Below are 72,089 nucleotides of genomic sequence, written 5' to 3'. Positions count from 1 at the left end.
AGGCTGATCCCACAGAGGCCCTTCTGCTGCTCATATGTCATGCCCTGACAGTGTCCCGAACTCAGGCCCTAAACATAAGCCTCACTTAGGCCCTTTGGCTGTACCTTCCTTATGCTCTGACGCTGTCTGTATAGGAAACCCTGGCAGTGGTCCTGATTTAGGCCCTCACGCTGTTCCTAAGTAAGGCCCTGAGGCTCTCAATAACGAAGGTCTTCACGCTTTTCCTGGGTCATTTCATGACGCTATCCCTGGCCCGGAACATGACTCTGTCCCAAGCTCATGTCCTGCATCTTATCCTAAATGAAACCCTAATAGTATCCCTAACTAAGCCCTGACCAATCCGAACAAAGGCCTTGAAACTATCTCTCACTAAAGCCCGGAATCTGTCCCTAACATGGCACCTGTTGCAATCAATAACTAAAATCCGGACACTGTCCTGAGATAATTTCCTGACACATTTCTATGCACGATCCTGACACTGTCCCAAACCTGTCGGTGTCTTTAAATGAAGACCTGACACTGTGCCTAACTCAGGCCCTGAAGCTTTCCCTAAGTGCGGCCTTGATTCTGTGACTCACTCAAAGCCTGCTCATGTCTTTCACTATGACCTTTCGCTGACCCAACCAAGGTGTTTCTGCTGCTCCTAAGTCGTACCCTGACTGTGTCTGCAGCTAGGGGGCTGACGCTAGGCCTCACTCAGGCATTGACGTTCTCCATAAGTCAGGTCTGAATCTGTCCCTACCGAAAATCTTGACGCAGGTCCTAAATTTTAGGCCTTGATTCTCTAAGTAACTAAGGTCTTGACACCAAATCCAGGTCATTAACTGACACTACCCCTAGACCTTAATCTAATCTTGACTTCAGCTAATGTCAAGTTTAGGGAAAGAGATTCTTTACGATGAAGTTCTTTCATCATATGAATATTGGTTTCTTAAAACAATAATTTTTAAACTCTTGTTAACCTTAAACAAAGTGTACTCAACTGCTGTGGAATATTCCTTCACAGCAGCGTGCATGGTTCACTCTTACATTCTTGTGTGTTGGCCTTCAGGGTTCTTGCAGGAATGGTTCCTCTTATGCTAACTAAATCATCCCTGATGCTGAACATAAATAAGGCGCTGAAATTACTCCCGATGCTGTGAACCGCTCCCTAACTACGGCCTGGAGACTCGTGCTAACCCAGGCGCTGACACTGTCCCTAACCAAGACCCTGACATTACACGTAACTCGGACCCTGACACTACTCCTAGCTCACTCCCTGACACTATACCTGACAAAGGCCATAATGATATTCCTAACTCAGACCCTGACACTGACTCTAACTAAGGCCCTACTGCCGCCAATATCTAAAGTCCTGATACTATCCTGAGTTAATATCCTGACCCAGGTCTTACCAAGGTCCTGAAACTGACCCAAAGTAAGCCTTGATGCTGTCCGAAAATGAGGTCCTGAGGCTCTCCCTAACAGAGGCCCTGATAATGTCTTTAATGAAGACCCTCAGGCTGATCCCACAGAGGCCCTTCTGCTGCTCCTAAGTCATGCCCTGACACTTTCCCTAACTCAGATCCTAAAGATAGGCCTCACTTAGGCACTTGGGCTGTACCTTACTTAGGCTCTGATGCTGTCCTTATATGAAGCCAGGGCAGTGGTCGTGATTTAGGGCCTGACTCTGGTCCTAAGTCAGGCCCCGATGCTCTCAATAACTAAGGTTTTAACGCTTTCTCTTGGTCGTTTCCTGACACTATACCTGGCCCGGAACCTGACTCTGTCCCAAGCTCATGTCCTGCATCTTATCCTAAAAGAAACCCTAATAGTATCCCTAACTAAGCCCTGACTAATCCGAACAAAGGCCTTGACACTATCTCTCACTAAAGCCCGGAATCTGTCCCTAACATGGGACCTGTTGCAATCAATAACTAAAATCCGGACACTGTCCTGAGCTAATATCCTGACTCATTTCTATCCACTGTTCTGATACTTTCCAAAAGAAAGCCTTTTGCCGTCCTTAAGTGAAGACCTGAGGCTGTTCCTAACTCAGGCCCTGAAGCTTTCCCTGACTGAGGCCTTGATTCTGTGACTAACACAGGCCCTGTTCATGTCTTTCACTATGACCTGCATGCTGACCCCACAAAGGCCCTGATGCTGTTCCTACGTCATGCCCTGACTGTGTCTCCAGAAGGTGGGCTGGCACTAGGCCTCACTCAGGCCTAGACGTTCTCCCTAAGTCAGGCTCTGACGCTGTCCCCACCCGAAGCCCTGACACAGGTCCTAAATTAGGCCCTGATTCTCTAAATAACTAAGGTCTTGACACCAACCCAGGTCATTTTCTGACACTATCCCTGGCTCGGATCATGAGTCTGTCCCAAGCTCATGTCCTGCATCTTATCCTAAATGAAACCCTAATAGTATCCCTAACTAAGCCCTGACTAATCCGAACAAAGGCCTTGACACTATCTCTCACTAAAGCCCGGAATCTGTCCCTAACATGGCACCTGTTGCAATCAATAACTAAAATCCGGACACTGTCCTGAGGTAATTTCCTGACACATTTCTATGCACGATCCTGACACTGTCCCAAACCGGTCGGTGTCTGTAAGTGAAGACCTGACACTGTGCCTAACTCAGGCCCTGAAGCTTTCCCTAAGTGAGGCCTTGATTCTGTGACTCACTCAAGGCCTGCTCATGTCTTTCACTATGACCTTTCGCTGACCCAACCAAGGTGTTTATGCTGCTCCTAAGTCGTACCCTGACTGTGTCTGCAGCTAGGGGGCTGACGCTAGGCCTCACTCAGGCCTTGACGTTCTCCATAAGTCAGGTCTGAATCTGTCCCTACCGAAAATCTTGACGCAGGTCCTAAATTTTAGGCCTTGATTCTCTAAGTAACTAAGGTCTTGACACCAAATCTAGGTCATTAACTGACACTACCCCTAGACCTTAATCTAATCTTGACTTTAGCTAATGTCAAGTTTAGGGAAAGAGATTCTTTACGATGAAATTCTTTCATCATATGAATATTGGTTTCTTAAAACAATAATTTTTAAACTCTTGTTAACCTTAAACAAAGTGTACTCAACTGCTGTGGAATAGTCCTTCATAGCAGCGTGCATGGTTTACTTTTACATTCTTGTGTGTTGGCCTTCAGTGTTCTTGCAGGAATGGCTCCTCTTATGCTAACTAAATCATCCCTGATGCTGAACATAAATAAGGCGCTGAAATTACTCCCGATGCTCTGAACCTGTCCCTAACTACGGCCTGGAGACTCGTGCTAAACCAGGCCCTGACACTGTCCCAAACCAAGACCCTGACATTACACGTAACTCGGACCCTGACACTACTCCTAGCTCAGTACCTGACACTATTACCTAACAAAGCCCATAATGATATTCCTAACTCAGACCCTGACACTGACTCTAACCTAAGGCCCTACTGCCGCCAATATCTAAAGTCCTGATGCTATCCTGAGTTAATATCCTGACCCAGGTCTTACCAAGGTCCTGAAACTGACCCAAAGTAAGCCTTGATGCTGTCCATAAATGAGGCCCTGAGGCTCTCCCTAACAGAGGCCCTGAGAATGTCTTTAGTGAAGACCCTCACGCTGATCCCACAGAGGCCCTTCTGCTGCTCCTAAGTCATGCCCTGACAGTGTCCCGAACTCAGGCCCTAAAGATAAGCCTCACTTAGGCCCTTTGGCTGTACCTTCCTTATGCTCTGACGCTGTCTGTATAGGAAGCCCTGGCAGTGGTCCTGATTTAGGCCCTCACGCTGGTCCTAAGTAAGGCCCTGTGGCTCTCAATAACGAAGGTCTTCACGCTTTTCCTGGGTCATTTCGTGATGCTATCCCTGGCCCGGAACCTGACTCTGTCCCAAGCTCATGTCCTGCATCTTATCCTAAATGAAACCCTAATACTCTCCCTAACTAAGCCCTGAAGAAACCTAACAAAGGCCTTCACACTATCTCTCACGAGTGCCCGGAATCTGTCCCTAATGGTCCCTGCTGCAATTAATAACTAAAAAAAGGACACTGTCCTGAGCTAATATCCTGACACATTTCTAGCCACTGTCCTGATACTTTCCAAAAGAAAGCCTGTTGCCGTCCTTAAGTGAAGACCTGAGGCTGTTCCTAACTCAGGCCCTGAAGCTTTCCCTAACTGAGGCCTTGATTCTGTGACTAACACAGGCCCTGTTCATGTCTTTCACTATGACCTGCATGCTGACCCCACAAAGGCCCTGATGCTGTTCCTACGTCATGCCCTGACTGTGTCTCCAGCAGGTGGGCTGGCACTAGGCCTCACTCAGGCCTAGACGTTCTCCCTAAGTCAGGCTCTGACGATGTCCCTACCCGAAGCCCTGACACAGGTCCTAAATTAGGCCCTGATTCTCTAAATAACTAAGGTCTTGACACCAACCCAGGTCATTTTCTGACACTATCCCTGGCTCGGATCATGACTCTGTCCCAAGGTAATGTCCTGCATCTTATCCTAATTGAAACCCTAATACTCTCCCTAACTAAGGCCCGGACTAATCCTAATTAAGGCATTGACCCTATCTCTCACTAAGGCCCAGAATCTATCCCTAACATGGGCCCTGCTGCAATCAATAATGAAAATCCGGACACTATCCTGAGCTAATATGCTGACACATTTCTATCCACGGACCTGACACAGTCCCAAAGAAAGGCCTGTCGCTGTCCTTAAATGAAGACCTGAGGCTGTGCCTAACTCAGGCCCTGAAGCTTTCCCTAACGGAGGCCTCGATTCTCTGACTCACTCAGGCCCTGCTCATGTCCTTAACTATGACCCGAATGCTGACCCAACAAAGGCCCGGATGCTGCTTCGACGTCATGCCCTGACACTGTCTCCAGCTAGGGGCCTGAAGCTGGGCCTCACTCAGGCCCTGTTTCTTGCCCAATTCCGGCCCTGATGCTGGTCCTAAATAAGGCCCTCAGGTTCTCAGTAACTAAGGTCTTGACACTATCCCGAGGTCATTTGCTGACACAATCCCTAGACTTTACCCTAACCCTGTCCCTAGCTAATGTCCTGCCTCTTATGCTAACTGAAGCCCTTATGCTGTGCCCATGTCAGGACCTGAATTGAGTCCCCATGCCGTGACACTGTCCCTAACTAAGGCCTGGATGTTAGGCCTAACTCAAGGCCTGACACTGTCCCTAACTAAGGCCCTGATGCCATCAATATCTAAAGTCCTCACACTATCCTCAGCTAATTTACTATCCCATCTCTTACTAAGGTCCTGAAAATGTCGCTAAGTAAGCCGTGACGCTGTCCCTAACAGAAGGCCTGCTCATGTCTTTAACGAAGACCATAATGCTGATCCAACAACGGCACTGATGCTGCTCCTGTGTCACGCCCTGACAGTGTCCCCACCTACAGGAATGACGCTAGGCCTCACTCAGGCCCTGTCGCTCACCCCAAGCCAGTCCGGGATGCGATTTTTACATGAAGCCCTAACATTGCTTCTAAAGAAGGCCCTGATGCTCTCAGTAACTAAGGTCTTGACACTATCTCTCACTAAGGCCTGGAATCTGTCCCTAACATGGGTCCTGCTGCAATCAATAACTAAAATCCGGACACTATCCTGAGCTAATATGCTGACACATTTCTATCCAAGGTTCTGACACTGTCCCAAAGAGAGCCCTGTCGCTCTCCTTAACTGAAGACGTGAGGCTGTGCCTAACTCAGGCCCTGAAGCTTTCCTTAACCCAGGCCTTGATTCTGTGACTCACTCAAGCCCTGCTCATGTCTTTCACTATGACCCGAATGCTGACTCCACAAACGCCCTGATGCTGCTCCTAAGTCATGCCCTGACAGTGTCTGCATCTAGGGGCCTGATGCTAGGCCTCACTCAGGCCCTCACTTTCTCCCTATACCAGGCTCTGACACTGTCCCTACCCGAAGCCCTGGCACAGATCCTAAATTAGGCCCTGATTCTATAAGTAACTAAGGGCTTGATTCCAAACCTAGGTCATTACCTGACACTAGCCCTAGACCTGAACGTAAACTTCTCTTTTGCTAATGTTAAATTTAGCTAAAGAGATTCTTTAGGATGAAATTCTTTCATCTTCTGAATAGAGTTTTCTGAAAAAAATAATGTTTAAACTCTTACTGAACTTAAACAAAATGTACTCAACTTCTGTGGAATATTCCTTTATACCAGCCTGCCTGGTTTACTTCTGCATTTGCCTGTGTTGGCTTTCAGGGTGCTTGTAGGAATACCTCCTCTTATGCTAACGAACTAACTCTTATTATGCTAAATCCCTGATGTTTTCCCTAGTTAAATTCAGGAAACTCCTCCCAAGGCTGTGAACCCCTCCCAAACTGAGGCCTGGAGGCTCATCCTAGCTCAGGCCCTGACACAACTCCTAGCTCAGTCCCTGACACTATACCTAACAAAGGCTATAATGCTAGTCCTAACTCAGGCCCTGACACTGTTTCTAACTACAGCCCAGCTGCCGCCAATATCTAAAATCCTGATACTATCCTGAGTTAATATCCTGACCCAGGTCTTACCAAGGTCCTGAAACTGACCCAAAGTAAGCCTTGATGCTGTCCATAAATGAGGCCCTGAGGCTCTCCCTAACAGAGGCCCTGATAATGTCTTTAATGAAGAACCTGAGGCTGATCCCACAGAGGCCCTTCTGCTGCTCCTAAGTCATGCCCTGACAGTGTCCCGAACTCAGGCCCTAAAGATAAGCCTCACTTAGGCCCTTTGGCTGTACCTTCCTTATGCTCTGACGCTGTCTGTATAGGAAGCCCTGGCAGTGGTCCTGATTTAGGCCCTCACGCTGGTCCTAAGTAAGGCCCTGAGGCTCTCAATAACGAAGGTCTTCACGCTTTTCCTGGGTCATTTCGTGACGCTATCCCTGGCCCGGAACCTGACTCTGTCCCAAGCTCATGTCCTGCATCTTATCCTAAATGAAACCCTAATAGTATCCCTAACTAAGCCCTGACCAATCCGAACAAAGGCCTTGACACTATCTCTCACTAAAGCCCGGAATCTGTCCCTAACATGGCACCTGTTGCAATCAATAACTAAAATCCGGACACTGTCCTGAGGTAATTTCCTGACACATTTCTATGCACGATCCTGACACTGTCCCAAACCTGTCGGTGTCTTTAAGTGAAGACCTGACACTGTGCCTAACTCAGGCCCTGAAGCTTTCCTTAAGTGAGGCCTTGATTCTGTGACTCACTCAAGGCCTGCTCATGTCTTTCACTATGACCTTTCGCTGACCCAACCAAGGTGTTTCTGCTGCTCCTAAGTCGTACCCTGACTGTGTCTGCAGCTAGGGGGCTGACGCTAGGCCTCACTCAGGCCTTGACGTTCTCCATAAGTCAGGTCTGAATCTGTCCCTACCGAAAATCTTGACGCAGGTCCTAAATTTTAGGCCTTGATTCTCTAAGTAACTAAGGTCTTGACACCAAATCTAGGTCATTAACTGACACTACCCCTAGACCTTAATCTAATCTTGACTTTAGCTAATGTCAAGTTTAGGGAAAGAGATTCTTTACGATGAAATTCTTTCATCATATGAATATTGGTTTCTTAAAACAATAATTTTTAAACTCTTGTTAACCTTAAACAAAGTGTACTCAACTGCTGTGGAATAGTCCTTCATAGCAGCGTGCATGGTTTACTTTTACATTCTTGTGTGTTGGCCTTCAGTGTTCTTGCAGGAATGGCTCCTCTTATGCTAACTAAATCATCCCTGATGCTGAACATAAATAAGGCGCTGAAATTACTCCCGATGCTCTGAACCTGTCCCTAACTACGGCCTGGAGACTCGTGCTAAACCAGGCCCTGACACTGTCCCAAACCAAGACCCTGACATTACACGTAACTCGGACCCTGACACTACTCCTAGCTCAGTCCCTGACACTATTACCTAACAAAGCCCATAATGATATTCCTAACTCAGACCCTGACACTGACTCTAACTAAGGCCCTACTGCCGCCAATATCTAAAGTCCTGATGCTATCCTGAGTTAATATCCTGACCCAGGTCTTACCAAGGTCCTGAAACTGACCCAAAGTAAGCCTTGATGCTGTCTGAAAATGAGGCCCTGAGGCTCTCCCTAACAGAGGCCCTGATAATGTCTTTAGTGAAGACCCTCACGCTGATCCCACAGAGGCCCTTCTGCTGCTCCTAAGTCATGCCCTGACACTTTCCCTAACTCAGATCCTAAAGATAGGCCTCACTTAGGCACTTGGGCTGTACCTTACTTAGGCTCTGATGCTGTCCTTATATGAAGCCAGGGCAGTGGTCGTGATTTAGGGCCTGACTCTGGTCCTAAGTCAGGCCCAGAGGCTCTCAATAACTAAGGTTTTAACGCTTTCTCTTGGTCGTTTCCTGACACTATCCCTGGCCCGGAACCTGACTCTGTCCCAAGCTCATGTCCTGCATCTTATCCTAAATGAAACCCTAACACTCTCCGTAACTAGGGCCCTGAATAATCCTGCCTAAGGCCTTGACACGACTTCTCACTAAGTCCCGGAACCTGACATTGTCCCTAGAAAAGGCCCTGACTATACCTAACAAAGGCTATAATGCTAGTCCTAACTCAGGCCCTGACACTGTTTCTAACTAAAGCCCAGCTGCCGCCAATATCTAAAATCCTGATACTATCCTGAGTTAATATCCTGACCCAGGTCTTACCAAGGTCCTGAAACTGACTAAAAGTAAGCCTTGATGCTGTCCATAAATAAGGCCCTGAGGCTCTCCCTAACAGAGACCCTGATAATGTCTTTAATGAAGAACCTGACACTGATCCCACAGAGGCCCTTCTGCTGCTCCTAAGTCATGCCCTGACAGTGTCCCGAACTCAGGCCCTAAACATAAGCCTCACTTAGGCCCTTTGGCTGTACCTTCCTTATGCTCTGACGCTGTCTGTATAGGAAGCCCTGGCAGTGGTCCTGATTTAGGCCCTCACGCTGGTCCGAAGTAAGGCCCTGAGGCTCTCAATAACGAAGGTCTTCACGGTTTTCCTGGGTCATTTCGCGACGCTATCCCTGGCCCGGAACCTGACTCTGTCCCAAGCTCATGTCCTGCATCTTATCCTAAATGAAACCCTAGTACTCTCCCTAACTAAGCCCCGACTAAACCTAACAAAGGCCTTCACACTATCTGTCACCAACACCCAGAATCTATCCCTAATGGTCCCTGCTGCAATCAATAACTAAAATCCGGACACTGTCCTGAGCTATTACCCTGACTCATTTCTATCCACTGTCCTGATACTTTCCAAAAGAAAGCCTGTTGCAGTCCTTAAGTGAAGACCTGAGGCTGTGCCTAACTCAAGCCCTGAAACTTTCCCTAACTGAGGCCTTGATTCTGTGACTAACACAGGCCCTGCTCATGTCTTTCACTATGACCCGAATGCTGACCCAGCAAAGGCCCTGATGCTGTTCCTACGTCATGCCCTGACTGAATCTCCAGCTAGTGGGCTGGCACTAGGCCTCACTCAGGCCTAGACGTTCTCCCTAAGTCAGGCTCTGATGCTGTCCCTACCCGAAGCCCTGACACATGTCCTAAATTAGGCCCCGATTCTCTAAGTAACTAAGGTCTTGACACCAACCCAGGTCATTGGCTGACACTATCCCTGGCTCGGATCATGAGTCTGTCCCAAGGTAATGTCCTGCATCTTATCCTAATTGAAACCCTAATACTCTCCCTAACTAAGGCGCTCACGGATCCTAACTAAGACTTTCACCTTATCTCTCATTAAGGCCCAGAATTGGTCCCTGACATGGGCCGTGCTCCAGTCAATAATGAAAATCCCGACACTATCCTGAGCTAATATCCTGACACATTTCTATCCACGGACCTGACACAGTCCCAAAGAAAGGCCTGTCGCTGTCCTTAAATGAAGACGAGAGGCTGTGCCTAACTCAGACCCTGAAGCTTTCCCTAACGGAGGCCTCGATTCTCTGACTCACTCAGGCCCTGCTCATATCTTTAACTATGACCCGAATTCTGACCCAACAAAGGCCGTGATGCTGCTTCGACGTCATGCCCTGACACTGTCTCCAGCTAGGGGCCTGAAGCTGGGCCTCACTCAGGCCCTGTTTCTTGCCCAATTCCGGCCCTGATGCTGGTCCTAAATAAGGCCCTCAGGTTCTCAGTAACTAAGGTCTTGACACTATCCCGAGGTCATTTGCTGACACAATCCCTAGACTTTACCCTAACCCTGTCCCTAGCTAATGTCCTGCCTCTTATGCTAACTGAAGCCCTTATGCTGTGCCCATGTCAGGACCTGAATTGAGTCCCCATGCCGTGACACTGTCCCTAACTAAGGCCTGGATGTTAGGCCTAACTCACAGCCTGACACTGTCCCTAACTAAGGCCCTGATGCCATCAATATCTAAAGTCCTCACACTATCCTCAGCTAATTTACTATCCCATCTCTTACTAAGGTCCTGAAAATATCGCTAGGTAAGCCGTGACGCTGTCCCTAACAGAAGGCCTGCTCATGTCTTTAACGAAGACCATAATGCTGATCCAACAACGGCACTGATGCTGCTCCTGTGTCACGCCCTGACAGTGTCCCCACCTACAGGAATGACGCTAGGCCTCACTCAGGCCCTGTCGCTCACCCCAAGCCAGTCCGGGATGCGATTTTTACATGAAGCCCTAACATTGCTTCTAAAGAAGGCCCTGATGCTCTCAGTAACTAAGGTCTTGACACTATCTCTCACTAAGGCCTGGAATCTGTCCCTAACATGGGTCCTGCTGCAATCAATAACTAAAATCCGGACACTATCCTGAGCTAATATGCTGACACATTTCTATCCAAGGTTCTGACACTGTCCCAAAGAGAGCCCTGTCACTCTCCTTAACTGAAGACGTGAGGCTGTGCCTAACTCAGGCCCTGAAGCTTTCCTTAACCCAGGCCTTGATTCTGTGACTCACTCAAGCCCTGCTCATGTCTTTCACTATGATCTGAATGCTGACTCCACAAACGCCCTGATGCTGCTCCTAAGTCATGCCCTGACAGTGTCTGCATCTAGGTGCCTGACGCTAGGCCTCACTCAGGCTCTCACATTCTCCCTATATCAGGCTCTGACACTGTCCCTACCCGAAGCCCTGGCACAGGTCCTAAATTAGCCCCTGATTCTCTACGTAACTAAGGGCTTGTTTCCAAACCTAGGTCATTACCTGACACTAGCCCTAGACCTGAACGTAAACTTCTCATTTGCTAATGTTAAATTTAGCTAAAGAGATTCTTTAGGATGAAATTCCTTCATCTTATGAATATAGTTTTCTGAAAAAAATAATGTTTAAACTCTTACGCACCTTAAACAAAATGTACTCAACTTCTGTGGAATATTCCTTTATACCAGCGTGCATGGTTTACTTCTGCATCTGAGTGTGTTGGCTTAAAGGGTGCTTGTAGGAATTCCTCCTGTTATGCTAACTAAATCCCTGATGCTGTCCCTAAATAACGCCCTGAAATTAGTCCGGAGGCTGTGAATCTGTCCCAAACTTAGGCCTGGAGGCTCCTCCTAGCTCAGTCCCTGACACTATACCTAACAAAGGCTATAATGCTACTCCTAACTCAGGCCCTGACACTGTGTCTAACTAAGGCACTAGTGCCGCCAATATCTAGAGTCCTGATACTATCCTGAGTTAATATCTTGACCCAGGTCTTACCAAGGTCCTGAAACTTACCCAAAGTTAGCCTTGATGCTGTCCATAAATGAGCCCCTGAGGCTCTCCCTAACAGAGGCCCTGATAATGTCTTTAATGAAGAACCTGACGCTGATCCCACAGAGGACCTTCTGCTGCTCCTAAGTCATGCCCTGACAGTGTCCCGAACTCAGGCCCTAAAGATAAGCCTCACTTAGGCCCTTTGGTTGTACCTTCCTTATGCTCTGACGGTGTCTGTATAGGAAGCCCTGGCAGTGGTCCTGATTTAGGCCCTCACGCTGGTCCTAACTACGGCCCTGAGGCTCTCAATAACGAAGGTCTTCACGCTTCTCCTGGGTCATTTCGTGACGCTATCCCTGGCCCGCAACCTGACTCTGTCCCAAGCTAATATCCTGCATCTTATCCTAACTGAAACCCTAATAGTCTCCCTAACTAAGCCCTGACTAACCCTAAATAAGTCCTTCACACTCGCTCTCACTAAGGCCCGGAATCTGTCCCTAACATGGGACCTGTTGAAATCAATAACTAAAATCTGGACACTCTCCTGAGATAATTTCCTGCCACATTTCTATGCACGTTCCTGACTCTGTCCCAAAGAAAGCCCTGTCAGTGTCCTTAAGTGAAGTCCTGAGGCTGTGCCTAACTCAGGCCCTGAAGCTTTTCCTAAATGAAGCCTTGATGTTCTTAGTAACTCAGGTTCTGATCATATCTTTCACTGAGACCATAATGTTGACCCAACAAAGGCCCTGATGCTGCTCTTAAGTCATGCCCTGACAGTTTCTCCAGCTAAGATCCTGTTAATGTACACATTCAACGCAATCCTTACCAAAAGTCCAATGACATTTTCCATAGAAACAGGACGAACCATCTTAGGTTGTGTGTGGAACCACAAAGGACCCAGAAGAACCAAAGCGACCCTGAGGCAGGGGAATGTGTGGAGGCATCTCGTTCCCTGACTTCACACTTCATTATGAAGCTAGTCCCCCAAAATTGTGGCATTGGCAGAAAAACAGGCACACAGACCAGAGGAATAGAGCAGAGAGCCCAGGAATCAACCTACAGGTATGTGATCAGTTAATTCACAAGAAAGGAGCCAAGAACATACACCAGGGAAAGGACAGGCCCCTCAATAAACGGTGCTGGGAAAACCAGACACTACACGCCAAAGAACGACATTCAACTGTCTACACCCCACACAAAATGGGCCAAAAACCCAGTTTTCCACATCAAGCCCTTCCTCTCCTGGGTCCTCTGGAGACAGACACCCACAGCGGTCAGCCCTGCACAGGAACCTTCTCCCCACTTTTCCTCACCTTCTCCCTCAGCGGCATCACCTCCTAGCAGGTCCTGAGGAGATCAGGCTCATGTCAGCCTGAACTGGACCCCCCAGTGTCCCAGAGCTGAAGCCTCGGCGGGTCCTGAGGAGACCCGGTTTCCGTTAGTGTGGACTTGACCCCGGGTTGTACCGAAGCCAGGCCATCAGCGTGGACTCAGCCCCGCGTGTTCCTGAAGCCAAAGCCCCAGCAGGTCCCGAGGAGACAGGGCTCCTCCCAGCATGAACATGAACAGCGTGATCTGAACAGACATCCTGCCAAAAAAGTTACAGATAGTAAAAGTCATACAGAAAAAAGCTCAACATCATATACCATTAGGGAACTACAAATTAAAATCATGAGACACCATAGCACACCAATTGGGACTGCTAAGCTCCAAAAATATGACAATACCAATTGCTAGAGGGTGAGGAACAAAAGGAACTCTCCCTCATAGCTGGGGGGATGCCTGTGCAGCCACTTTGTAAGACAATTTGGCAGTTTTTTCCAAAGCTAAACAAGTCTCACGTTGGGATCCAACAATCATACTTCCAGTATTTAGGCAACTGCTTTGAAAATCTATGTCCAAATGCAAACAAGGATGCAATTATGCACAGCAGCACTTCCATAATGGCTAAAAACTTGAAATCAGGATATCCTTCAAAAGATGAATGCATAAGCAAATTGGGATACATCCATGTCAAGGCGAGTAGAATATGCCACCTCAAAATATGTCTCTCTGGCATAAGGGTTATTGGTCTGCTTTAAAAAGAATAGGGCTTCCCTGGTGGCTCAGTGAGTAAGAGTCCACCTGCCGATTCAGGGGACACAGGTTCGAGGCCCGGTCCGGGAAGATCCCACATGCCGCAGAGCAACTAAGCCTGTGCGCCACAACTACTGAGCCTGTGCTCTAGAGCCCGCGAGCCACAACTACTGAGCCCGTGTGCCACAACTACTGAAGCCTGCATGCCTAGAGCCTGTGCTCCGTGACAAGAAAAGCCACCACAATGAGAAGCCCCTGCTCGCCAACACCCAGAGAAAAGACTGCACGCAGCAACGAAGACCCAATGAAGCCAAAAATAAAATAATAAATTTATTTTTAAAAAAAATCTCAGAAAACTGAGATTGCCGTTTTATGAAGGGCATTTACAATAGAGAAATCTCCATTTATAAGGGTATGTCCCTCTTTGCACCAAACATAGAAGGATAATTAAATCTTAAGTAACTCTTTTCAATGGGGAAGTCCTGACTTAAATGTGCACACAGCCATACCCTTGTTTACTGTGCTTTGCATGATAACCTTCCATAACTGGCCTTCCCCCCTTCCCCAGCATCTTTTCTGTTTTTAGCTGAAGACGGTATTGAAGGGGATGGTTTGGGGAGTGACTCAGTTTTCCGTGGTATCCCCCCTCTATTCAGAAGGTATACATGTTATTAAACTTCTGCTTTTCTCCTGGTAATCTGTCTTTTATTACAGGGGCGGGGGGGGCCTCAACCAAGAACCTAGAAAAGTAGAGGGAAAATTGTTTTTCCTCCCATACACATGCAGTGGAATACTACTCAGCAGAAAGGAATGCACCATCCACCTATGGAAAGACATGGATAAACCTTCAGCGTGTACTGCTAAGTGAAAAATCCAGCCTGAGCAGGCTGCACACAGTATGACCCCATTGATGACATCCCGGGAAAGGCAAAGCTACATAGATGATAAGCAGATCATGGGGTGGGGGGTTTGAAGTAGTCCATGTGATACTCTAGGATGGATACCTGTCACTATGCATTTGTCTAAGCCCATAGATGTGTGTAGCCCAAGGGGCCAATCATAATCTACTCAAATTTAGTTATTTAGGGTGTAGGATGTTGCACGATGGAATACGTCATGTGACAGAATCTAACTGTATTAGAAATATATGGAAACAACTCACTGTAGGGGATGGGGTAAAAGCTGCTGACTTAAGTTACCTTTGGAAATGAATGGAATCTGTAGGCTAAAGGCAAAATGGCCCGTATATATACAGTGGGCTTTGTTTTATGAAGTTCTTTCCAGGGTGTAGTAGCTAACAATTCTGAAACCTCTGCACATGTAATGTGGAAAGGAGCAATGCATAGATAAATGGCAGATGGTGGGAGCCAGGCTCCTTGCTGTGGGAGTGCGAAGTTACAGGTACGCAAGGGGAGAGACTCTGCCCTCGTAATCCTGGATCTGGGCTTCCTGGGAGGATGCCGACTGGCCGGGGGGAACACACAGATCTTCACGCCGGGAAGACCCTGCAGACATAGGAACTTCGCACCCCATCTTTCCATCCACACCTGCTGGAAACACTCAGCACTCCGTAATCAGTCAACTGCAGCGTTTAAGACATTCTCACCCCTAAGCAAATAAAGGAGCGTGAGGGTCTTGCTTACCCCTAAGCTGTCCCAGAATCTAGGCCCTGGGTGGAGACAGTTTGGGGATTCCTGGGACACTGAATCCAGGCTCTGGGGGTGGAGCCAAGTTGGGGGCTCCTGGGCCTCTGAATCCAGGCCCTGGGGGTGGAGCCAGGTTGGGGGTTCCTGGGCCTCTGACCAGCAGGTGAGAGGAAGGAGGAAGACCAGTCCTGAGGACAGAGGTGCCCTGAAGTCTGTGAGCCCAGGAGCCCCGATGGGACTCATTCCCAGGGAGGACATGGGCGGGGCCTGCAGTGGTTCTGTGTTCCCCCTGGGCCCTTTGATGAAGCCATGGCAGCACTGGGCCCAGACGTCTCCTGGCGGCGTCTCAAACTCTGACACAGTGGCTTTACAAAGGAACAAGAGAATGGAGCTGAGCCCCTGACGGCCACTCCTTTCTGGCTCTGAGTTGCTTCCAACAAGACCGCAGTCACCTGCATTAGTCTGCTGTGACCCATCTGCCCCCACTTTGCCTTTCCTCTCCCTCCCTGCCATGATTCCAGTGACATTTCCAGCCCGGACCCCTCTCCCAGGCCAGACGCCTCCGTCCAGTCACTGCACACCCATCTCACCTTGGGGGCTTAGCAGGGTTTCAGAGGACTGGGATCCTGCAACTCCCCACACCCAGGAGCAGCCCCACCTTCCCAGGTTGCTGAGCCCAGGCACCAGGTGTAACCGAGCAGGACCCTGTGGGGCCTTCGCAGGACAGAGCCCTCCCCCACACCCTCTGCTGTAGCTCCTCTCTGAAGTACCTGGATAACAGTGCCCGATGCATGCTTCCTCCACCACCAAGTGGAAGAAATTAACTACTTGATGATCAGGAACAGGTAACCCCGGAGCTCCTGGTGCTTAAGAATTTATAACGTTAACCGCCCGTTACCTCACCATCAATCAGAGAATTGTGCACCAGCTGATCACATACCCTGCGACCCCCCTCCTTCACTTGGCCTTGAAAATTGCTTTGCTGAAATCCTTCAGGGAGCTCGGGGTTTTAGAGCACAGGCCACCTGGCCTCCTTGTATCCGCACTTTGACAATTTAGGCTGCACCTTCCTCCACCACCCCCGGTGTCAGTAGACTGGCTCTGCTGCCCTCGGGCGAGCGGACCCACGTTCGGTTCGGTAACACTGGGGCCTCCCAGGCTCCCACTCGCCTTGTGCCCCAGTGACTGTCAGCTCCTCCTCCACAGTCTTGTTGCAGCAAAAACAGAAACGAAGTTTCCCTGCCCTGAGAACAAGGGGACAGCGAAAAGACTAGAGAAGAAACGTAACCTGGCCTGAAAGAGCTCATCACTCCTTGTTTCACTTTGTCATTCATTTGTAGTAACTAGATTTGTACTCTACAAAGCTAACCTCACTCCGACACTATGGAATTTACCTTCGGCACCCATCACCCCTCACTGTGTGTGTTACAGCCCCTGCTTCTCACTCCCTAACCTTATTATGTAACGCACTTAGATTCTATACGCTCCTCATAACAAATCACCCCCTAGTTTTTCATTTCAGAAACAAGGTCACTGGCCAATAAACCAGAGGCAAACGGACGCAATTACCAGTCTGCTGGACCCCAATTACCGGCGACCTGATGCCAGCGATGACTGTTTTGAAATAATGCAAAGGAAAGGAGGAATGCAAGACCTTCACTACTTTGATCCTTATCCTCTACCCTGGACTGCAGAAGCCCCACATATAAAATCTTCCCTGATTCTCAAAGAGGGGTGCCCAGTTCTTGAGGTGCTAGCCAGCTGTGTCTTCCCTGCTGCCTGGCAGAAAAATAAAGCCATCTGTCTCTTCCTCCAAAACCCCTGTCTCCGTATTTCTGTTCGGCCTCGGTGCACAGGGAAACCGATATTTCGACAACAGCCTGTGGCCAGTTCCCACACTAATTCCCCTCTACGCCCACAGCCGTGGCCCAAGCCCGATCTTGTGCCTGGTTCCTCCATCAGACCTGACAAACCTCCCTGCCCCACGGTGCGTCTCACATCCCACCCCAACGTGGTCTTTCTGAAGCATAAACGAGACTGTGACTCTATCCCTCCTGTAATCCCCCAAAGTTTCCCCACTTTCGCTAGGGTATCTGCCAAGGCCCTGAGAGTCCCCGGCAGCCCCACTAGGCTGCTGACTCCTGGGTTCCCAGACACTGAGCACCTCAGCAGGCCAGGTGACACGGCAGGAAACCCCAGAACTGCTCACCTCAGGAGGGGGCTGGCGCTGGCACTGCCACTGCCTGGTCAAAGAGAGCAGAGAAGGGTTCCCCAGCTGGGACACAAACTCTGCACGAGTGGCCTCTCCTTGAGCCATTAGCTCACCTCGTATGACTTGAGGGAAGGAAGGACCGAGGCACACTTGGTTCCTAAGGAGGATGCTATAGGCTCAGTCATGTCTCCCCAAATCCACATGCTGAATGCCTAACCCCCAGGACCCCAGGATGTGTCTGTATTTGGAGATGGGATTTTTAAAGAGATGATCAAAGTAAAAATGACGTCACTAGGGTGGATCCTAATCCAATAGGATTGATGTCCTACAAGAAGAGATTAGGGGGGCTTCCCTGGTGGCGCAGTGGTTGAGAATCTGCCTGCCGATGCAGGAGACACGGGTTCGTGCCCTGGTCCGGGAAGATCCCACATGCCGCGGAGCAACTAAGCCCGTGAGCCATGGCCGCTGAGCCTGTGCGTCCGGAGCCTGTGCTCCGCAACGGGAGAGGCCACAACAGTGAGAGGCCCGCATACCGAAAAAAAAAAAAAAAAAAAAAAAAAAGAAGAGATTAGGACACAGATAGGCACAGGGGGAGACCATGTGAGGACCTGGGGAGAAGGTGGCTGTCTAAGCACCAAGGAGCGAGGCCTCAGGAGAAGCCAGTGTGCAGACACCTTGATCTCCGACAGCATCCAGGACTGGGAGATAGGCCTGTTATTCAAGCTGCGCAGTCTGTGGTATTTGTTACGGTGGTCCCGAGCAGACTCACAGGGTAACTCAGGGCTCAGACTGGACAGACCCCGCTCTCCATCCCCTTGTACGTGAGTTACAGGAGCCCCAGGCACTGAGGAGGGGGTCCCTGAGGAGGCACAAGATAGAAGATGCTAGGCATTAACACGACTGCATTCATGTTAAACGTGCCTGAAGTCCATTCACCTGAGATGGTTTTGTCCTGCATGTACATCGGCACCTTTAGTCTGAACTGCAGACCTTTGGCTTCACCACCTCCACTGCGAGCATTAGCTTCACCTGCTGTGGACCATCTCCTATAGGATTTCCAGAACCACAGAGCATCGAAGCTTCACAGAACCCAGAATCTGTGCGCTAGTGTCTGGGCGACCCTCACAACAGAGCCGCACAGCTGCCCATCAGAACCCATTTCCCTTTTTCCTGTGCACAGCTACCCTGCACATCCCAGCCTTCCCACCCCTTACAGCTGGGGCACAGTGTCTCGTGTTACCAAGGGGAAGGGGTGGAGGTGGTGAGGGCCTTGGCCAGCCTGCATCCTAGGACGGAGGGCACGATGTCCCTGTGGTCACCCCACCCCGCTGGTTGAAACACTCACCTGGAAGCAGGGAGGAGAAACAAAGTGGGGGCAGAGCCTGGGAACTGACACCCACCTGCCCTGGACTCTCACAGGAAGGGGACAGAGACATCTTGAGCTTCAGCCCAGTCTTGGGAGACACTATGTTCCAGCAACAAACTTGGCCTTAAACGCTAAGTTGCTTTACAAACCCCTCCCCAGCTGTCACAGAAAGTCAGGCTTCATCTCATCACACGTTTCTCAAACACCAGCTCACGCTGAGACCACCTCTCAGGTGATGGTGTTTCAGAGCAGCCCCTTTAAAAGATCCCTGGATTTCAGCTCTCCCAGCCCTGCCTTCAGTTTAAACGAGAAGTTTCCTTGACAACCTTGACAAACCTGCTCAGTTTCCTTAACAACCAAGCTTCGCAATCTCCCAAACTCTTCTCCTTCAAACATTCCTATTCTAAGCTTGATGAGCCTAAAGTGACAGTGCTGTCATCACGTGCCACAGGGTGACTCCTCCAAGCCCGTAGTTACTGGTTACATGATGCTACTGATGATGACATCCCAGAAGAGCCAGCTTTGCAATATCACCATTTCTGGACTCGGCACTGGGTCCCTTTCCACGGACAGAGTGGAGTGGCTGTTTCCACGGGCCCCGTGGTGGAAGAGCTCACCGAATGCAGCCAGGACTTCATCCTTTCCAGGTGATTCCAGGGTCCTCATTCTCCCCAGACCCCCACCCACATGGCTGCTGGCTGCTATCTATACGGGACCTTGGTAATCTCCTAAAATTAGGGTTATTTTATACACAGGTAATGGGTTGAATGCTGGTCCCAAAATATGTTCCCCCCAGAACACAGGAACCGGACCATATCTGGGAAAAGCGTCTTTGTATATGTAGTTAAGGGTCTCAAGGTGAGGCCATCTGGGGTTAGCGTGGCCCCCAATCCAATTGAGAGAGTCCTTATGAGACAAAAGAGGAGAAACACAAACATAGAGGAGAAGCCACGTGAAGGCAGAGACAGGAGGGCTGCAGCCGCAAGCCTGGGGATGCCTGGAGCCCCCCAAAGCTGGAAAAGGCAGGAAGAGCCCTATCCTGGAGCCTCTGGAGGGACGTCCATCCTGGAACACCTTGATCTCAGATGTCTGGTCTCCAGGACTGGGGGAGGATGAATTCCTGTTGTTTTAAACCACCCAGCTTGTGGTCATTTGTTACAGAAGCCACAGAACAGTCACACGGACCCTGCTCTGTGGGACCCTGGAAGTGCGGGTCTCATTAAAGACCAACAGAGGCTGGGTTACAGAACCCTTAGAGTCAGCACTGGGCCCCAGAAATTCTAAAGCAGTGGCTGGACACCAGAACGTTGAGGGGTCAGTCGGAAGCCAATCCCTAAGGGTGCCGGCTGCACACGGCCTCCCCAGGTTTTTATGCCTGCCTGTACAAGTTGGGGATAAGTATTTCCATCCTGATTCGGGACCTCTGATATCACCGTTCACGCTGCCAATTAAGAACCCACTAGTTACACAGAGCAAAACCCTATCAGGAAAACCCTTGCTCCAGTGGTAAACAATTCTGAAGTTGGTCAGAGGTGGGGAATCATCTCTCATGCAGCCAGCAGCCCCCCCGCAAGGAACGTCCTCATTGCAAAGCTGGGGGACCATGTCAAGGCGTCCCTGAGTAAACATGAGCTGACCCCCAGGCCAGCTGCTGCTGAACTGTTCCCACCCTTCCCAGCTAAAACACCTGAATGTGTGCAAGGACTTGAAAGCCTAGAGGAAGGGCCATGGAGCCACACCAGCACGGAGGCCGACTTGGGGCCTGCAGGCCAGCCAGCATGGTCCTGGCCCCGGGCGCTCTTCTGGAAGCTTTCCATCTCCCTGCCCAATGTACCCCTCCTGTCCCGGCCCCCACCGCTTTTCTCCGTCCTCACCTCTGCCCGGGGAGAAATTCCAGCGGCAGGTATGGGTGACACATCCTCTTCTTTAGCAGGTGGCAGCGCGGCAACTCCTGCAGAAAGTCCACCAGAGCCCCACTCGCACCGGGCCACGCACAGAGCCGTGGGCCCTACTCCCTCCCACCAGCCCAGCCCCGAGACTGCCGATGGGGCAGAGAATATGGCGTCAGGCACAGCTGCAGGGGCTCTTGCTGCCTGGAGCGGTGTTTATATTGACCTCAGCCCAGGCACACCTGGGGAGGACTGGCCGGCCGGGTCAGACTGCCCAGGTCAGCCACTCCTCGCCCCTCAGGGGCTCACAGTTGCATAAAATGGACCTTCCTGCACCGGTCAGTTCCAAGGAACACGTGTAGGTCCTGAGGGTCAGGATAGACAAGGGGCTGCAGCCCTGGCTTGTTTTCTAACCATTTTATCTGGCCCATGAGTGGGAGACAACTTCAAGAAGACCCTCTCCTAATAAGAGGAACCCAGGAGTCAGGGAGAGGAGGGGTGGTGGGTGGAGACAGAGACCTGGTGCCCCGGCTGCAGTGGAAGTCTCTGGAAGACCAGGCAGAGAGAGGCCACACAGAGTGAAGCCCAGGGTCACAGACCTGTCGGAGCTGCTGTTTGTTAGTTCAAGTCCTGCTCTGAGGTGCTCTGTGTCAGCTCTGAGGGACAGGTGAGATGGGGGTGCTCTGCAATGAGGGCTATCCGCACGGTTCCTGTGTGCCCAGCCCTGCCGTGGTACCTGCACAAGGGTGTTCCGTATCCAAGGAGGGGCCTGACCACGAGAGCCCCGTGGGCTGCTGGGTAGCTGCACAGGTGAGCTCCATATCCTGGGAGGGGCCTGACCACGAGAGCCCCGTGGGCTGCTGGGTACCTGCCCAGGTGAGCTCCATACCCTGGGAGGGGCCTGACCACGAGAACCCCGTGGGCTGCTGGGTACCTGCCCAGGTGAGCTGTATATCCTGCGAGGGGCCTGACCACGAGAGCCCCGTGGGCTACTGGGGAACTGGTAAAGATGTCGGGACAGTCAGTGAAGCCACTGAGGATATGCATCCAATAGTTCCTAATTCCTACACCCTGCTGGTCATTGTACCATCCCCCAGGACATAGTATTCTGTATGAGACTTACATGATGCTTTCTTCTGTATTCCATTAGTCCCAGAGGGCACAGAAATTTTGGCTTGTGACTGGCAGGACTCAACATACAAGGAAGACAGTACTGCTGGGCCGTCCTCCCCCAAGGGTTCAAAACTTCCCGCACCACCTTTGGGGAAACTTAACTAAAACCTCAAAGATCTACCTCTGGAGAAGGGAACCCTCCTTCAATATGCAGACGACATTCTGATCCCCAGCCCTACTAAGGAGGCCTCTGAACTACCTAGCCAATAAAGGATAGAAGGTGTCCAAGACAAAGGCTCAAATATCACAGACTAAGGTGACCTGCCTGGGCTTCATTCTCACAGAAGGTCGGAGAAGCCCATCCCAGGAAAGGGAAGAAGTCATTTGCAGCCTTACCCCTTCTAAACCTAGAAGACAGCTTAAGGGTTCCTAGGGAGGTCGGGGTTTGCTGCATCTGGATCCCTAACTACAGTCTAATAGCTGGGCCTCTATAGGAAACATTGAAAGGAAAAGATGATGATCTGTTCGAATAGAATCCAGAAGCGGTCTTTCAAGAATGGAAAGAGCAGTTAATTCAGACCCTTGCCCTGGACCTCCCTAACTTAGCTAAACCCTTTGACCTTTACATTCTGGGTAGAAAGTGAATCGCCCTTGGAGTATTAGTGCAAAAACTGGGACCTCTTGAAATGGAACAACGCAAGAATGCCCTCCAGGTAGGAGAAAGTACGGTCACCAAGGGCTTGGCCCGCCGCCCCATCCGGACAAGATACTGGGGGTATCTAAAAACCTGGAATCCGCAGCCCGCAAGGCCAACTCCCTCCTAAGGGGAAAGGACCGCACGCGGTGATCCTAACCACCCACCATGCCCTGAAGTTGCAGGCGTCGCTCCGTGGGCACACTGACCTCGAGTGAGGAAGCCCTCCAACTCCAACCTCCAGAGGGACAACTGGGGGCAACGGGTCCCCATGATGACCCGTGTGACCATCACTTGACGTGGATCTTCTCTCAGAAAACAACAAGAGCGTGCCCCAAAAGAGCAAACTACTGCTTGCAGGACTTACTGCACCCAGAGCGGAGCTCATAAGCTTGGCGGGGGAACCCTAAATAACGCTGTCACCATAGAAACGCCTACAGACACCGCGGTGAAGGCGGCGGCCGATGAGACCGGCTGCACTCCTGGCTACTTGAAAAGGCCGTTGACTCAGTGGCCGTCATGGGTCTGGATCACCACCGGCCCTGGACTGTGTGGGAGTTGAGCAGGCAGGGTTCTGACACCTGGTGCTGTTTGTACGTTAATTCAGGGGCCTAATTGAAGAAAGCGCAGACTACTGGTCAGAGCATCTAGGCTGGCAGAAACCGTCTGCCTAAGGTGGCCGAACAAATGTGGGCGGGGTAAAACCGGCCCCCCCAGCGTCTCTGCGCATCTCTTTCCTGCACCCTTAAAGGTCATTAGAATCTATAACACTTCAAATGCTGCGGCTCAGGCGGACGAGCTGTGAGGGAAGAGCCCTGGGGACAGTCAACCTCACCTGGAGGCTGCTGGGGAGAAGTTCTGCCCCTCCCCCCGGGTATGAGGCCTCCCGACTCAGCACGAAGCAGTTACAGAAGCGGGGTCTGCACCCTCAGCGCCCCAACAATGAGGAATGGGACAAAAAGCAGAGGAGGGGTTTGTCACCGGCAGAGCCCATGAAAAAATCCTGGGAGATAAAAATAGAATCCGGGCAATAAAGTAAAGTCTAACGTTTATTCCTTTGTGCTTTGTCTAATTTCACTTGCCCCTAGGTTTCCACATGCAGAGGTCCCACACCCGGCACTTCAGAACCTATTTCCTGGTGCAAAATGGCTGGGCCGACACCTCAGCTCGCGGGGCCCCATGCAGACTCCGAGACATGGAGCCTGAGCTCCAGCCAACCCGGCCCTCGAGACTCCGCCCCTTCCGTCCCGCTGACGCTGCCGGGATCCCCACACAGCAGCCCCGCCCACAGCCCTCGGGGGAGCGCACGCTCTCACCTCTCCCCGTTCTCTGATCAGAATCTAAAGTTTCCTTTGCTTCTGAACCAAACTCAGTCTCGTTCTCTTGGCTCCAATGACACGGGGCAGGGGACTCTTGTTGGGGCCCACTCTGAAGGATCAGTGACAAAAATTGAGAACATTGTAACTTCAATGAACAGATGTGTGAGCCAAACTGTAATTAACCTAGAGCCGTGTATAAGGCTCGGGTAAAATAAGATGTTTCCAACACTTCCATTTGATATTTCCATCACTTTAGTATAGGCAAGTTCAGTGAAGGGGATTGTCTTATTTGTCAGGTCAACATTGGAGAAATGAAGTGATTTCTTTCCAAGGATGTACATCGAATAATCTTGACTGAAGCTTCAATATAGTTTTGAATGCTTTTCCATTGAAAATGATACCTCTCTTTCAGCTCCCCCATTTCTGAGAAGCATAAAATCTTATAATTTATTATTACCAAAGGGGAAAGGTGCAGGGAGGGATAAATGAACAGTTTGGGATTAACACGTACACACTGCTATGTATAAATAGATCATCAACACAGAACTACTGTACAGCACAGGGAACTACACTCAATATTTTGTAATAACCTAGAAGCGGAAATAATCTGAAAACGAATAGATATTTTTATTGACATCATCTATCAATGACAGATACAATGTACCCTAAGGGAGGCCAATGGTCAGCGCTTCTGACCCTGAAGACTTTAATCATCTTAAGTTCGGACTCTGCCTACTGCCCAAGGCCTTTAATGAACATACGTGTAGCCATAGCGTAAAATTCCCCAGTTTAGGGTTCAGGGAGACACTGATTTGGAAACATCCCTGGTGTTCTCTTACCATGCACGGGACCCTTCCTACAGCTAAAACATGACTCTGACACCCAGAAGGTGGTACACCATTTGATCGGGAAGAGTTTGGAAAAGGCATCTCATCTCCTCATCTCCAGGGAGTCGGGTTCACCCCTCCAGCGTCTTTCCTAACAATCTCCCCACTTGGGGATGTCAGCACCTTCAACCTCCTGTTGCGCACAGTTTGGAATTTGTCCAGAGGATGAAGCGGAAGGATGAGAAACAATGAGAGAAAAGTCCTAGGTGTTCGGACAGGCACATGTCACTCTCATTTCCAATCAGGAAGACGAAATGACCAAAGGCTAAGATTGCCCATGGAAAAAGAATACGGTTTGAGGAAATCCCACTATTTTGTGGCCAGTTCCAAAAAACACAAGTTGAAAAATGGAACTCAGGATCACTAAAATTCACGAAACTGCAGAGTTGAAAATATCTATCATTGAAAAATGTCTTGAGGGAAGTCACCGAAAAGGAATTGTAAACAAGGGAGAATGGCAGGAAAGGGATTTGAAGAGGTAAAAAGGACTCATCATGAAAGCACAAAAACGGGGCTGAACATCGCCAACGGTGCAGTTAGCCAAAAAGGGCGTATGCTTTTTTCCTGAATATATTAAAGAAAAGGGCATACACCCTTTTTAGCCAACCAAACAGGTGGGCATTGCAAATCAATACTACAAAAAGTATCACACTTCGCATCAGTCAGAAGAGACATCCTCATAAAGTGTAAACACCAGAAATGCAGGACAGGGCGAGGAGTGAAGGGAGCCCTGTGAGGCTGATAGTGGAAATGTAAATTGCCAACGGGCACACTGAAGAAGTGTACTGTGTTTACTAAAACATCTAAACAGATGAGCTACAGAGCATAGGGCACTTGCACTCATGGGCGAATATCTTGGGAAAAACAAAAATCGTCAGGATACAGGCACCCCAACGTTTACCGCCTCTCTGTTTAAAAGAGCCTCGACTTGGATAAAACCTAAATATACCTGGAAGGAAAAAATGGATAAAAGAGATGTGGTACGTATGTAGAGTGGAATATAACTCAGCCAGGAAATCAATGAAATAAGGCCAGTTGCATCAACTCAGGAGGAGTTATGTAAGATCATTCTAGGTAACATAAGTCAGAAAGAAAAAGACACATATCGTAAGATATAACTTAAAGGTAGAATCAACAATGGCTACACATGAAACAAATTACAAAACAGAAACATAGTCAAATATGTAGAAAACACACATAAGGCTGCCAAAGGGGAAAGGTGGGGAGGGGTGAGGCATTATCCAGGAGGTTGAAATTAGCAAAGATATCGTTCCAAATACCAAATTGATAATAGACGAGGCCTACACAGAACCTCAAAGAACTGCACTCAGCACACTCAAGTCACCAGAAAAAATTCTATACGACTGTTAAGAATCTGAAAAAGAATTTATTGATGTCTGTTTCTATGTGAATCAAGTGGATGTAGAACAGCAACAAACAGCGTTGAAAATCAGCTGTAACCAATATAACAATAGTAGAAAAAGACAGTGACAGACATAAAAACCCTTATAACTTTTGCTCGGGGGCTATGATGCAACATGGATTGAACACACCTAGACACACAGCAGGATGAGACATAAGGTTGGACACTCTTGGGACTGAGAGGATTGGTGAGGTTGAGTGAGCAAATGCAGACCCTTTAAAGTAATACTGTGTGCTACCCATTCCATGGGTCCCAACTCTCCAGGTGCAACGCAACCTTCCTACAGCTAAAAGCTGCATGGGAAGCCCAGAGGATGATACACCGTGTGATCATGAAAGGTTTCGACAGCGCACCTCATTTTTCATCTCCTGGTGCTCGGGTTCACCATTCCAGCCGCTTTACTAACAATCTCCCCACTTGGAGAATCAGCACCTTTAACCTCCTGTTTCGAACAGTTTGCAATATGTGCCGAGGATGAACGGGAAAAGGGGGAACCAATGAGAGACTCGCTGGAGGTGTTTGGTCGGGCACATGTTACTCTCATTTCCCATCACGAAGAAGAATTCACCAAAGGCTCAGCCTGACGCCCCGAAACCAGGATAGGGCCTGAGGCGATGCTGTGGTTTTCTGGGCCAGCTCACAAAAAGGGCAGTTGAAACATGGAGCTCAGGGGCACTGCAACTCACAAACCTGCACAGTGATAAATGACAACTACCATCCAAAAATACATTGAGTTAAGGCAACGAAGAGGATTTGAAAGCAAGGCAGAATTGCAGGAAACAGATTTCAAGAGGTAGATTGGAGTTTCCTTGAAAGCACATGAAAAGCGGCAGAACTTGGACAATGATGCAGTTGGCCAAAAAGGGAGTATGTGTTCCTTCCTGAATATATTCAGGTAAAAAAGCATACACACGTTTTGGCCAACCAAGCAAGCTGGGAGAGCAAATCAGCACTACAAAGAAGTCTCACTTCCCCCCGGTCAAAACGGCCATCTGAAAAAAGTGTAAAAAACCACAAATGCAGGACAGGCCATGGAGAACAGGAAACCTTGTTATGCTGACGGGCGGGATGAAAATTGCCGCAGACACTCTACAAAAGTGTATGGTGTTTCCTAAAACATCTAAACAACAGAGCTACAGAGCATAGGGCACTTCCACTCATGGGCGTATATCTTGGGAAGACTAAAAATCAACAAGACACAGGCACCCCAAAGCTTAGGGCTGCTCTGTTTACAAGAACCTCGACTTCGGTACCCGTTCCATATCCCAGGAAAGAGAAAAATGGATACAGAAGTTGTGAAACTTATGTACAATGGAATATCACTCAGCCATGAAATCAATGTCATAAGGCTAGTAGCAGCATAATGAGTGGATTTAGGTACGATAATTCAAAGTGAAAAAGGTCACACAGAAAAAGAAATTTATCAAAACATATCACTTATAGAGGGAATGTAAACATGGCTACAAAGAACTGAATTAAAACAGAACAGAGTCACGCTTTTAGAAAACACACTTATGCCTGCTTCAGGGGAAAGGTGAGGGGGGGTTTTCATAAAACAAGAGTTTGAAATTAGCACAGATACCGTTCCAAAAACCAAATATGTAATAGACAAGACCTACTCCTTGCTCAATGAACTGGACTCAACAGCTCCTATTCATCGCAGAAGAAAAATTCCAGCCCTTGTTTCTCAGGAGCTCTGGGGTCTACCTGCGAGGTAAACTTAACTCACCTGACACAAGGCGGCCATCCCGGGTTTCACATCCACATGATCTCAGGCACAAACCTCCTGGCTTTTCCATTGTGTCTTTAAGTTACTTGTTGAAACAACTGCACAAATATGACAAAGATATAAAATCAGGCATCTTCTGCCCCAGTGCCTGCTCATAAATGATTTTCTGCCACTTTAAAGTGATAGAAAGATAGAACATTTCAACATTCTGCTGCCCTTATTATTTGTCATTTTTCTTGATATTTCTATTGAATACTCTTTCAATATTTTAACAATGGAACATTTATTTACCTTGTTCCAGACCCAGCCTGTAGTGGTAAAGGTTTTGTTGTTATATTTCTATTATGTTTCCTTTAAAAATCATTATGCTATTTAACTGGATTAAGTCAATTCTACAGGCATTTATCTTATGATATTGATGAAATTAATACATAGAGGGCAGTAGTACAAGTTGATTGTACTCCAGAGCCTCTCTCTATTAGCACAGTTAAGTAAGTATAACTATTATCTATATGTAAACCAAAGTACATGCCAAGTGAGACTCTCCGACGCTTCTTCACTGTCTGCCCCTCAAGCCTGTGAGAAATGGAATATTTCTTGCCACCTCAGTAAACAAAAGATGCCACAGTCATCCTCTCCAATGTGAGCGGGCAGGCCCTGAGGAACTCAGGATATGCAATTACAGAATGCAGGCCCCAGAGAGCTGAGGTGCATATCAAAGGAAGGAATTCGTGAGCCTGACTCCGGCATCTTCGCATAAGGAAAGCCCTGCATTCCTGTAGAACCTGGGAGAGCAGGTTCTCCTTAGCTGACAATCACCTTTTCACGTCCCCCATCAACTGCGCCAGCCCCCCGCCCTGTCCCCTCCCCCCCCCCGGTGCTTTAGCTCAGGGAGGAAGGGGCGCACAGGGCCTCGGCTGAACAAGAGGCCTGGGAGCCTCGGGAGGAACTTTCGCCGCTTTCCCCGCCGTCGGGAGGAGGGTCGCTGACGCTGCGGCCGGACCCTGCGCCTCCCTCGCCCCGTGTCCCCTCAGGACGTTCAGCCGCCCTCTCCCCACGCCCCCCGGGCCCCGCGAGCCAGGTCGAGGGCAGGGCCGAGAGGAGGGGCCGAAGTTCCCCGGGACCAGACCCCGAGGCCGCTCGTTCTGCACAGCAGCGGCGGGTGGCCGCGAAACCCTTCCCCTCAGAAGCTGCTCTTGCGCGGCCGCCCGGGCACCAGACCCACTTACCCGGCCCGCCGTCCCCACGACTGTCGCGGCTTCGGCCGCCGGGGCCCCTCCGCAGCCGGCAGCGTCAGTGAGGCCGCCCTCCCCTCGGGCTCCGGGGCAGCTCCGTGACGGCGGAGGGAAGAGACCCCGAGCCGGGAGCTCCAGCTCTGAGGAAACGCGGGCTCCGTTCCGGGCGCAGTGGGTGGGGCCGTTCTGCCCCGAGGCCTCCTGGGAGGGGGCGGGGCGCCGGGGGAGGAGCCGCCAGGAGCTCAGGGCCCCGTCGGGGGTCCTGGAGGGGCGGCCCGGCCTGAGGGCCCCGCCCACTGTGGCCGCAGCACAGGCCTTTTTCCTGCAATCCTACACAAAAAGTCAGAAAGATACACACGGTCTACAGTGAATGTTCACAAATGGTGGTTGCTGCTGTGCTTACTATCCTATTAAACGTGGGAAATCCATAACACACTTGAAGTTAGAAGTTAACTATGAATGTTTACCTTTCCTTATTATGTCTCTGCTATTCACAATTGTCGTTAATGAATCAGAGACTGTGGCATCACTAGTTAAAAATGAGCTCGTTTAAAAAATAGAACTCAGGCCCACCGGCCCTACTGTATCAGAATCTGCAATTTTACACTCTCTCCAGTGTACTTGTGGACCCATGAATAGTTGAAAGGTACATTTCTACCTCGACATGTCTTTTCTGTCTGAGAAATACGCACATTTTATCCAGTTTGATATAAATAAAACACTCAAAAATGCATATGTCCGTGTTGAAACCACCATTTTATCATTTCTTTTCCAGATGACTATAGTCTCTATACTAGTTTTATGGATCACATGACATACTCTTTTTTGTAGTTAGAAATAGAGAAAGTTACTTTGTGAAAAAAAAATATATGTATATATATATATATTAGTGGATGATTGAAGACACTCTTCTAAATTAAAACCAGTTCTCTTAATTTGCTCTTTTCTTCTTGCGTCACATTATGAACTCTTCCCGTGGCCAAATGTCATGTGTACTTTTAATTTCAGGGACTGCTGACATCCCAGGATGTGCCCATAGATTTCTCTCAAGAGAACTGGGAATGCCTGGACCGAGATCAATGGGAATTGTACAGGGATGTGATGTGACAAAAGTATAGGATCATGCTCTCCTTGAGTGAGGATACCTTCCTTCCAGAATTCCTTATCCACCCACAGGGTTTAGAGGCCTTCATTTGTAGAATGTCTCCTGGAATGTTCTGCTTCCTACAATAGGGTTTCAGATTGCAACGATTCAGGAAATATTGGGAGTCTGTGGGTATAATTTATGTTATTCTTTGCAAACTGCAGCCTCCTTTATAATATACTTTGTAACTGCTTGGGATGTGTCTATATGAACAGTGTACTATATGCTTCTGTTATAGTCCTTACAATATTTTATTCTCTTATTATCTGTAACAATCTTCCATGGATTCTTTGGGCTTAAGGTGTATTAAAAGGGAGACGGCGATTCTGGGACTTCCCTGGTGATGCAGTGGTTAAGACTGCGCCTGCCAATTCAGGGGACACGGGTTCGATCTCTAGTCTGGGAAGATCCCACGTGCAACGGAGCAACTAACCCAGTGGGCCACAACTACTGAGCCTGCGTGCCACAACTACTGAAGCTGGTGCACCTTGAGCCCGTGTGCCATTCATTTTTAGAGAATAAAATCACCTCTGAGTGATTACAATTTAGACCAGCTAGTCAAAATTCTTTATCACCTGTTCTTCTCAAACACTGATCAATGGAACAAGTTTTACTAGGGATAACAGTGTAATTGTATTCTAGAGTTCATATCGGCAATATGGTTTTTGACCTTGATGCTGGATCACGACATTTCAATGGTATAACTGCTATTAATTGTCTCTTTGTTCAACGATTAAAGTCTCACATGATCTGAGTTCAGACTGGAGCCATCCTGCTTGGTTTCTGTCTATTGCAGATTTCTTCCAGTATGAAAGGACAAGAGCAATACGGCTTACTTTACACAATGTCTTCAAACTAAATGATGACATAATCTACATTCAATTAATTTATACATACCCTACTGTAGAGCAGGGTTTGTTACGGTGGCAGAGCCCGGTAATTATGTAAAACTGAAACTTTTATCTGCACTGGTTCAAGTCCTCTTCCTAAGAATATGTTTATAATCAACACTCTTTCACAAGTTACCCAATTTAACTCACCATAGCATTCCTCATATTAACTAAATGGAAAATCCTAAGCTATATACAAATCCAGAAAGGGCCAAAAATCATCTGCCCACATGGATTATTACAACCCATTGCTGAGGCATTCAAATTACTTATTAAAGACCCACTATGTCCATCAACAGCATCAATTTATATATTATTGCCCCAATGCTAGCCTTAACCCTGGCTCTCACAACATGAATTCCTCTTCCCATATCTTAGCCACTAATTAATATAAATGTAGGCATACTCTTTATATTAGCCATATCACACCTAGCCATTTATTCCATCCTCAGTTCTGGATGAGCTTCACATTCAACATACTCACTCACTGGAGCTCTAGGGACAGTAGCATAGACAATCTCATATGAAGTAATGTAGCAGTTATTCTATTCTCAGTCTTACTGATAAATGGATCATTTACACTTTCAACAGTAATTATTACACAGGAACACCTATGGCTATTTTCTTCTGACCCCTACTCAGAATTTTATTATCTCCGCAGTAGCAGAGATTCAATGAAGCCTCACTTGATTCAACAGAAGTAGAATCAAAACCTGTATATGACTTCAATGTAGAAGATGTAGCAGGCCCATTCACCTCTTCCTTGCTAGACAATATGTCAATTTCCTTATAATAAACATTTCCACAACAATCCATTTGTAGGAGCATTCGACAATCCCTAGGTGCCAGAATTATATACACCCCAAGTCATCATTAAAACACATCTAACAATCTCCTTTCTATGAATTTGAGCATCCTACCCACAATTTTGATATGATCAACGTCTACATCTCGTATAAAAATTTTTTTTCTACTAACATTAGCCCGATGTATATGAGAGTTTTCACCACCTGTCATCATACCAGGCAACCCACCACAAACTTAAGAAATATGTCTGACAAAAGAGTTACTGTGATAGAGTAAATTATAGAGGTTTCAATGCTCTTATTCCTGGAATTGAATTCTTCCTAAGAATTTTATATTCTCCATGTTACCACATTACAGCACATGCTATATACTAAGGTTCACTAGGTAAGCTTCAGGCCCATACCCCCAACATGTTGTCGTAGATCCTTCCTGTACTAATAAACTCTCATTGTTTTTACTATCATTCTACTGACCATTATCACAGGAAATATGATTGTATACGAAGCTCACACTGGTTAATGGTATCCCCATTCTAATAAAAAACACAAACCCATAAGCTACAGAAGCATCCAACAAATATTTCCTAAAACAATCCACCACACCAATACTACTTATAATGGCTAGTATCATTAATCTAATATACTCTGGTCATGGAACACAACGAATAACAAAAATCTTTCATCCAGCAGCATCCACCCTCATGACAATCGCCCTTGTCACAAAAGTAGGACTTTCCCCATTTCACTTCTGAGTGCCTCACGTCACACAAGGCGTCCCATGAACAGCAGGCCTGATGCTATTAATATGACAAAAGTGCACCCCTGTCACTTTTATACCACATGTCACCATCCATCAACCTAAATATACTATTAATCATAGTGATATTATAAATCATAGCTGGAGGCTGAGGGAGATTTAGTCAGACTCACCTGGAAAAAATTACACCCTCCTCATCAATTGCCCATATAGGATGAATAACAGCCGTTATAAAGTATATTCCGATTATAACAATCCTAAACATACTAATTTATATCATAACAGTACTCTCTTCTTATTATTTATGCCCAGAGCATGGACTACAAGAGTGTCATTATCACACACATGAGGTAAAACACCTCCCATCACAATCCTTTTCCTCACCATTATAGTATCATTAGGACATAGTCCATCACTATCAGGGTTTTTACCCAAATGAATACTTATCCAAGAGATAACAAAAATGACAACATCATTCTACCAACATTAATAGCCATCACAGCAGTGCTCAGCATATATTTCTACTTGCAGCTAACATACTCCACATCACTAACTGTATTCCCTTCATGAAACAACACAAAAACAAAGCACATTGAACATTCAAAGAAATAACCTTCCTATCATTACTAATCATAAAACCCAGACAATTACTCCACATAACACCCATTCCATCCGTGCTGGACTAGGAATTTAGGTTAGTTCAGACCAAGAGCTTTCATAACCCAAAACAAGTAAAATTTACTTAATTTCTAAAAATAAGGATTGAAAGACTTCATCCTACATCAATTGAATGTAAAGCAAACATTGTAGTTAAGCCAAATCTTTACGAGACTGATGAGTTTTAACCCCAGGAAACTTTAGTTAACAGGCAAATCCTCTAGTCAACTGGCTTCAATCTGCTTCTTCTTCATTTGAGAAAGAAAAAAAGAAAAAAGGCAGGAAAATCTCTGGCAGAATTGAAGCTGCTTCTCTGAAATTACAATTCAATTTGTTGATTCACCACAGGGTTTGTGAGAAAGAGGGCTCAATCTCTGTCTTCAGATTTACAGTCGAATGCTAGCTCAGTCATTTTACCTCTGTTCATACACTGTTGATTATTTTCAACAAATCACAAAGATATCGGCATCTTATAATTACTATTTGGTGCTTGAGCTGGAGTAGCAGGCAGCACCTTAAGAATATTAATCCAGGCTGAGCTATGCTAACCTGGAGCGCTACTTGGAGATGCACAAATCTGTAACGTGGTCATAACAGTCCCTGCACTTGTAATAATTTTCTTTATTGTTGTACCCCTTATATTGCAGGGTTTGAAAACTCACTTGGGCCACTAATAACTCGCACACCTGAGGTAGCATTTCCCCGAGTAAACCATGTAAATTTTTGACTACTTCCCCCATCGTTCTTACTCCTACTCATATCACCAATAGTAGAAGCTTGTTCTGGTACCAGTGGACCGTGTATTCAGCTCTAGCCTGCAACCTGGCCCACGCAGGAGCCTCTGTCGACATAACCATCTCCTCCTTACATTTATCAGGTGTCTCCTCAATTCTTGGTGCTATTGCTTTTATTACTATAGTCTTTCATACAAAACCAGCAGTCATACCCCAATACCAAACACCATTATTTGTTTAATCTTCACCAACTATAGCCATATTACTATAATTACCACTCTCAGTCCGAGCAGCCAGAATTGCCATACTCTTAAGAGATAGAAATCTCAACACTACTTTCTCTGACCCTGCAGGAGGAGGCCGAATCCTATACCAACACCTATTTTGATTCTTTGGTCACCCTGAAGTCTGTATTCATGGCCTACCAGGGTTTGTTATAAATTCACACATCATTACACACTATTTAGGACAAAAGGTGCCTTTCAGCTATTTGGGAATAGTATGAGTCATGCCCACTGGCTTTTTAGGATTTCTCTTGTGGGCCCATCATATATTTACCATAGGGAGAGCTGTCCACTCAGGAGCATACTTTGCAAAAGCTACCATAATTGCTTCTATCCCTACAGGAGTGTGCTTTCTCTGGTTGCAGTGAGCAGTAGCGACTCTACGCTGCGGTGCATTGCCTTTTCACTGAAAAGGCTTTCTTTATTGCAGAGCATGGCTTTCACGCTCTAGAGGGCAGGCTCAGTAGTTGTGGCACATGGGCTTTTTGCTCCACGGCAGGTGGAATATTCCCACACGATGGCTCGAACCCGTGTCCCCTGCATTGGCAGGCAAATTCTTAACCACTGCACCACCAGGGAAGTCCCTGGTTAGCAACTGTTCACGGAGGTAATATTATATGACCTCCAATATATTATGAGTTTTAGGCTTTAGTTTTTCTTTTTACAGTAGGAGGTTTCACAGGAATCATCTTAGTGAACTCATCCCCGGACACTATCCTCCAGGATACATACTATGTAGCAGCACACTTCCATGATCTAATGTCCATGGGAGCGGGCTTCACTATTACGGGAGGCTTCCTACACGGATTCCCACTATTCTCAGGTTACACAGTGAACTCAGCATGAGCAAAAAGTCACTTCACGCGTATATTTGTAGTAGTAAATATGACTTCCCGCAGCACTTTCTGGCCTCTCAGGAATGTCATTACTTTAGTCTCACTACTCGGAGGCACACACAACATGAAATATTGTGTCTTTTGGCTCACTCATCTCAATAGCAGCAGTAATGCTAATCATAATCTTCATACTTTGAAAAGCATTTGCATCTAAACAAGAAGGCTAAGCACTAGAAACTGATACTCCTAACCTAGAATTGTTACATAAATGCCCTCCACCATATCCTATGTTTCAAGATCCTACCTATGTAAATATAAAATAAGGAAGGTCTCAAGACCTTTTCAACCACTTTCAAGCCAACACCATAACAATTATGTCTTTCTCAATAAATGAGAGAAAAGTAAAAAGTGATGTAGCTTTGTCAAACTTAAATCAGAGGCTAAAATCCTGTATATCACGAAGGCATATCAATTTCATCTAGGATCTCAAGATATAACATCACCGATTATGGAAGAACATTTACATTCTCATCATCACACATTAATAGTGATTTTTGAAACTAGTTCTCTATATTATTTCTCTAACATTGACAACTAAACTAACTCATATACATATAATAGATGCACAGGTAGAGAAAATGTGAACAATTTATCAGCCATTATTGTAATCTTAATTGCTCTATCATCATTGTGAATCCTTTACATGATACATGAAATCAATAACTCTTCCCAAACCATAAAATCGATGGGTCAGTAATGATACTGAAGCTACAAATACACAGATTATGAAGATTTAAATGTTGGCTCCTCTGTAATCCCCACATCAGGGCTAAAACCAGGAGAATAATGACTAATAGAAGTCAACAACCACGGAGTTAGAGAGAGTCATAGAATATTAGTTTCATCTGAAATTGTTGTACACTCCTGAGCTGTTCCTTCTCAGGCCTAAAATGGGCTGCTATCCCAGGACGCCTAAATTAAAGAATCCTAATACCAACAGGACCAGGCCTATGTTGTAGACAAGAGAGCTCATTTTCCTGAGTTCAAAGACAGGCCAGAGGGATATGGCTGAGATGAGGGGTGAATCTGGAGCCCATGGGGATGCACTCTCCAAGCTCCAGGATAGGAATGGGCCATTATTGGTTTAATGGACCTCTGGGGTCCCAGGCCACCCACACCACACCCTCCCGAGCAGGATCTTGGCAACATTCCCTGTCAGTGATGAGGCAACCTAGCACTTGTCACGCCCCGATGTTGTGTCCTATGTGGGCACCATGCTGTGGGGACCACACCCACACTCTGCAGGTCCATGCTACAGGGTCCTTCTTGCCTCAGGAGTAGAGACCACCCAGCAAGCAGTTCGCTCCCCAACCAGCAGGAGGAGGGGAGGAGAGCAGGGGCACCAGGGGAATCTCACTCAGACAACAACACCCAGGGGTGCCAGCGGGGACAGTGATGATGCAGATGAGGCCCAGACCAAGAGATGCGACCAGAGGACACAAAAGGCAGCTGATCAGGTCCTGACTCAACTGCATCCCGGACACCTTTGTCCCTCCTACGCCCCTTCCTCATACATCCCCTCCTTAAATGCAGATTCTTCAGATGCAAACAGGCAGAGCCTCAGACTGAAAGTCAGCTCTTCCAAAATGACCCGTCAGCAAACACTGCAGGATTGTGCTCCAGTGGGGGCCCTGGAGTCCACAACTCAGGGACTGAAGGGGACATCGGTGCCAGGGCCAGTGTGAGGGGATGGGGAGTGAGACTTTCATGGTTGTGGAATGTTGGTTTTGCAAGATGAAAAGTTCTAGGCGTGGTGGTGATGGCTCCACGAGAAAGTGAATAGATCTGATGCCTCAGAAACGTGCACTTAAAATGGTGACGATGGTAAAGGGTATGTGACGTGTGTTTTATTTCACTTAAATTCATAAAATAATGTCTTTTTAAATCAGAGTCCATTTCGACTCCCGTTCATCACAAATGTCGGAGACCCAAACACATTCCCCTACCTTAGGGGCCATCACGGTGCCCTCACATGGCACATGGGAGACCGTTCTCACGGGGGCCTAGTCTGTGCTCACCTCACCTCTGTCCAGGGAGACCCAGGCAGTGGTGACCCCCATAGATTAGACATATGATATGCTATGATATTCATATGACACCACCGAACATTGTCACTCACCAGCACACAGAGCAGCACCCCACTCAAACATGCATGACCTCATATGAATGCGACAAGATTAAGGGAAGAAAAGGAACCACCGGTTAATCAGGGCAACACCCTTAACGCAGAGGTTGGAAATGTCAAAGGGGTAAAGACACACTGCAGGCAAAGAGCACATAGGGGTCTCCCCATACATGTGATCCTGACCCATGCAGATGTGGTGAGACCCATACAGTGCCCGTACCCTATAGCTGGGGTCACACATCCACACTCACCACAGTGACCCCACCTCCCCAGACCCTGCACCTAAAGTCACACGTTCTCTCTCAACACGTGACCCCACCTCCTCAGACCCCTCCACCTGGGTCACATGTCCACAGTCCCAGGGTGAACTGCCCTCCACAGACTCCCCCAACTGGGGTTACACGTGCACATCCTCCAGGGTGACCTCACCTCACCAGACCGTGCACCTGGGGTCACATGTCCCCTTGGTCAGGGCACCATAGCTCTGCTCTTGGCTCCCTAATTTGGAAACAAGCTGGGTTCCTGGGCCCTGCTGGGATGGGAAAAAGTGTAAGGTGGGTCTCCTGTCCCCACACTTGTCCCACAGAAGTCCTCCTCTTTTCACTTTGGTTCTGTGTGATTTTACCTCTTTTTAAAGCTTTCATGCCAGAGTTGAACACATTACTTGGTTCTGGCAGGCACAGTCTCACTTTCTTGTCTCACTTACTTGTTGAGAAAACTCATAGGACAGCAGGGCTGAAAGCCGAAGGGCAGCTCTGGACGCTGCTGACTAGGGACGGCAGACAGGAAGGAGAGCTCAGCAGCAGCCTCAGCTGTTACCCATCGGCCTTTTGCCCGATCTGCGTGCCCTGTAATCAATTCACCAGCTAAACCTGCCTCCCTTCGCACCATGCACGTGCTGGTAAATTGGAATAATCAGCAGGTAGCCCTCCTGAGGATTATCCACGAGCCCCAAGGAAGGTGAACCTTGCAGGAATAAAGACTAAGGCCCTGCCCATAGCACTGCCCTTGGGAGGACCAGGTCACCACAGTCAGAAGAGAGGGTGTTACCTAGACAAGCCCACCTCGGCTCCAGACCCAGACATCTAAGCACTGACTTTCAAATGCAGGCACGGAGCTTCCCAGTACTGAGGCCAGGCCGGCTCTCTTCCCAGCTCTCCATACTCCTAGCATACACGGAACATGGTCAGGTCTAAATCTTCTTATTATAGACAACACATGGTCAGCTCTAAACATAAACAGTAGACAGCACATGGAGAGGTCTAAATTTACCATGTAGACAGGACTTGATCATGTTTCAACTAGCTTAGGGCTGAGCTCATAGGAGGTACAGATCACACATATGGGTCTCTCATCTTTGGACACCCACATCAGGAAACTGAACAATATCGTTGTCATTAAACATTTCAACAGGCAAAACAGAAATGTTACCAGTGTCTCTGGCCATCTGATGGTCAGGATCCTCATGTGATCCAAGAATTTCTTAGAGTGCAGCCCAGTCTGCGGCCAGGCCAGACAAGAAGTGGCCTGATTGCAGCCTCCCAGGCTTCCAGAAGGAGACGGCCGCACAGGAGGCCCAGGCAGGACAGTTCTGCATGGTGCGGGCCAGGAGAGCCTGTCTGTCCATTCCACTGGCCGATTCCGCGTGGGGTGCTCAGGGCTGCTGAGAGCCCCGCGCTCAAGTCCTGCCTCCCTGAAGCATGTGCGTGTGCGTGTGCGTGTGCGTGTGCGTGTGTGTGGTGTGTGTGTGTGTGTGTGTGTGTGTGTAGAGGGGGCAGTGGCTGACGGCTCCCACGGCTCCCGTCCCGGGCACCGTGCTGTCTTCGACGGGAGGCACGGGGAGAGGTAGGGGCACAGAAGCCGTTGGAGAGGAGAACCCACCGTGGAAACGCTTGCACACTGGCTGGCCCCACCCGGGGACCCGAGAGCCCATCGTGGGCCAAATGTCCCCCCCAGCCCCCACCCCCGAGGGCAGGGCACCTGCTCTTTCAACAGCACAGGGTCTCACATGAAGTAGACTCAGTGGGGACTGTCACCCCTCCCACTCCTAATGCTCAGTTTGGGGAGAATGAACCCCCTTGACTGGGCGATGGGACCCTGTGATGAAACATGTGGTGCCCCATCCAAGTCGGGGTCTGGCTGACAGATGGGAACACAGGAGCCACGTGCATGGCCTGGAGGCCAGGCCAACAGGACGAGCACCTCCAGCCTTGGTCTAGCTCTCCAACTGTGACATTGTAGTTTATAGGGGACCTGGGGCAGGTGACTGAATGTAATGGGGGCCTCAGGTGGACATCAAAGCTAAGAAAAAGGGAAAAATACATGTCAGCTTCACTTGCTTTCAGGAATTAATGCTTTACGGATTCACTTTATTCCCTGTGTGTGTGCTACGTGTGTGCATGTGCCTGTATGCGTACATGTGCTGTGCATGTGCATAGGTATGTGCACCGGCACACGTTAGTGTGTGCGTGGGTACACGCGTGCGTGTGTGTTCATAGGCTAGTGTGTGAATATATTTGTGCTGTGCGCATGCGTATGTTTGTGTGTGTGCTGTGTCTACCTTTGCGCACACCTGTGTGTTTTCTGCAACCACTTGCAAGTTGATTGCAGACTGAATTGTGCCCCAGATATGTCCGCACGCACCTGCTCTAACAATCCTGCGTAGCCACGTAAAGTTCAGAGATCGCAGGGATTTAAATGGATGGAGCAGGATGTCCTCACACAGGGTCTGTCTTCCAGTGACTGTCACTGTCTGAGTGACATCCTTCACACGTTCTTTAAGCCCCATTCAGGGTCCAGTTTAGACCCCATTACATTCAGTCACCTGCCTCAGGTCCCTTAATGCTACAATGTCACAGTTGGAGAGCTAGACCAAGGCTGGAGGTGCTTGTCCTGTTGGCCTGGCCTCCAGGCCATGCACGTGGCTCCTGTGTTCCCATCTGTCAGCCAGACCCCGACTTGGATGGGGCACCACATGTTTCATCACAGGGTCCCATCGCCCAGTCAAGGGGGTTCATTCTCCCCAAACGGAGCATCAGGAGTGGGGGAGTGGGTGACATTCCCCACTGTGTCTCCTTCATGTGAGACCCTGTGCTATTGAAAGAGCAGGCGCCCTGCCTTTTGGGGTGCGGGGCTGGGGGGTGGCATGTGGCCCACGATGGGTAGGCTGGTCCCCGGGTGGGGCGAGCCAGTGTGCAAGGAGCTCCGTGGTGGGTTCTCCTCTCCAATGGCTTCTGTGCCCCTACCTCTCCCCGTACCTCCCCTCGAAGATATCACGGTGCCCGGGACGGGAGCCGTGGGAGCCGTCAGCCACTGCCCCCTCTACACACACACAGATACACACACACACACACACACACACACACACACACACACACGCACACGCACATGGTGCAGGGAAGCAGGGCCTGAGCGCGGGGCTCTCAGCGGCCCTGAGCACCCCGCCCGGAATCGGCCAGTGGAATGGACAGACAGGCTCTCCTGGCCCGCACCATGCAGAACTGTCCTGCCTGGGCCTCCTGTGCGGCCGCCTCCTTCTGGAAGCCTGGGAGGCTGCAATCAGGCCACTTCTTGTCTGGCCTGGCCGCAGACTGGGCTGCACTCTAAGAAGTTCTTGCATCACATGAGGATCCTGACCATCAGGTGGCCAGACACACTGGTAACATTTCTGTTTTGCCTGTTGAAATGTTTAATGACAACGATATTGTTCAGTTTCCTGATGTGGGTGTCCAAAGATGAGAGACCCATATGTGTGATCTGTACCTCCTATGAGCTCAGCCCTAAGCTAGTTGAAACATGATCAAGTCCTGTCTACATGGTAAATTTAGACCTCTCCATGTGCTGTCTACTGTTTATGTTTAGAGCTGACCATGTGTTGTCTATAATAAGAAGATTTAGACCTGACCATGTTCCGTGTATGCTAGGAGTATGGAGAGCTGGGAAGAGAGCCGGCCTGGCCTCAGTACTGGGAAGCTCCGTGCCTGCATTTGAAAGTCAGTGCTTAGATGTCTGGGTCTGGAGCCGAGGTGGGCTTGTCTAGGTAACACCCTCTCTTCTGACTGTGGTGACCTGGTCCTCCCAAGGGCAGTGCTATGGGCAGGGCCTTAGTCTTTATTCCTGCAAGGTTCACCTTCCTTGGGGCTCGTGGATAATCCTCAGGAGGGCTACCTGCTGATTATTCCAATTTACCAGCACGTGCATGGTGCGAAGGGAGGCAGGTTTAGCTGGTGAATTGATTACAGGGCACGCAGATCGGGCAAAAGGCCGATGGGTAACAGCTGAGGCTGCTGCTGAGCTCTCCTTCCTGTCTGCCGTCCCTAGTCAGCAGCGTCCAGAGCTGCCCTTCGGCTTTCAGCCCTGCTGTCCTATGAGTTTTCTCAACAAGTAAGTGAGACAAGAAAGTGAGACTGTGCCTGCCAGAACCAAGTAATGTGTTCAACTCTGGCATGAAAGCTTTAAAAAGAGGTAAAATCACACAGAACCAAAGTGAAAAGAGGAGGACTTCTGTGGGACAAGTGTGGGGACAGGAGACCCACCTTACACTTTTTCCCATCCCAGCAGGGCCCAGGAACCCAGCTTGTTTCCAAATTAGGGAGCCAAGAGCAGAGCTATGGTGCCCTGACCAAGGGGACATGTGACCCCAGGTGCACGGTCTGGTGAGGTGAGGTCACCCTGGAGGATGTGCACGTGTAACCCCAGTTGGGGGAGTCTGTGGAGGGCAGTTCACCCTGGGACTGTGGACATGTGACCCAGGTGGAGGGGTCTGAGGAGGTGGGGTCACGTGTTGAGAGAGAACGTGTGACTTTAGGTGCAGGGTCTGGGGAGGTGGGGTCACTGTGGTGAGTGTGGATGTGTGACCCCAGCTATAGGGTACGGGCACTGTATGGGTCTCACCACATCTGCATGGGTCAGGATCACATGTATGGGGAGACCCCTATGTGCTCTTTGCCTGCAGTGTGTCTTTACCCCTTTGACATTTCCAACCTCTGCGTTAAGGGTGTTGCCCTGATTAACCGGTGGTTCCTTTTCTTCCCTTAATCTTGTCGCATTCATATGAGGTCATGCATGTTTGAGTGGGGTGCTGCTCTGTGTGCTGGTGAGTGACAATGTTCGGTGGTGTCATATGAATATCATAGCATATCATATGTCTAATCTATGGGGGTCACCACTGCCTGGGTCTCCCTGGACAGAGGTGAGGTGAGCACAGACTAGGCCCCCGTGAGAACGGTCTCCCATGTGCCATGTGAGGGCACCGTGATGGCCCCTAAGGTAGGGGAATGTGTTTGGGTCTCCGACATTTGTGATGAACGGGAGTCGAAATGGACTCTGATTTAAAAAGACATTATTTTATGAATTTAAGTGAAATAAAACACACGTCACATACCCTTTACCATCGTCACCATTTTAAGTGCACGTTTCTGAGGCATCAGATCTATTCACTTTCTCGTGGAGCCATCACCACCACGCCTAGAACTTTTCATCTTGCAAAACCAACATTCCACAACCATGAAAGTCTCACTCCCCATCCCCTCACACTGGCCCTGGCACCGATGTCCCCTTCAGTCCCTGAGTTGTGGACTCCAGGGCCCCCACTGGAGCACAATCCTGCAGTGTTTGCTGACGGGTCATTTTGGAAGAGCTGACTTTCAGTCTGAGGCTCTGCCTGTTTGCATCTGAAGAATCTGCATTTAAGGAGGGGATGTATGAGGAAGGGGCGTAGGAGGGACAAAGGTGTCCGGGATGCAGTTGAGTCAGGACCTGATCAGCTGCCTTTTGTGTCCTCTGGTCGCATCTCTTGGTCTGGGCCTCATCTGCATCATCACTGTCCCCGCTGGCACCCCTGGGTGTTGTTGTCTGAGTGAGATTCCCCTGGTGCCCCTGCTCTCCTCCCCTCCTCCTGCTGGTTGGGGAGCGAACTGCTTGCTGGGTGGTCTCTACTCCTGAGGCAAGAAGGACCCTGTAGCATGGACCTGCAGAGTGTGGGTGTGGTCCCCACAGCATGGTGCCCACATAGGACACAACATCGGGGCGTGACAAGTGCTAGGTTGCCTCATCACTGACAGGGAATGTTGCCAAGATCCTGCTCGGGAGGGTGTGGTGTGGGTGGCCTGGGACCCCAGAGGTCCATTAAACCAATAATGGCCCATTCCTATCCTGGAGCTTGGAGAGTGCATCCCCATGGGCTCCAGATTCACCCCTCATCTCAGCCATATCCCTCTGGCCTGTCTTTGAACTCAGGAAAATGAGCTCTCTTGTCTACAACATAGGCCTGGTCCTGTTGGTATTAGGATTCTTTAATTTAGGCGTCCTGGGATAGCAGCCCATTTTAGGCCTGAGAAGGAACAGCTCAGGAGTGTACAACAATTTCAGATGAAACTAATATTCTATGACTCTCTCTAACTCCGTGGTTGTTGACTTCTATTAGTCATTATTCTCCTGGTTTTAGCCCTGATGTGGGGATTACAGAGGAGCCAACATTTAAATCTTCATAATCTGTGTATTTGTAGCTTCAGTATCATTACTGACCCATCGATTTTATGGTTTGGGAAGAGTTATTGATTTCATGTATCATGTAAAGGATTCACAATGATGATAGAGCAATTAAGATTACAATAATGGCTGATAAATTGTTCACATTTTCTCTACCTGTGCATCTATTATATGTATATGAGTTAGTTTAGTTGTCAATGTTAGAGAAATAATATAGAGAACTAGTTTCAAAAATCACTATTAATGTGTGATGATGAGAATGTAAATGTTCTTCCATAATCGGTGATGTTATATCTTGAGATCCTAGATGAAATTGATATGCCTTCGTGATATACAGGATTTTAGCCTCTGATTTAAGTTTGACAAAGCTACATCACTTTTTACTTTTCTCTCATTTATTGAGAAAGACATAATTGTTATGGTGTTGGCTTGAAAGTGGTTGAAAAGGTCTTGAGACCTTCCTTATTTTATATTTACATAGGTAGGATCTTGAAACATAGGATATGGTGGAGGGCATTTATGTAACAATTCTAGGTTAGGAGTATCAGTTTCTAGTGCTTAGCCTTCTTGTTTAGATGCAAATGCTTTTCAAAGTATGAAGATTATGATTAGCATTACTGCTGCTATTGAGATGAGTGAGCCAAAAGACACAATATTTCATGTTGTGTGTGCCTCCGAGTAGTGAGACTAAAGTAATGACATTCCTGAGAGGCCAGAAAGTGCTGCGGGAAGTCATATTTACTACTACAAATATACGCGTGAAGTGACTTTTTGCTCATGCTGAGTTCACTGTGTAACCTGAGAATAGTGGGAATCCGTGTAGGAAGCCTCCCGTAATAGTGAAGCCCGCTCCCATGGACATTAGATCATGGAAGTGTGCTGCTACATAGTATGTATCCTGGAGGATAGTGTCCGGGGATGAGTTCACTAAGATGATTCCTGTGAAACCTCCTACTGTAAAAAGAAAAACTAAAGCCTAAAACTCATAATATATTGGAGGTCATATAATATTACCTCCGTGAACAGTTGCTAACCAGGGACTTCCCTGGTGGTGCAGTGGTTAAGAATTTGCCTGCCAATGCAGGGGACACGGGTTCGAGCCATCGTGTGGGAATATTCCACCTGCCGTGGAGCAAAAAGCCCATGTGCCACAACTACTGAGCCTGCCCTCTAGAGCGTGAAAGCCATGCTCTGCAATAAAGAAAGCCTTTTCAGTGAAAAGGCAATGCACCGCAGCGTAGAGTCGCTACTGCTCACTGCAACCAGAGAAAGCACACTCCTGTAGGGATAGAAGCAATTATGGTAGCTTTTGCAAAGTATGCTCCTGAGTGGACAGCTCTCCCTATGGTAAATATATGATGGGCCCACAAGAGAAATCCTAAAAAGCCAGTGGGCATGACTCATACTATTCCCAAATAGCTGAAAGGCACCTTTTGTCCTAAATAGTGTGTAATGATGTGTGAATTTATAACAAACCCTGGTAGGCCATGAATACAGACTTCAGGGTGACCAAAGAATCAAAATAGGTGTTGGTATAGGATTCGGCCTCCTCCTGCAGGGTCAGAGAAAGTAGTGTTGAGATTTCTATCTCTTAAGAGTATGGCAATTCTGGCTGCTCGGACTGAGAGTGGTAATTATAGTAATATGGCTATAGTTGGTGAAGATTAAACAAATAATGGTGTTTGGTATTGGGGTATGACTGCTGGTTTTGTATGAAAGACTATAGTAATAAAAGCAATAGCACCAAGAATTGAGGAGACACCTGATAAATGTAAGGAGGAGATGGTTATGTCGACAGAGGCTCCTGCGTGGGCCAGGTTGCAGGCTAGAGCTGAATACACGGTCCACTGGTACCAGAACAAGCTTCTACTATTGGTGATATGAGTAGGAGTAAGAACGATGGGGGAAGTAGTCAAAAATTTACATGGTTTACTCGGGGAAATGCTACCTCAGGTGTGCGAGTTATTAGTGGCCCAAGTGAGTTTTCAAACCCTGCAATATAAGGGGTACAACAATAAAGAAAATTATTACAAGTGCAGGGACTGTTATGACCACGTTACAGATTTGTGCATCTCCAAGTAGCGCTCCAGGTTAGCATAGCTCAGCCTGGATTAATATTCTTAAGGTGCTGCCTGCTACTCCAGCTCAAGCACCAAATAGTAATTATAAGATGCCGATATCTTTGTGATTTGTTGAAAATAATCAACAGTGTATGAACAGAGGTAAAATGACTGAGCTAGCATTCGACTGTAAATCTGAAGACAGAGATTGAGCCCTCTTTCTCACAAACCCTGTGGTGAATCAACAAATTGAATTGTAATTTCAGAGAAGCAGCTTCAATTCTGCCAGAGATTTTCCTGCCTTTTTTCTTTTTTTCTTTCTCAAATGAAGAAGAAGCAGATTGAAGCCAGTTGACTAGAGGATTTGCCTGTTAACTAAAGTTTCCTGGGGTTAAAACTCATCAGTCTCGTAAAGATTTGGCTTAACTACAATGTTTGCTTTACATTCAATTGATGTAGGATGAAGTCTTTCAATCCTTATTTTTAGAAATTAAGTAAATTTTACTTGTTTTGGGTTATGAAAGCTCTTGGTCTGAACTAACCTAAATTCCTAGTCCAGCACGGATGGAATGGGTGTTATGTGGAGTAATTGTCTGGGTTTTATGATTAGTAATGATAGGAAGGTTATTTCTTTGAATGTTCAATGTGCTTTGTTTTTGTGTTGTTTCATGAAGGGAATACAGTTAGTGATGTGGAGTATGTTAGCTGCAAGTAGAAATATATGCTGAGCACTGCTGTGATGGCTATTAATGTTGGTAGAATGATGTTGTCATTTTTGTTATCTCTTGGATAAGTATTCATTTGGGTAAAAACCCTGATAGTGATGGACTATGTCCTAATGATACTATAATGGTGAGGAAAAGGATTGTGATGGGAGGTGTTTTACCTCATGTGTGTGATAATGACACTCTTGTAGTCCATGCTCTGGGCATAAATAATAAGAAGAGAGTACTGTTATGATATAAATTAGTATGTTTAGGATTGTTATAATCGGAATATACTTTATAACGGCTGTTATTCATCCTATATGGGCAATTGATGAGGAGGGTGTAATTTTTTCCAGGTGAGTCTGACTAAATCTCCCTCAGCCTCCAGCTATGATTTATAATATCACTATGATTAATAGTATATTTAGGTTGATGGATGGTGACATGTGGTATAAAAGTGACAGGGGTGCACTTTTGTCATATTAATAGCATCAGGCCTGCTGTTCATGGGACGCCTTGTGTGACGTGAGGCACTCAGAAGTGAAATGGGGAAAGTCCTACTTTTGTGACAAGGGCGATTGTCATGAGGGTGGATGCTGCTGGATGAAAGATTTTTGTTATTCGTTGTGTTCCATGACCAGAGTATATTAGATTAATGATACTAGCCATTATAAGTAGTATTGGTGTGGTGGATTGTTTTAGGAAATATTTGTTGGATGCTTCTGTAGCTTATGGGTTTGTGTTTTTTATTAGAATGGGGATACCATTAACCAGTGTGAGCTTCGTATACAATCATATTTCCTGTGATAATGGTCAGTAGAATGATAGTAAAAACAATGAGAGTTTATTAGTACAGGAAGGATCTACGACAACATGTTGGGGGTATGGGCCTGAAGCTTACCTAGTGAACCTTAGTATATAGCATGTGCTGTAATGTGGTAACATGGAGAATATAAAATTCTTAGGAAGAATTCAATTCCAGGAATAAGAGCATTGAAACCTCTATAATTTACTCTATCACAGTAACTCTTTTGTCAGACATATTTCTTAAGTTTGTGGTGGGTTGCCTGGTATGATGACAGGTGGTGAAAACTCTCATATACATCGGGCTAATGTTAGTAGAAAAAAAATTTTTATACGAGATGTAGACGTTGATCATATCAAAATTGTGGGTAGGATGCTCAAATTCATAGAAAGGAGATTGTTAGATGTGTTTTAATGATGACTTGGGGTGTATATAATTCTGGCACCTAGGGATTGTCGAATGCTCCTACAAATGGATTGTTGTGGAAATGTTTATTATAAGGAAATTGACATATTGTCTAGCAAGGAAGAGGTGAATGGGCCTGCTACATCTTCTACATTGAAGTCATATACAGGTTTTGATTCTACTTCTGTTGAATCAAGTGAGGCTTCATTGAATCTCTGCTACTGCGGAGATAATAAAATTCTGAGTAGGGGTCAGAAGAAAATAGCCATAGGTGTTCCTGTGTAATAATTACTGTTGAAAGTGTAAATGATCCATTTATCAGTAAGACTGAGAATAGAATAACTGCTACATTACTTCATATGAGATTGTCTATGCTACTGTCCCTAGAGCTCCAGTGAGTGAGTATGTTGAATGTGAAGCTCATCCAGAACTGAGGATGGAATAAATGGCTAGGTGTGATATGGCTAATATAAAGAGTATGCCTACATTTATATTAATTAGTGGCTAAGATATGGGAAGAGGAATTCATGTTGTGAGAGCCAGGGTTAAGGCTAGCATTGGGGCAATAATATATAAATTGATGCTGTTGATGGACATAGTGGGTCTTTAATAAGTAATTTGAATGCCTCAGCAATGGGTTGTAATAATCCATGTGGGCAGATGATTTTTGGCCCTTTCTGGATTTGTATATAGCTTAGGATTTTCCATTTAGTTAATATGAGGAATGCTATGGTGAGTTAAATTGGGTAACTTGTGAAAGAGTGTTGATTATAAACATATTCTTAGGAAGAGGACTTGAACCAGTGCAGATAAAAGTTTCAGTTTTACATAATTACCGGGCTCTGCCACCGTAACAAACCCTGCTCTACAGTAGGGTATGTATAAATTAATTGAATGTAGATTATGTCATCATTTAGTTTGAAGACATTGTGTAAAGTAAGCCGTATTGCTCTTGTCCTTTCATACTGGAAGAAATCTGCAATAGACAGAAACCAAGCAGGATGGCTCCAGTCTGAACTCAGATCATGTGAGACTTTAATCGTTGAACAAAGAGACAATTAATAGCAGTTATACCATTGAAATGTCGTGATCCAGCATCAAGGTCAAAAACCATATTGCCGATATGAACTCTAGAATACAATTACACTGTTATCCCTAGTAAAACTTGTTCCATTGATCAGTGTTTGAGAAGAACAGGTGATAAAGAATTTTGACTAGCTGGTCTAAATTGTAATCACTCAGAGGTGATTTTATTCTCTAAAAATGAATGGCACACGGGCTCAAGGTGCACCAGCTTCAGTAGTTGTGGCACGCAGGCTCAGTAGTTGTGGCCCACTGGGTTAGTTGCTCCGTTGCACGTGGGATCTTCCCAGACTAGAGATCGAACCCGTGTCCCCTGAATTGGCAGGCGCAGTCTTAACCACTGCATCACCAGGGAAGTCCCAGAATCGCCGTCTCCCTTTTAATACACCTTAAGCCCAAAGAATCCATGGAAGATTGTTACAGATAATAAGAGAATAAAATATTGTAAGGACTATAACAGAAGCATATAGTACACTGTTCATATAGACACATCCCAAGCAGTTACAAAGTATATTATAAAGGAGGCTGCAGTTTGCAAAGAATAACATAAATTATACCCACAGACTCCCAATATTTCCTGAATCGTTGCAATCTGAAACCCTATTGTAGGAAGCAGAACATTCCAGGAGACATTCTACAAATGAAGGCCTCTAAACCCTGTGGGTGGATAAGGAATTCTGGAAGGAAGGTATCCTCACTCAAGGAGAGCATGATCCTATACTTTTGTCACATCACATCCCTGTACAATTCCCATTGATCTCGGTCCAGGCATTCCCAGTTCTCTTGAGAGAAATCTATGGGCACATCCTGGGATGTCAGCAGTCCCTGAAATTAAAAGTACACATGACATTTGGCCACGGGAAGAGTTCATAATGTGACGCAAGAAGAAAAGAGCAAATTAAGAGAACTGGTTTTAATTTAGAAGAGTGTCTTCAATCATCCACTAATATATATATATACATATATATTTTTTTTCACAAAGTAACTTTCTCTATTTCTAACTACAAAAAAGAGTATGTCATGTGATCCATAAAACCAGTAAGGAGACTATAGTCATCTGGAAAAGAAATGATAAAATGGTGGTTTCAACACGGACATATGCATTTTTGAGTGTTTTATTTATATCAAACTGGATAAAATGTGCGTATTTCTCAGACAGAAAAGACATGTCGAGGTAGAAATGTACCTTTCAACTATTCATGGGTCCACAAGTACACTGGAGAGCGTGTAAAATTGCAGATTGTGATACCGTAGGGCCGGTGGGCCTGAGTTCTATTTTTTTAACGAGCTCATTTTTAACTAGTGATGCCACAGTCTCTGATTCATTAACGACAATTGTGAATAGCAGAGACATAATAAGGAAAGGTAAACATTCATAGTTAACTTCTAACTTCAAGTGTGTTATGGATTTCCCACGTTTAATAGGATAGTAAGCACAGCAGCAACCACCATTTGTGAACATTCACTGTAGACCGTGTGTATCTTTCTGACTTTTTGTGTAGGATTGCAGGAAAAAGGCCTGTGCTGAGGCCACAGTGGGCGGGGCCCTCAGGCCGGGCCGCCCCTCCAGGACCCCCGACGGGGCCCTGAGCTCCTGGCGGCTCCTCCCCCGGCGCCCCGCTCCCTCCCAGGAGGCCTCAGGCAGAGCGGCCCCACCCGCAGCGCCCAGAACGGAGCCCGCGTTTCCTCAGAGCTGGAGCTCCCGGCTGGGGGTCTCTTCCCTCCGCCGTCACGGAGCTGCCCCGGAGCCCGAGGGGAGGGCGGCCTCACTGACGCTGCCGGCTGCGGAGGGGCCCCGGCGGCCGAAGCCGCGACAGTCGTGGGGACGGCGGGCCGGGTAAGTGGGTCTGGTGCCCGGGCGGCCGCGCAAGAGCAGCTTCTGAGGGAAAGGGTTTCGCGGCCACCCGCCGCTGCTGTGCAGAACGAGCGGCCTGGGGTCTGGTCCCGGGGAACTTCGGCCCCTCCTCTCGGCCCTGCCCTCGGCCTGGCTCGCGGGGCCCAGGGGGCGTGGGGAGAGGGCGGCTGAACGTCCTGAGGGGACACGGGGCGAGGGAGGCGCAGGGTCCGGCCGCAGCGTCAGCGACCCTCCTCCCGACGGCGGGGAAAGCGGCCGAAAGTTCCTCCCGAGGCTTCCAGGCCTCTTGTTCAGCCGAGGCCCTGTGCGCCCCATCCTCCCTGAGCTAAAGCACCCGGGGGGCGGGAGGGGACAGGGCGGGGGGCTGGCGCAGGTGATGGGGGACGGGAAAAGGTGATTGTCAGCTAAGGAGAACCTGCTCTCCCAAGGTGAGCAATGCAGGGCTTTCCTTTGTATGCGAAGATGCCGGAGTCAGGCTCACGAATTCCTTCCTTTGATATGCACCTCAGCTCTCTGGGGCCTGCATCCTGTATTTGCATATCCTGAGTTCCTCAGGGCCTGCCCGCTCACATTGGAGAGGATGACTGTGGCATCTTTTGTTTACTGAGATGGCAAGAAATATTCCATTTCTCACAGGCTTGAGGGGCAGACAGTGAAGAAGCGTCGGAGAGTCTCACTTGGCATGTACTTTGGTTTACATATAGATAATAGTTATACTTACTTAACTGTGCTAATAGAGAGAGGCTCTGGAGTACAATCAACTTGTACTACTGCCCTCTATGTATTAATTTCATCAATATCATAAGATAAATGCCTGTAGAATTGACTTAATCCAGTTAAATAGCATAATGATTTTTAAAGGAAACATAATAGAAATATAACAACAAAACCTTTACCACTACAGGCTGGGTCTGGAACAAGGTAAATAAATGTTCCATTGTTAAAATATTGAAAGAGTATTCAATAGAAATATCAAGAAAAATGACAAATAATAAGGGCAGCAGAATGTTGAAATGTTCTATCTTTATCATTAAAGTGGCAGAAAATCATTTATGAGCAGGCACTGGGGCAGAAGATGCCTGATTTTATATGTTTGTCATAGTTGTGCAGTTGTTTCAACAAGTAACTTAAAGACACAATGGAAAAGCCAGGAGGTTTGTGCCTGAGATCATGTTGATGTGAAACCCGGGATGGCCGCCTTGTGCCAGGTGTGTTAAGTTTACCTCGCAGGTAGACCTCAGAGCTCCTGAGAAACAAGGTCTGGAATTTTCCTGCTGGGTGCCCCTTAGGTTCTGTGACTTGATTGATTGTGAGTCATGTTGGGAGAAAGACCTGATCACAGGAAGAGGGTGGGAATAGAGTGATTTGAGGAGCAGCTGACAACATTCATCACAGCTCATTGCCTGAATGAATTTTAAAGAAACAGGAAAACAAATGATTCTTATGGAATCAGAGAATGTGAGGGCTGGACAATCCCAGGAAATGAGGAACACCCATCCCGTTTTCCAGATGAGAAAACAGAGGCCCAGCAAGTTGAATCCCTCAGCCAAGTTGCACCCGTCTTTCCTCCCCACTACATGGTTTGTGTAAGCAGGACTCTTCCTGTCTTGATCACTGCTGAACCCCGAAAAGGGCCACGCATCTAGTAGCTGCTCCAAAATTTTTGATTGACTGTATGAACAATGCTATTTCTTTCTTTCTCACTCTTATTCAGGATTGTGCCAAGAACTCCCCAGGTTGCAATGTAATTCGATAAATGTCAATATGAATTGAGTTTTGTTGTGATGAGGACTTAGGCTTTAAGGTAACAGACTTGGTTCAGATCCTGGTTCTGCCACTCAATAGCTGTTTGGCTTCGGGAAAATTACCAAACCTCTCTGAGATTATTTCCTCCTTTGTAAAAGTGGGGATAAAACTATCTGAGCCAGCAGAGCACCTGCATGAGACATGTGCACTAAATGTTGGTCTTTCTCACTCTCCCACGCCATCTCTCTGTTCTTCCCAGAGAAGTTGTACAGAAGGATATAGTACTTTAAAAAAATATTTATTTATTTATTTATTTATTTATTTATTTATTTTTGGCTGCGTTGGGTCTTCTTTGCTATGCATGGGCTTTCTCTAGTTGCAGCAAGCAGGGGTTACTTTTTGTTGCAGTGCGTGGGCTTCTCATTGCAGTGGCTTCTCTTGCTGTGCTTGTGGTGGAGCATCGGCTCTAGGCGTGCGGGCTTCAGTAGTTGTGGCCTGAAGGCTCAGTAGTTGTGGCACATGGGCTTAGCTACTCCGCGGCATGTGAGATCTTCCCTGACCAGGGCTCGAACCCATGTCCCCTGCCTTAGCATGCAGATTATTAACCACTGCGCCACCAGGGAAGTCAGATACAGTACTTTATAAAGAGGGGTTTTAATTTAATTCGGATAGTGTACATTTTTCTCATAGAAAAGATTATTCCACTATAGAGACATTAGCACGCAATACCACTACAAATGCAGTATTCTATGGGTTAGATATTATCAGTAAATTTTATAAGGAATTGGACAAATGCCAAAACACTAGCAACTGTTGAGTAAGAGGATTCAAATCTGGGGTGCCCCCACCCCAATTTCAAGAGCAGCATGTGATTTTCAAATCCATGTTTCATCTGGTCTTTGTTTCTCATCCATCCTCTGGGTTTGCCTTTGTCAAGAAGGCTCAGATCCTCTGCTTTCACAGCCTCGCGGCTGGCTGTGCCCCAGCTCCCGTCCTGGAACCTCTGCATGCCTGGCTGTGCCTGCTCTCCCTGTGCATCACCAGCTTTGCCTGGGAGCTGCTGCGTCCTGCACTGCTTGCTGTACCCCAGAGTACCTAGACCCTTCTGGTACATGAAGTACACCCTCATACCATGTGTGGGATCAAAGTGAAGTTCCCAACTTTGGAAGTTGCAGGCTTGAGGGGCACACAGTGATTTAAAGCCGGGTCACCTGACTTAAAGGGGGGGGGGTTGATTGTTTTAAAGCCAGGGCAGCTGACTTAAAGTCTGCGTCCCTCAGCTGCAGGACGAGACCAATTTTGGCAGTGCACGGGTTCGCTCCAAGCCAGCACTGCTGTTCAGGAAGAGCTCCAGTAGCGCCTTAGTGCAGGGGGACTTGGTCCGTTGTCTTCCCTTGCCCTCAGAGGGGGGCCACCTGCTCTTCTGGAGGAGAATCAGGGAGGGGGAAGTGCAGAGTCCCGGCTGGAGTTGCGGCACCCCTTGTCTGATGGCAGGGAAAGGGGGGAGGGGCTTTGTGGTGTCCTGGGGCTGGACTCACCAGGTCGACTCAGCCTCTCAATCTCCTAACCTCCCCCTACACACTCCACAAGAGTTTCCAATAATATGTAATTGCGCTTTAGATTCTCGGTCTTCAAACTCATACCCAGGCTCCCGGGTCCCTTGATTCAGCCAATTCCTCTGTGCTCTCTCTTCTATTAGATACAGTCCCAGAGGGAGGGGCCGGGGGATGGGACTGGAGGGACCCCGGCAGCACTGGCCTCAGCCGAGTGCATAGATCCGGGGCCTGTGCTCTCACACATGTGCGAGGACCCTTAAGGCGGAATGGAGGGGGCCAGTTAGAGGCAGTCCTTGCTGCCTCAAGTGAGTATGGATCACCGTCGGGTGGGGAACCCGCTGAGACCTGAGAAGTACTGTTAGGAAGATGTGTTCCTTCCCCGGCTTCAAGGACGTGGGTGGGCTTCATGACTCCAGTTCCCCTCCAGGCCTCCAGGTCCGGCTGCAACCCAGCGCCCTTGCAGACCTGCCTTCCTGTCCCAGAACGTGCCAGGCTCCAGGAAGAATCCAGACTGCAGAGATGGTGCCTGAGCGCTCCAGCTTAAGAAGTGCTGTCCCTGGGGACCCAACAGTGGAGGCAGGAAGGGTGAAAGGAGTAGCGGGGTGGGGTAGAGAGGGGTGGCTGCTCTGGGAGACGTTGAGAGAGAAATATCGCCCCTACACCCCCTGCAACTGACCCACTGATGCCATAGGATCTCAGGGCCCTTTAGTCAGAGATGCCTCTGCTTCTTTACTCCTATGTTCAAAACTATGCAAAACCAACTCTTCATCCTCTTGCTGCCTTGCCAGGACTTTTACAGCCCTGTTATTTTGAAGCACTCATTCCCTAAACTGCAGTTTGGAGCTGCCCCAGCTACTTAAAAGTGTTCTCCTTAAACTGAGACTAAATCCTACTCTTTTGGAAAAACGACCTTCACTTCAGAGAAGATCGTCTTTTCTGCCCATTCCCTCCTTCTACTGCCCTCTTAAAAACCCCTGTGCTTAAAGAGCTTGGTGATTTATTTTTTGCTTGATGTCAAAAAGAAACCTTCCCCATGCACCCCAAAAATCTTTCCTGGAAAATAGGTATTTCAAAACCATGACAGTGTTTTGCAGTTAGTATACACTGGGTAGACTGCCTAGCAATCCCTCCAAGTGGCAGAGGTGAGCAACACCTTTACTTATTTGATTGGATGCCCTTCAAATTGAGGAAGGTCCCATTCTTATGGGACCTGAGCCCTGGATGGCTGTGGCTGTGATTAGATAATTACTGGTGATTTTATTTCCCTTACTGAGCTGCTGCTTCTAGGTTACATTCATTTTGTTACCTGTCCATTTTTAAAGAAAGACTGACGACAAAGTCACTGTACTAGGCCAGGAGTCTGAGCTCAGGGTTGGTCAAAGGTACTCACAGGGAGAAAGGTGGATAAAAATAGGTGGGTAAATGAGGAGGGTTGGCAAGTACAGCCAGGACACCCGTGTTCACCGTGCGTACTAATAAAGGCCCGAATCTCCTCATTTATCTCCCGTGGGAAGTTCTGATGGTTCACAGGATCAAACTCAAATCATATTTAAACTAGGGCATATTCCTGAGCATAAAAGGAAGTATCCATCCTTAGCAGGAGTCGCTGCAGAGGAATAAAGACGTAGAGAACGGACTTGAGGACACAGGGAGGGGGAAGGGTAAGCTGGAATGAAGTGAGAGAGTGGCATGGACATATATACACTAGCAAAGGTGAAGTGGATAGCTAGTGGAAAGCAGCTGCCTATAGCACAGGGGGATCAGCTCGGTGCTTTGTGACCACCTAGAGGGGTGGGATAGGGAGGGTGGGAGGGAGACACAAGAGGGCGGGGATATGGCGATATATGTATACGAATAGCTGATTCACTTTGTTATACAGCAGAAGCTAACACAACATGGTAAAGCAATTGTACTCCAATAAGGATGTTAACAACAACAACAATAACAAAAAACCCCCAAACTAAGTCAATCACGCCAACGGAGACATTGTATATGCTTACAGTTCAAGAAATCCACAAGAGAATCCTTTATTCCGTATCCAATGAATGGTCCATTCGAAAAGAAAAAACACTTTCTAAAATGTTGCTTTTCCATTTATTGTTCAGAACATTTTTATACCTCTTCATTTCTTACTGTTCAAAGCCAAGTCACCTGAGTTACAGGGAAGCAGCTGATTGATTTAAGGTTGGGTCATGTGATTTAAAAACCAGTGGCAGTTGATTGATTTAAATCCCAGTCATATGACATGAGGAGAGGGTGCTAAAAACTGTTTTTTCATCTCTGGCTCAGAAGATCATATTTACCTTGGTTTTTCTTATGATTTAGAAAACTTGAGCTGTCTCTCCTTGGAATCGTCAGGAGAAAAATATAGTATTTCAGGTTCATTCTTGAAATCAACTTCTCACTGTTAAGGTGTATTGACTAAAAGATCTTCCTTCTTCAAGAGATTCCATACCTCTGTAGGACACTTCAATTGTAATTGGAGAAAAAAGAAGAATGAAATCAGGCCAGCAGCTGCAGGAGGCCAAGGCAGCCCCCAGGACTAGGGAAGGGGGAGGAGGAAGGGCTGAGAGTTGCCATTAGAGCAGACAACCTCCAGAGGGCGCTGAAGCACCGGCACAGCCCGCCTGCCACTTCCAGTTCGGCACTCCAGGGGCAGATTTGGGCTTGGAGATGGGGTTGCTGTAACCCCAAGGAGCTGAGCAGAGAGGAGGAGTTGATTAATAGTCTCCTCTGACCCTCTGGCCAAAATTGCCTGGCTTCACAGGGGGGACAAAGTTTCGCTTTCAGCAACTGATGGGGCACTTCCAGGCTGCTCGGGTTGGCAGTGGCCCGACAGCCTGACAGGCTGACTGCGGTGTGACCGCCCTTTGTTTCTCCAGAATGTGTACATCAGGAAGTGCACGGTTGTGGGAGCCTATTCACCGCCACCCCCCCGCAAGGGGGATGGCACTTTCCCTGGCTGTACCCTACGATCACCAGGTACTTGAAATGAATGTAAGAGTTTTGACTTCAAGGAAAAGCTCACATAACTGCTTCTGCCTCATCATGTGTGGGATTTACTCTAATGGAAGGACATTATAAAGAACAGGTAGAAAACTCACCCGTTGGTCTCCTTGTAGGAGTTTATTTTGCATGAATCCCTCCTTCATGAGTAGATAGCAGAGGTTTATTTTTGTTCCCGTGTGTGTGTAGTTGTGGCAGAAGTTGTAGGTATGGTGATTTGAAGCCCTCAAAGAAATATTCTCAGAACTCTCAAGACTTCTCTTGATTGGAACCGAAAGAGACCTGGAAAAGGAGGGAAAGAAAAGGAGGAGGGAGAACGAATGGCTGTTTCTCAGTAAATTCACCTTCCTGGTTGATTGTTCTGTCTTCTTGTTTCTTTTCACTTCTATGTATGTCTAATGGAATAATGCAGAAAGGCTGATTTTATGCTTTGAAAGATTTTACATCACAAAGAAACTAGAAGTGGCTAACAGAACTTATTCAAATCAATTTGACGTGGAGACTTTGATATTAAATTTGTATACTAAAATGGGTTAATCCAAATTTTCTCTTTCTTTTAGAGTGAATATTTGTAAAATATTTTTGTAGATAATAATTTACCCTAGATATACAAAATTGTGAGAATGGGTACCATTTTTCACCACTTAAATGATTTCTTTTCTTTCTTTTATTTTTTATTTATTTATATTTATTTATTATTATTTTTTTGCGGTACATGGGCCTCTCACCATTGTGGCCTCTCCCATTGCGGAGCACAGGCTCCAGACGCGCAGGTTCAGCGGCCATGGCTCATGGGCCCAGCCGCTCCGCAGCACGTGGGATCCTCCTGGACCGGGATACGAACCCATGTCCTCTGCATGAGCAGGTGGATGCTCAACCACTGCGCCACCAGGGAAGCCCATGATTTCTTTTAAATAAATAAATAGATTATACACTTCAAATGCCAATGTTGTGTCTTACATGTTGTTTTTTAATTCCTTGATTTTCAAAACTTGTGTTTATTTAATTGATTTCTATCTAATAATCTGTGTCTCCCTTTTATTGTTCCTTACTTTATATTTTATTGATCTATAGTTAATATACATTATTATATTAGTTTCAGAGGTACAACATAGCGATTCATAAAAGTTTAGGTTCTTCTCCACTTATACTTACTATAAAAGAGTGGCTATATTCCCCATGCTATACAGTACATCACTGTAGATGATTGATTATATACCTAGTGATTATACCTCCAAATCTGCTACCACTCTTTTGCTCCTCCACCCTATCTCTCCCTGCTGGTAACCACTAGTCTGTTCTTTAACCTGTGAGGCTGTTTTTTCTTGTTCTTGTTGTTGTATTCAATTTTTTAGATGCCATGCTTGTTTTCTCTGCGGCCTATTTTACTAAGCATAATAGCCTCCAAATCCATCCATGTTCTTGCAAATGGCAAAATTTCATTTTTTGCTGAAGTCATCATAAAAAATCTGTTTTATCCCCTAACCTAGTGATGAACACTTAGTTTGACTGAAGTCATCATAAAAAATCTGTTTTATCCCCTAACCTAGTGATGAACACTTAGTTTGACTCTATCTCTTGGCTATGGCAAACAACACTGTTACGAATATTGATGTGCAGTTATTTTTTTGAAATAGTGTTTTTGTTTTCTTCTGATATACCCAAGAGTGAAATTGTTGGATATTATGGTAGTTCTCTTTTTAGTTTTTTGTGGAACCTCCATTCTGCTTTCCACAGTAGCTGCACTACTTCACCTCCACATCAAGAGTGTACATGTGTTTCCCTTTCTCCACATCCTCACTAACCTTTGTTATTTGTGATCTTTTTGATGACAGCCATTCTGACAAGACTGAGGTGATATATCTCATAGTTTTGATTTGCATTTTACTGCCAATTAGCTATGTTTAGCATCTTTGTGAGTTCTGTCTGTCTATCTGTATTTTTTCCTTGGAAAAATGTCTATTTAGGTCTTCTCATTTTTTAAAAAAGATTTTGGGTATTTTTTTGATATTGAGTTGTATGTGCCGTTTCTGTAGTTTAGATATGAACTCTTGCTTGGTCATCTTTTTGATGTTCACGTCTTATCATGTGCAAATATTGTCACTACTTCAGCAGGTTGTCTTTTCATTTTGTCTTTGGTTTCCTTTGCTATTCAAAATCTTTTAAGTTTAGTGAAGTCCCACTTGTTTATTTTTGCTTTTGTTTCATTTGCCTTAGTAGACTGAACCTAAAACTGTTGCTATCATTTATGTTCAAGAATGTTCTATATTTTCCTCTAGGGGTTTTATGGTTTCTGGTCCTACGTTTAGGTCTTTATTCAGTTTTGCAGTTATTTTATATATGGTGTGCTAAAATAATCTAATTTTATTCTTTTCCATGTAGCTGACCAGTTTTCCCAGTACCCCTTATTGAAAAGACGTGTTTTCTCCATATTTCCTGCTTCATCATAAATCAATTAAATAGAAGTGTGTGGGCTTATTTCTGGGATATCTATTCTATTCCGGTGATCTTTGTGTCTGTTTTTGCTCCGGTACGATTCTCTTTGATTACTGTCGCTTTGCAGTCTAATCTGAAGTCAAGGTGCGTGATGCCTCCAGCTCTGTTCTTTCTCAAGATTGTTTGGCTATTTGGGGTCTTTGTGTTTCTATACAAATTTTCAAATTACTTTTTCAAGTTCTGTGAAAATGCTTTGGTATTCTGATAGGGATTGCATTAAATCTGTAGGTTGTCTTTGGTAGTAAGTTTATTTTCACAGTATTAATTCTTCCATCCACACACATGCTATATTCTCCCATCTTTTTCTGTTGCCTTCAACTTCTTTCACCAACGGCTGATAGATTTCTGAGTACATGTCTTTTACTGCTTAGGTGTGTTTGTTCCTAGATATCTTATTCTTTTTGGTGTGATTGCATATGGTATTGTTTTCTTAATTTTTTTCTTTCTGACAGCTTTGAGTTTTGTTTTCTTCTTCTTTTTCTAATTCCTTCAGGTGTAATGTTAGGTTGTTTATTTGATGTTTTTCTTGTTTCCTAACAATAAGCTTGTATCACTATAACTTCTCCCTGTGAACTGCGTTGGCTGTGTCCCATAGATTTTGGATCATTGTGTGTTCATTTTCATCTGTCTTGGGTATTTTTAGAATCCCTCTTTAATTTCTTCAGTGTTCCTTTCTTCTCCTTTTATTCTCTTCATCTGTGATGTGAGGACTATCTTTAATGTTATGTTTGGATTTCTTTCAGTTTTTTAAAATGTGTGTGTGTGTGTGTGTGTGTGTGTGTGTGTGTGTGTGCGCGCGCGTGTGTGTGATTATTGAAGTTGCTGAGCTCTTAATTTCACGTGGACACTAACAACCCTGCACTGTTACTCTGCTCCACCACAGTTACTGAATTGGACCTTATATTTTACATCTACTTGTTTTGTGTGTCCCTTACCTTCTTATTGTGAATATAGATGATTTTATTAGTATTTTCTTTCATCCTTCCTATTAGCTGTGTTCATGGTTGATTTACTACCTGTGTTGAATATTTGCCTTATCCAATGAGGTTTTTCCTTTAGTAAGTTTCCTTTCCTAATTTTTATGTTTCAGTCGTGGCCTTTTCTTTTTCACTTAGAAAAGCCCCTTTCAGATTTCTCATCCCGCTGGTTTGACGATGCTGAGCTCTTTTAGTTTTGTTTCTCTGTAAAACTTGAGATCTCACCACCAAATCTGAAGGAGAGCCTTGCTGGGTAGAGTATTTTTGGTTATAGGCTTTTCCCTTTCACGACTTTAAATATACCATGCCACTCCCTTCTGGCATGCAGAGGTTATCCTGAAAAGTCAGCTGATAACTTGATGCAAGTTCCCATGTTTGTAACTTGTTGCTTTTCCTTTGCTCCTTTTACTAGTGTCTTTTTCTCTTTATTTTGTTGCCAGATTAATGACAATGAGTCTTGGTGTGGTCCTCCTTGGCTTGATCCTGTTTGGGCCTTACTGTGTTTACTGGACTTGGATGTCTGTTTTCTTTCCCAGGTTATGGAACTTTTCAGCTCTTATGTCTTCAGGTATGTTCTACATTGCTTTCTCTTACCTTTTTGCTTCTGGGACCAGTATGATGCAAATATTAGTACACTTGATGTTGTGTCACACGTCTGTTCAACTTTCCTCATTGCGTTTTAATCTATTGTTTCCCGTTCATCCTCAGTGACCGCCCGTGCTCTGTCCTTCCGTTTTCGGATGCATTCCTCTGTATCATTTAGTCTACAGTAGTTTCCTTTTAGTGTATTTTTCATTTCAGTTACTGTATTCCTAATCTCTGTTTTGTTGTTCTTTAATGGTCTAACTCTTTTTAAAAACATTCTAACTTCTTGCTCTGGATGTCCATTCTTCTGAGTTTTTTGATCATCTTTACAGTCATTACCTTGAACTCTTTGTTGAGGAGATTGGCTCTCTCCACTTCACTTAGATCTTCTTCTGAGTTCTTATCTTGTTCCTTCATTTGGATCGTGTTTCTGTATCACCTCATTTTTCTTAACTTGCTGTTTTTATTGCTCTGTATGTAGTAAGTTCATTTCGTTTCCTGACCTTGGAGAAGTGGCTTTTTGTAGGAGAGGTCTTATGTGTCCCAGCAACCCACTGTCCCCTGGTCACTAGAACTATATGTTCTAGGTGTACCCCCTATGTGGGCTGCTTGGGCTCTTCTGTTGTGGTGGGCTGACTACTGTGGATGGTCTGGTAGGCTTGGCTGCCCGCAGAGTGCTTGTTTGCCAGACCCTACCTTGTGTGGAGGCTGTCTGTGCTGCTTGCTGAGGCTAAATCATGAGGCAACTCGCTGAAAAGCTCTGGGAGACACCAAATCTAGTGCTGGTTCACTTCTGGGTAGAATTGCAGTGCAGGTGATACCAGGGCTAGTGCCCAGTCCCTGGTCCTGGGGCTATGCTGGTGACTGGGAGGAAGACCCAGGTCCCGAGTTCTGGCTGCAGGCCCCAGGAGTCGCAGAGTTGGTGTTGGATCACTGTCCCTGACACAGCTCTCTGCAGGGTCTGGGCTGTCCCTCGTCTTGTGTTGGCATTCTGACGGGCAGGGTCAGGACCCAGCTGAGCCCGTGGTTGCTTCTGGCCTGCAAGGGAGTGTTCTGGTCACACAGGCTGCTGGGCTGTGGTATTCCTGGGGCCGGTGTGTACCTGTTGGTGTACGAGGCCGATCCCACTGCTGGAGCAGGTTTGCGGTTGTGTAGGTCAAAGCTCCATCCAGTCCCTGGGCAGTAATCACCTGCCGACGGTGAGGCTGATTCCAAGGCCAGAGGAGGCTCACTGGTCAGAGGGGTCAGGGACTCTGGGGCTGGCGCCTGTCCACTGAGGTCTGGAGGCTGGTCCTTGGGCTTTTGGTGGCTGGGCCCATGTCCAGGGGCAGCTGTGCACTGAGGGTCTGAAGGCATCGTGTTCGCTGGTGGATGTGGCTATGCACCTGCTCAGTTAGTTGCTTGGCCTGCAGCCCCCTAGTGCTTGTGTGTATAGTGTGGTGGAAATGGGTAAGGCTAGGTCCTGAGGCTAAATAGATAGAGGGAGGATTCTGAAATTTTGCTTGCTGGTGCCAGTGGCCGCGAGGTAGAGTGAGCTCCCCCAGATGGCTGCTGCCAGTGTCCATGTCCCTGAGGCTGTGCTGTAAATGCCTCTTGCGTCTCTGGGAGACTCTCTAAGATCAGGAGGTAGGTGTAACCCAGGATCCTTGCAAATGACTGCTTCTGTTCTGATTCTCGGATCACGTGGGATTTTGTGAGCATCTCCTAAGAGTGGAATCTCTATTTCCCACAACCCTCTGGCTCTCTGGAAAATAAGCACTACTGGTGTTCAAAGCCCAACTTTCTAGGAACTCTTCTTCCCAGCACAGGATCCCTGGGCTTGCGAGCCTGATGTTGGGTTCATACCCCTTGCTCTCTGGGAGCCCCTCAGAAATTGTAATTATTCTCCCATGTGTGGGCCACCCCCAGGTGGTGTGGGTCTTGATGCTATTGAGATGTTGCCCCGTCCTTCCTGCCTTGCCGAGGGGCCTCTTATGTCTTTAGCTGTAAAACATCTTTCATGGTGAGTCCCGCCCTTTTCTTCAGTTGCTGCTCTGTAAACAGTTGTGACTTTGGTGTGCGTCTGAGAGGCATCCAGCTCTGAGTCTCTGAACGCTACCATCTTGGACAGTCTCTCCACTTCCTTCTTAAATCATATTATTTAATTTTTCTTAGTATCTTGTTTGATTCGTGACAGTTTGAAATTTATTATCACTCATGTTTACTTCGCCTGTTTTAAAAAATTGAATAGTGCATTCATTCAGTTTGAAATGAAGGTAGTGACCTGTGAATTTCCATACCTCAAAACTCAAGGATAGGACAAAAGCCTTTTCTACCTGTGTTACCCTCAAACTGTGCACCCCAGCCCAGCCTGGGGATTAACCTCTTGTACCCATGCTCACCTTCTGCTTTTGGACCGTAAACCATCACTGCATCTGTATGTGTGTTGACAACGTGAACTCTAGTCTTTCCAGTTTTTGTGTTTTGTTTTTTTGGTTTAGGGAATGGTCCTACTATGAATGTACATTTACTGGTCTGCTGAAGTTCATATATAAACCTGTCAAACACATTACCAGAATTGGAATTGCTTGTATATACACTTTGCTAAATTTTAGAGACAATGCTAGAACAGAAGTAAATTGTATTTCAGGTCCCACAATATTCTCACACCATGAAAACCCTTCCCTTTTTCATATATCTGTGTGTAGTTTATCTTTATACCCATACTATATTTCCCAGAGATGGGTAAGTGTTATGTTTCTTGCCAGCACATTTACCGTATTGTTCAAAGTGAGGTGTTTACTGGTTTTAGCATGATCATATTTCCATGAACTCACAAATACAAGATCTTCTCTCACACTGTCTTTTACTTCCTGCTGTTTTATATTGCCCTCCTAATTCTCAGTCCTGGTCTTTCTTTATGTTCTTCATCAACCGGGATAGGTTATACTATTTTCTCCTCTATTCAAGACCAACAGAATAGAATAGAACACCTAGAAATAAACCCTGATATATGGCCAAATGATTTTTGACAAGTTGCCAGACTTTTCAAAGTAAAAAGGATAGTATTTTCAACAAATGGTGCTGAGAAGTCTTGTTGTCAACGTGCAAAATAAGGAAGATGGACCCCTTACCTAACATCATATGCAAAAAATAATGAAAACGTATCAAGAAACTAAATATAAGACCTAATAAACTAAACAGTCTTAGAAGAAGACACAAGACAAGAGCTTCATGACATTGGATTTGGCAGTGTCTTCCTCAGTATGAAATGAAGGAAAAACAAATGTACAGCTAACAAAAAATAAACAATTTGCAGTACATAATTAAAAAATAATGTGTATGAAAGAAATGTAAACAGAATAAAATGGCAACCCACAGATGGGAGAAAATATTTGAAAGCCATCTATCTGACAAGAGATTTCTCTTCAGAATATACCAAGAACTTCTACAACTCAACAAAAAGCAAACACCCTGATTCAAAAATGGATAAAAGACTTGAATAGATGGTTCTTCAAAAAGATGTACAAACGACTAAGCACTTGAATAGATGCTCCATATCACTAAATGCGTGTTTATATATTTGTGTGCATGCATACACACACAAGCACACACACACACATACACAAGCAGAAAACAAGTATTGGTGAGGAAGTGAGGGAGTAGGAAGCATTGTGATGTGTCAGAGGGAATGTAGAATGATACAGCTGCTTTGCAAAAGAGTATGGCAGTTTTTCAGATATTGAAAAATAGAATTACTCCATGATCCAGGAATCTTACTCTGAGGTATACCCAAAGGAACTGAAATCAGGGTCTTAAATATTTGTACTCTAGTGTTTAGAGCAGTAATAATCAGAGTAACTAAAATATGAGAGCAACCTACGTGTTCATTCACTGGTTCCTGGATAAGCAAAGTGTGGTATACTCATAGAATACAATATTATTCAGTGTGAAGAAGGAAAAGATCTAGGAATGTGCTACAACATGGATGAATCTTGAGGACATTTAGCTTCCAAAAATGCCACTTTTGTGACTTTTAGTGAGTCATAACAATACAACTACTTATTTCAATTATATGGGGTACTTAGTGTAGTCAAAACCATAGATCTGGGAGGGTAATGATGCTTTTCATGTGTTTATGGAACAAAAAGGAAAGTTAGGTTTAAAAGATATAGAGTTACAGTTTTAAAACGTAGAAAAGAATTAGAAAGATAAATGGCGATGTTGATCGCCCGATAATATGAATGTATTTAATATTACTGAACGCTGCACTTTATAATAATTAACATGTTATATTTTATGTTATTTGATTTTACCAACATACAAAATTGGGAAAGAATGTAATACGAGGGAAGGGAGTGGACCTGGGATACAGCAGACAGTAATCAGATGGGCGAGACACTGCATACGTTGAAGGAGAAGAGCTGAGAGTCTTCATTACTCTGAGGGTGTATTAAATAGATATGTGTGGGTGTACTGCTATCCCCCGTGGGTTATCTTAAAGAGTCTTTAATAAAGTCCATAAGGCTTGTTGAGGCTTTTTTAAAAACTGGATAACCTAGGAGATAATTAAAGGGTGGTACTTAAGTCTATGTCTAGGTTGACAGATTTTGCAGGGAACACGAACCCGAGAACAGTGGAAGTCCTGAGAGTGTAAGTACATGGAAATTAGAAAAAAAATAAAGGGAATTAGGAAAACTTTGGACTTCGAAGGTCATGTATTAATGAGTCAGACCTGAGGTCTCTAAGGAGCTATATACACAGTTGCTATTTGGATTACTTGTTGATAAAGACCAGTGGAAAAACTAGAGTCGTTTCCAAGTGTAGGTAAGATATACTGAGAGGATGGAGGTGGAAAGTAGGGAGGCCCAGAGAAAAGTGGGAAGGTCATATTGGGCTACGGTGGTGGTAATATCCAGCAGAACAGATGCTAGGGGAGAGTATGGATTCATCTTTCTTCTTTCGATTCCCCACCTCATCCTTAATAATTCTTTGGGACTGTTTCATTGCTCTGTGACGCAGGTACAGAATTCGCGTGAGGAGACTACACCCTCAGTGTCCAGCTGTCTGAGGCCTCAGTGTGCTTCAAGTGATGGAGAACTCTTTCTTCTTTATGAGAAGAGTTAGTACCTCGTAGCTAAACTTAGGCTGGAGCTTATGCAATATTGATTCCGTTTTATATATACTGTTGGCATAGAGGTTCCTCCTCCTCTTTTCTTGACCATTCTGAAATGAATCTATATTTCTCAATATTTGGGTATATCAGATAAATACATTAAGGAAAGGAATCTTATATATTGCTCACTGCATAGTTTGCTCTTTCTTGTTTCTCCTTTACCTTTACTAAATTAGCACAGGGAGAGACCTTGAAATGTTCTAATCAGGAGAGGTTAGAACATCATATTTCTAGAGAGGTTGGTTGGACAGAGCAGGGGTCCCAGTGAAAATCAAAGCTTCTGTTTCTACTTGGAAGTGTACCTGTATAGAGTAGAGGGCTCCAGGAAATATCCTGGAATATTCCAATGTCCCTGCAGGAGATCATTAAGCGAGGCAGGATGTGGTAGCAGATCAGGGTCCTATGACATGTTTGTCAGTCATCTGATGTGAGATTCTCAGAGCCAATCCCATATGGTAGGGCTGACTGCAGAGTGAGGCAGCACCTGTGAAAACCTTTGATCGCATGTTAAAGATGAAGCTCTGATTCTGGGGAGAATTCTGTTGCCTGACTGAATGTCACTCTTCGGTGGGGATGAGATTCTGTGCTTTTCTTCTCTTGATGACCACTGACTGAAAATCTTTAGAGGATCATGTCTAGAAAGCATTCTTGATTTAATTTCTTAAAGAAGAAAACATAGAAAACATTTTTATCCACTTCCAAATTGAGGATCAAGGGGAATGACATCAGCGAAAACGTCAGAGTCGGGAGCTCTGGCTTGTGTCCATCGCCAGAAACACGGACATACGTGGTCAAACCTGTCAGAATGATCTTTTCAACACATGTCAGTTTTCTTTTCTTTTCACCCTGTAGATTTATCTTTCATTGAAACTTAACTTACTACAGGATGTGGAGAATAAACAGGAAAGGTGAAACTGTATTTCCTGATGAAAGAATCAGTAAGTCACATTAGCTGTTCTGAGCTATGTCTTACCCACCGTGACTGTAATTAAAACAAACAAACACTTTTTTCTTGGTAAGTCAGTTCTGACATTTCCTCGTTAAAGACGAGGTAACAGATACAGACTTAGATCTCCCAGAATTGAGCAAACTTTTGATTGTACCTGTGCTGAATATATGAGCATGACCTGCTATAAATCTTCATGATACTGATTGCCACAACTGACAAATTCCCTTTTTCCACTCCTGATATGTTGCATGTAAGGAATGCACAGGTCACTAACCCCAGCTGGTCACAGGTAAACTCTGCCACATGGATTACTGCATGTTTTCTTGCCGGAAGACTACACATTCTTTTTTTTTTTTTTGGTGGTACGCGGGCCTCTCACTGCTGTGGCCTCTCCCGTTGCGGAGCACAGGCTCCGGACGCACTGGCCCAGCGGCCATGGCTCACGGGCCCAGCCGCTCCGCGGCATGTGGGATCTTCTCGGACCGGGGCACGAACCCGTGCCCCCTGCATCCGCAGGCAGATTCTCAACCACTGCGCCACCAGGGAAGCCCGACTACACATTCTTGAGTATCATGCCTGCAGAGTATCAGGACTCTTCTTTTTTCTGGATAATTTTATGAGAAAAATATAAGTTGTATTTGCATATTCTTCATGTTTTTATTTATCCATTCTCTTTCAAGTCCTAAGTGCAGATATTAAAATGATTTCCAAGAGGGTGGTAAATAAGACAGCTACGTATATGCTCCAAAATTAGCAATAAAGCATAATACAATTGTAAATGCATTAATGTGTGATTAATATGTAGATATTTATGTAAAAGCAATTTTAGTAATGCTTTGTGGAGAGCTTCAGAATCTAGGTATTAAAATAAAAGAAGAAGGAGTTCTTGAAACTCTCAGGGAATTATAGAGAAGTCTTTGTGTCTATAAATATCAACCTGAAATAATGCATATTCTCAGAAATAAACTAAGCATAAAATTGTAGGAAGAAACTTCATGAAATGAAAGAGCGTGTGCTGGCCATACAAGAAAAATAATATTCTCAGAGAATAATGAACAGTGTGGAGTTCAGCAGAAGGGTAATACAGACTCAGGCAGTAAATCTTTGGAGACCCTAATTATGAGTTCCTGATATTTCATCTTTGGAGAGACAGTAGTCAGTCATTTGAAATATGATGTTATAAGATGATGTTAACATACTTAAATACTTTCGTTTAGAAATGACCACTTAGAACCAGAATAAATGAAAGAGATCACAAAAGTATGTTTTTGTTGATTTTTAAAGACCTCAGGTGAGTGCTGATAATTTAAAAATCCATGATGTCTTTCACTGCAAAGTAAAGAAACTGTTAGAGTGGAGCGATGACTGGACTGGATGTCAATATTCTGACATCGGCTGAGTGTGATTCGTGTTTGGTAATTGCAGTCATTGTTGCTTTTGTTGTGGTCATCCATTTACAATGCTTGGTGTCAGTTGATTTATCTGTTGTAAAAATAAAATACAGTCTGTGTGTGTAAAAAAACATACGTGATGTCTTGATAAAGTTGTATGGAATTTGAGATCCAGAAAAAAGCATTTATTTTCTGTAATGCTAGGATGCTAATTGGACATTTTTGCAAGAAAGGGATTTCAGGATGCAAAAATCTCATGTCTCTAAGGTGGGAAGTCAGTTCATTGTGGAACATTCTATTAAACTTGTGTGAGTGGAGAAATAATCCTTTGCAAGGAAGAGGTCTCGATTCCCTTTTTAATAGTTAGTGGTTTATAGTATACCGAATGAGGAAAATGGCTATTTCTGAACTTTAGAAAAAAAGAATATAGTTTTTCTGCGTTTATATTGAGAAGCTGATGTAGAATATCCAAAATTCTTTATTTTGAAAAACAATGTAATTAATTTGACATAATTCATATATATTGAACCTGTGGTACACACACACAATAAAACTTACATTCAAAAATGTTTTGCACTTAAGAAATATTTTCTAGTGTAGTCAATTTACAATGTTGTGGGTTTTTCAATACATGTTTATTGGAGTATAATTGCTTTCTAACACTGTATTACTTTGTGCTTTACAACAAAGTGAATCACCTATAGGTATACGTATATTCCCCTTATCCCCCCTCTTGAGCCTCCCTCCACCCTCCCTATCCCACCCCTCTGGGGGTCATAAAGCACCGAGCTGATCTCCCTGGCTATGTGGCCGCTTACCACTAGCTCTTTTACATTTGGTAATGTATATATGTCAGTGCTACTCTCTCACTACGTCCCTGTCTCCCCTTCCACCCTGTGTCCTTAAGTCCGTTCTCTACATCTGTGTCTCTAGTCCTGTCCTATCACTAGGTTCGTCAGTACCATTTTTCTACATTCCATATATATGTGTTCATGTATGGTATTTGCTTTTCTCTTTCTAACTTACTTCACTCTGTATGACAGACTCTAGGTCCAACGACCTCACTACAAATAACTCAATTTTGTTCCTTTTTATGGCTGAGTAATATTCCATTATATATATGGGCTACATCTTCTTTATATATTCATCCATCAGTGGACATTTAGGTTGCTTCTATATCCTGGCTATTGTAAACAGTGCTACAGTGAACATTGTGGTACATGTATCTTTTTTTTTTTTTTTTTGTGGTACGCGGGCCTCTCACTGTTGTGGCCTCTCCCATTGCAGAGCGCAGGCTCCGGACGCGCAGGCTCAGCGGCCATGGCTCACGGGCCCAGCCGCTCTGCGGCATGTGGGATCTTCCCGGACCGGGGCACGAACCCGTGTCCCCTGCATCGGCAGGTGGATTCTCAACCACTGCGCCACCAGGGAAGCCCCATGTATCTTTTTGAATTATGGTTTTCTCCGGGTATATGCCCAGTAGTGGGATTGGTGGGTCATATGATAGTTCTATTTTTAGCTTTTAAGGAACCTCCATACTGTTCTCCATAGTGACTGTATCAGTTTACATTCCCACCAACAATGCAGGAGGGTTCCCTTTTCTCCACCCCCTCTGCAGCCTTTATACATTGTTGTATTAATTTCTGTATAATTAATTAATTATAATTAATTATATATACATATAATTAATATATGTATTCTTTTCCATTATGGTTTAACACAGGATATTGAATATAGTTTCCTCTGCTATACAGTAGGTCTTTGTGGGTTGTCCATCCTATGTAGAATAGTTTGCTTCTGCTATTCCAAAACTCCCAATCTTTCCTTCGCTCTCTCCTTGGCAACCACAACTCTGTTTTCTGTATCTGTGTGTTTGTTTCTGTTTCACTGACATATTCATTTGTGTCCTGTTTTCGATTCCACATATAAGTGATATTATATGCTACTTGTCTTTCTGTTTCTGACTTACTTCACTTAGTATCATTATCTCTAGGTCCATCCATGTTGCTGCAAATGCCATTATTTCATTCTTTTTATGTCTGAGTAATATCTGTTGTATATGTATGCCACACCTTCTTTATACATTCATTTTTCAATGAGCATTTAGGTTGTTTCCAAGTCTTGGCTATTATAAATAGTGCTGCTATGAACATAGGGTTTCATGTGTCTTTTTGAATTATAGTTTTGTCTGGATATATGTCCACAAGTGAGATTGCTAGATCATATGGCAACTCTCTTTATAGCATTTTTGAGGAACCTCCATACCGTTTTCCATAGTGGGTGCACCTACTTACATGGCCACCAACAGTGTAGAAGGGTTCCTTTTTCTCCATATCCCCTCCAGCATTTGTTAATTGTAGATTTTTTTAATGATGGCCATTCTGATCTGTGTGAAGTGATACCTCATTGTAATTTGGATTTGCATTTCTCTAATCATTAGTGATGATGAGCATCTTTTCATGTGCCTGTTGGCTATACTTACGTCTTCTTTGGAGAAATGTTTATTTAGGTCTTCTACCCATTTTTCCACTGAGTTATTTGTTATTTTGTTGTTGAGTCGTATGAGCTGTTTGTATAGTTTGGAAATTAAGCCCTTGTCAGTCTCATCATTTGCGAATATTTTCTCCCAGTCCATAGGGTGTATTTTCATTTTGATTATGGTTTCCTTTGCTGTGCAACAGCTTATAAATTTGGTTAGTTCTTGTTTCTTTTTTGCTTTTACAGTAAGTCTCCTCCATATGAACAAGTTCTGTTCCAAGAGTGCGTTTGTAAGTCCAATTTGTTTGTAAGTCCCACAAAGTTAGCCTAGGTACCCAACTTACACAGTCGGCTCTATGGTATTGTACCGTAATATGTTTATAATACTTTCCATGCAAACAATACATAAAAAACAAACACAAAAATAAAGAAAATGTTTTTAATCTGATAGTACAGTAAGTAGAAAAGTACAGTAGTACAGTACGACAGCTTTGATACTGGGGCTGGCATGGAGGGAAGAGGCAAGAAGAGTTACTGACTGGAGGAGGCAGAGGAGATGGGAGAAGGTAGAGGTGGAGGATTATCAGCAGTAGGAGACAGAGGGCAAGCTGCCATTTCACTCACGCCTGACATTGATGGCAGAGGTTCTGGTTCCTTGCTGGATTTCATTCTATCTACCCTCTTGAAAAAATGATCCATTGATGTCTGGGTAGTAGTTCCTTTTTTCTCATCATAGGTGACAAGGTAGCGTAGCACTGGATTGCATTCTGAATGGTTGCCACCTTTGGGTACCATTCTAGGT

The 72,089-nt window shown here is 46.0% G+C and overlaps 1 pseudogene; it reads right to left on the bottom strand.

Annotated features, from left to right (window-relative positions):
• Positions 1-43,837: 43,837 nt before the first annotated feature.
• On the bottom strand, positions 43,838-44,349 carry LOC136794423 (cytochrome c oxidase subunit 2-like; annotated as a pseudogene).
• Positions 44,350-72,089: the final 27,740 nt, after the last annotated feature.

Source organism: Kogia breviceps, chromosome 6 (genome assembly GCF_026419965.1).
Source record: "Kogia breviceps isolate mKogBre1 chromosome 6, mKogBre1 haplotype 1, whole genome shotgun sequence".
Classification (NCBI taxonomy): domain Eukaryota; kingdom Metazoa; phylum Chordata; class Mammalia; order Artiodactyla; family Physeteridae; genus Kogia; species Kogia breviceps.
Note: the sequence above shows the minus strand (reverse complement) of the source record. Positions and strands in the feature narration are given on the sequence as shown.